The sequence below is a fragment of the Rhodamnia argentea genome, chromosome 3 (assembly GCF_020921035.1).
Source record: "Rhodamnia argentea isolate NSW1041297 chromosome 3, ASM2092103v1, whole genome shotgun sequence".
NCBI lineage: Eukaryota > Viridiplantae > Streptophyta > Magnoliopsida > Myrtales > Myrtaceae > Rhodamnia > Rhodamnia argentea.
Window position 1 is genome coordinate 11,284,336 of NC_063152.1, and position 58,914 is coordinate 11,343,249.

General features: G+C 40.3%; 2 protein-coding genes across 2 annotated transcripts; one reads left to right on the forward strand and one right to left on the reverse strand.

Moving 5' to 3' along the window:
- Positions 1-14,822: 14,822 nt before the first annotated feature.
- LOC115733498 (protein ACCELERATED CELL DEATH 6-like) lies at positions 14,823-17,206 on the forward strand. Its single transcript, XM_030664150.2, has 4 exons — positions 14,823-15,180; positions 15,266-15,691; positions 15,870-16,408; positions 16,511-17,206. The coding sequence occupies exons 1-4, from the start codon at positions 14,823-14,825 to the stop codon at positions 17,204-17,206; spliced, it is 2,019 nt and encodes a 672-aa protein (XP_030520010.2).
- Positions 17,207-19,458: 2,252 nt separating this feature from the next.
- On the reverse strand, positions 19,459-21,028 carry LOC125314220 (phospholipase A1-IIgamma-like). The gene is made up of 2 exons (XM_048275932.1): positions 20,396-21,028; positions 19,459-20,251 (listed from the first exon to the last, which is right to left on the reverse strand). The coding sequence occupies exons 1-2, from the start codon at positions 21,026-21,028 to the stop codon at positions 19,634-19,636; spliced, it is 1,251 nt and encodes a 416-aa protein (XP_048131889.1). The 3' UTR covers positions 19,459-19,633.
- Between the last annotated feature and the right edge of the window lie 37,886 nt (positions 21,029-58,914).

Consider the following 58,914-nt stretch of genomic DNA (forward strand, 5'->3'; position numbering starts at 1 on the left):
TATAGGTTGTTCATTGACAGGAACGGGGTTATCTTGGGTAGTTGCCTCCCGACGAGCAATATTCTCGTCTTGTCGAACGTGGTGTCCCGGAAACATAACGGTGTCCACAGGTATATCTTGTCGAATAGGATGTCTAGGGAACATACCCGTGTTTGCATTTACCGGAGGTCTAGGCTCGTTGGCCGGTAACGGCTCCCTTCGTTGTAGAATCTGCGCAGGTGCTAAAGGTTGAGTATTCCGTCCTACGGGGCCTACATTTGGCGGTGTCGTTCTCGGTAACCCGCCACTTACCGCTGGTACAAAACCATTTCCTTTTTGGACATTAGGTGGGTTAACCGTAATCCCATGTGTTGTCTGCAGCACATTCGTGATATGTGTTGATGATTAACGGCCCGACAACCTCGGTCATTCGCTGGACCATGTGATCAGCAAACTCGTTCTGGACTTCTTCAATGGTACGTCTTATCGATGTTAACTTGACGGGCGTTATTTCCGGATTTCTCCTTGGCTCCTCGAAGTTACGTCGAGGGATCTCGACGTCCTCTTGATGGGTCGTGGATGACTCCATTCGTTATATTTCTTCTAGGGGTTCGTCTCCACTCCCGTCTAAGTTGTTACGTCCTCGCGTGCGTGGCATGGCACTTCTCTCGAACCGACACCAATGGTCCCACCGGGCGTGCCAAAAAAGATTGTTGCGCGTCTAAATCCTTCGACCGGGCTTTTTTGGTTATGGGTGCCGGGCCCAAAAATGACTATAGCCCAAAAAGAGTTGCTAACGCGAGAATCTTTTATCGAACTTAATCCGTTCGTTTTCCGAAAAGGAGTTCGGGTCGGTTTTGGACGAGAGAATGTCAAATGCAATAGGTTGGCACAAAAGGCACGTTACGGTCTTTCAACAACTTCGACAGCCCAACACGTGCAATAGCAGAAGTATGTAACAAATTTCGACACGATTCTGTAATTAAATCGACAGGATCGGGGAAATGATGTAGGACACAATGCTGGAATTTAATCAACAAGACTTGACGGGCAATTATAGGACACAATACCGGAATTGAATCGACTGATCGGGACGGGATGGATGAAGGGTGCAACACCGGAATTTAATCAACGGTACTGAACCTAGTGAGCGGACGTCAGAATTTAATCGACGACACCTAACTCTGGATATGAAACTCGCCGGAATTGAATGGACGACGGGAATCCGAAAAACTATAGCTAGGCTAGGCTAAAGGCTAAGAGCTACTTGAAAATGCAAGTATTTTGAGTTTGTTGTGTGTATCTTGTGTTTTTGCTACTGTGAGGTATTTATAGACAGGCTCTGCGGTAACCGCCGAGCGGTTTCTTCCCTTTGCCTCACGCTTTGCCCTTTTCCATAAGCCACGTGGATGACGGTTTCCCGGTCTTCGCGCCTTTTTCTTTTTACCTCGTGGGGATTACCGCCAATCTTTTAGCAATCGCCTCGATGTGGCCCTCCTCCGCGCGCTTTTCTTGTTTTGGAAGGAAGTGGCGCGAGAATTTACCCCGACACGTGGCACCTTTTTGATCAACACGTACCTTGCTTCGGTGTTCCTTCCCGTAGCTGATTATCGCCCCCTCACGTGCTTGTCACGAGCTTTCTTGGTTTGTTTTAGGTGCCAATAGGCATACAATAAAATGTGCAATGAAAAATCTAGACAGATTAGTTTGCGGCATGAATATGTTCCACAATTAACAACCGATGGAATTATTTTCGTCATCTATCTCGGGACAAATAATAATTTGGTTGATCCATTAATTAATGGACTTTCAAGAGGTTTAGTTAGCAGTACTACCAAAGGAATGAGTTTTAGACCAATTTACAATAGCCATATATATAATGGAAACCCAACTTTGCAACTTTACAATTTATAATGAAATTGTCAAAGTTAAATGGGTAACAACAAGCTGTTATATCTTAACAATTCTCGAGTACTAGACAGGGTTAGTACTCATGGAAAATTCGGAGAATAAGTGTAAGCAACCACCCTTAATGAAGTTTAGGTTTTGGCAAGGCAAGACTAATAAGTCGGAAACTTCATCTATACGAACATGAGAAGGGGTGTCGCTTCTAAGAAAAGTAATAGGAGCAGCACAAGGCCATAAAAATGCGAAGGCATAGGAAATTCCTAATTGAATGTGTGTAAATTCACGTGTAATAATTGAGTTAACAAATGAAATCACGGGTTCAAAGTTCTTTTAACTACCAGTAATTTCGTTAGGGAAATTATTTACACTCGTTGAAGGTTCCAATCTTAAGGGATGCCTTTTTCATGCATGACTTTATTTGAATTAGTACAAATAACAAATCGAATGAGGGATTATTGAAATAGATTGTTATCTGTAAATAATTAAAAGAACATGAAAAGAAGTGAGTATTGACATGAAGAGAAGTAATTGGTCGAACTGAAAACTAGTGATGGTTCGGATACGGTACATATTTTTCAAAAGATGTGTTATTTGGTTATTTATAAATAGAACCAAATCACACATCGTTCTTCACAACGTCCTCTTCTTCATAATTCCCTCTTCTTCTCTCTTTTCCACAAGCCTAACAACACGTTCACAGTTAAATTTTAGGAGGGAAGTGAAGTAATTAGTGAACTTGTTTCGATGTGAGTTTGATTAGTTATATCCCGAAGGTATATTTACTTGAAATCCGACAACAACAATAGTGGGGGAGATAGTACCTTAAGAATAGTTACCGTCATCACACATCAAAGCATTAAAGAAGTATGAACTTCTGCTCACAATCAAATTTTCTCAGACAATCCCAAATGTTTTACCTGTTTTTGGCAGTCGGTGCATCTATCGAATCATCCCCCAAGAATATGAAAACGTTTGACTAAAGGAGAGGGAGACAGAGAGAGCTGTTAGACACGTGACATTGAATGCTGCTTATTATTCCCGCATTACTGTATTATCCCACTTTCTCTTCCTTGCTTCTTCCTGGGGTGCTCATCCTTCTAAAGCTATCCTAGCTGCCAAATTCACCCTTCATTTCGCATGAATTTGACTCGCGTTTCATTGCCATCTGTCCTACCCATCATTTGTCTCTCTCTCTCTCTCTCTCTCTCTCTCTCTCTCTCTCACTTCTTCGTCAACGTCAAGAGAAGATAGAGAAAGACGAGACCGTTGGCCCTTCCCTCCTCTATTAATACTCTGCTCCCTCCTCTTCCCTCTCATTGGCTTTGCTTTCGAGAGAGAGAGAGAGAGAGAAAGAGGTTGCAGATAGAGAGGAAGAGGGAGAGGCCGAAGCATTCCGTGGCTGGACGGAGCTGGTGAGTGGCTTTTGTTTTGGTTGTGATTTCTGGTTTTGTTTACTCGTCATGGTGAAGTAAGTTCAGCCGTAGATTTTTGTCTGTTCACGTCTTGTTGGCGCGAAGAAGGTCTTCGTTTTTGTCGTGTATCTCGTCGATGCCATACTTTTTGGCATCATTTGCCGTGTGTTAAATTACTTATATATCAAATCACTACCCCATCTACCCGTTTAAAAATCAATTTTAGCATAAATTGTGACATTGATCACGCAAAATACTAACATAATATCAGAGCAGGTTGTTATTTCCCTTCCTAGAATGCATTTTCACGATGAATATCCTTTGTCCTGCCAGAAACTTATTATTGAATAAGCCCAAGTTTGGATCTCTAAGGAAAATGAATCGGTGGAACGAAACGTTCATGCTTAATTTCAAAAAGTTGAATAATCTTTAAAAAAAAAGAATTCATTTTCAAAATATGGCTAGATCCCGGTGCTTGGACATGGGTAGGGGTACGCTCACACCTGTGCCTAGTCCTTGGTGGTCAGGCCGGGCTCGGGTTTATAAAGGCTAGGCCTAGGATATCGTCTTCGTGTCCATGTTCCAGCAGTCATGTCTAGATACCCGGCTCCCGTGCATGAGTTGTTGGTACTCGAGCTCGGGTCCACCAAGGCCAAGCCTAGCTCCTCGACTCGTGTACTCGGTCTCCTAGTGGTTGGGTTCGAGAAACCCTTGCTCTCGTGCCTATGACCTAATCCCGGGTGCCCGAGCCGGGTTCCGGGCACCCGAGCCCGAGATTCCGGAGGTCCACCCAATAAGAAACTTCTGTCTTTTCACTTCTTCTTTTTCATTTTGGTGCTTTGCAATTTGATCTTCATTCACTGCGAAATATCTAAAACCTTTAGAAATATATAAATGGGCATAATTTTTCTTTTTCTAGTTTGTTAAAACTTTGAAAACGAGGCTAAAGTATATTAGAAGTGTCAAAACTTGTATACAGCGCTCATTTTAATGTCAAAATTTTCAAAATGATCACTTAAGTGCCAATTTTTTTAAAAAACAATCACTTAAGTGCCAAATTCTTTTAAAACGATCATTTCAGTGCCAATTTCAATTTGAGCTGACGTGGTTTGCCGTAAATCTGAAAAGTGTTATTTTTTTATTAATATTCGAGCTGACGTTGCTCGGTGGAGTTGACATTGAAGTGATTGTTTTTTTTAAAAAAATTGACACTTAAATGATCGTTTTTAAAAAAAAATTGACGCTTAAGTGATCGTTTTGAAAGTTTTGGCCTTGAAGTGATCGTTTTTCAAAAAATTTGCCACTTAAGTGATTGTTTTGAAAGTTTTGATATTAAAGTAAGCGCCGTATACAAATATTAACACTTGTGTTGACGCCTAAATTTTGACTAATCTATTTTTTGCATAAAAATTATAAAAAATCATCTCACATATTTATTTTTAGCGTACATTGCATTGGCATATAATCGGGCAAGCAGAACACTTAATTTAGCATGCGTCTAGACTAGGCACGGGATGGAAAAATACACCGAGAAGATTTGAAACTTCAAGGACTGTATTGCAAATACTTAAAATTTCAGGGGATCGTATTGCAAATACTTGGAACTTCGGGGACTGTATTGCAAATACCAAAAGAAGATGAAGAAGGGAAGATGATGAAGGGAAGATAATGAAAAGAAGATGAAGAAGGGAAGATGATGAAGGGAAGATAATGAAGGGAAGATGAAAATGGAAGGTGAAGAAATGAAGATGAAGAAGGGAAGATGAAAATGGAAGGTGAAGAAATGAAGATGAAGAAGAGAAGATGAAGATGGAAGGTGAAGAAATGAAGGTGAAGAATGAAGGATGAAGAACTTTGCCTATAAAAGATAGAGCTCTTGAGAAGAGTTTTGGGGAGAGAGTGGAAGAGAATTGAGAGAGTTTTAGGAGGAGGGTAGAGAGCTCTTGAGAAGAGTTTTAGAGAGAGGGGAGTGGAAGAGAATTGAGAGAGTTTTGAGAGAGTTTTTGAGAGGAATTTTTAGAGAGGAAAAAGAGAGTTCTTTAGAAAAATTAGAAGAGAAAATTCGAGAGTGAAGAAAAGAGTTTTAGTCGAGCATCATCTTCGACGAGTCCCGACACATATTTCGCCTCTCGCCACCCAACAACGCCATTGCTTGCCATTTTCGACGACAGCCGCGTTCTTCCAGCTTTGAGATCTTGAAGGGAACTATAACGTGTATGTGAGTAAGATTTTGTGTAATAGAAGGTAATCATTTCCATCTCGATCTACAAAAATGTAATCGTTTGGTTTGAATATTTGTTTGTCTATTTTAGACATGTCACGTGTTCCAAAGTTTAACATTAGTACATGTTAATTTATTTTTGTAAATACTCGTGATTGGCTGCGTTTTCTTTCTTTCTAAATCATCCATGGTGTATATCGCACAAAGTTCCATGTTTTACATTCTCATAAAAAAGAAGAAAAAACCAAAAAAATTGCATCTTTGAATTTCAAGTAAAATCCATCAAAATTGCCAAATCAAATATTTTTCATGAAAATGGTACCGAAAGGGCGTTAGAGAAATCTGACGTAACCAAATCCCCCGAATTCAAAATCTCCGGTTCGCGGAAATAAGATAGTTTTCTCCCGCTATTTTATTTAGGTTTCTAATCAACCTACCGAAAATGATTAGTGGCGACTCCAAATTCAAATCACATTGCATGTTAATTATCCGAACCTTAAGTTGCGATTTGGTATGGACTTGGGAGAGTCCGAGTTAGGTTAGTTAATTAATTAACCTGATAATCCATTAGCCCGAAAATTAACTCGTTTATTTTTTTTAGGTCGCGACAGCTTGGCGACTCCACTGGGGACCCGAAGAGGACTTAGGCCGGATAATTTCATGAAAAAGAAATCACTTGATTTGGTAAACTTTGGTTGAATTCTCATTCTTAGGTGTTAAATGTTTTTGCAGATTGGGAGTTATAAGGGGAGGAGTGATCGGCTAACCCTTTGTTTTGCAGGCTTGGTGAATTGGAATTGTGATTTAACTTTTGAATCATTGAAGCGGTGTTTGCCTTTAATTGTTGTGCATGATTTATCGTCTTTGCACTACACTGCACACAACCCGTGACCGGACCTGGGTCACAATAATAGTTTTAAGATGGTATTTAGATGGTTCTTTAACCTTGGCGGTAAGGTTTCGCTAAAGGTTATCCCATCTGGATCCCGAAAATTTTTCCAAAAAATGGCTCAAGGGTCGTTCTCATACACGTGAGGCTACGATGCATGAGAATTGCCCTTGTCGACCGAACCAAGCCGAAGTGATTGGACCCGACTAGTCATGACTATTGTACGCGAGGTTGCGACTAGTCATGATGATTGCGCGCGAGGCTGCGACATGTCATTTCGTTCATCATTTCACTTTGCAAAAGCCTTTTGGATAGATAGAATAAGATTTAAACTCACAATTCATGCGCATGTCTTTGTGATTGGCATTTTCTTCGTATGAGAGGTAATTTCTTGTCTCTTGTACCCTGTTATCTCATTTTTATTTTGGGCCGGTCCATGGTTTAGGTTGATTGTTTAGAAGTTTCATTGTCTTATTTCCAATTTCGCACTTTGCTTCCGTAGCTTTTACAATTTCATCGGTTGTCCTCAATTTTGATTTGACTTATTCCTGTTGTGCGATTTTTACTAAATTCTACGATCGAGCTTTGAGTAAGTGCCAAACACGAAAGTTGTAGACCTATGTTTCAACTAATATCCTACAAAATTTCAGAATTAAATTCATAATTTAAGATGGCCTTTCGTTTTTTCAACTACCTGCGGTTATAACAGTTTTCTGAATGCGTTTTTTTGGAAAAACACATTAAACTGATTTGATCCGTGCATTTCTAGTCCAATTGGCCAACATAAAAGTTGTTCATCATCTTCTCAACTACAAGCTCGTAAAATTTGGACATGTTTTGATCAACGTACGAATTAATATGAATTTTTTCGTAAAAGCGGATAAACTGAAAATTACATGTTTTTATCCTTTGGTCATAATCACTTTGTTCGTTTGAGTCTAGAGGGATGCCATGGGCCGGCTCGCTATTCTTGCTCCCTGTACTAATTTTGGGTTTGTTACTGTGTACAGGTAATTTATCACGGATCCTCCACATATTACTCGATAAGTCGCAAAGAGGATGGCCGACATTAACGCCACTATCGGTGCTGCCCTGGACGAGAAACTTAACTCATTGACCGAGCGCTTTGAAGGGATGATGTCCCGAAAGATGGAGGAAATGATGGCCGCCTTCACCACCAAACTGCAATCATCCACCTCCAGCCCGCCGCTAATCATTCCTGCTCGAATTCCTCATGCGGATAACTCCGGTAAAACCCCGGAAACTGCTCCCTATCAGACAATGCCGCTAGAAGATGTGATCTTCACAGGTGTGAGCTCGGGCACGCCGCCCGTAGTCCCAATCTCCCAAGCCAGCCCTGTGGCCCCCGGGTTGAATGGTGATACGGCCAAGCGGTTGGCCCAAATGGAACAGAGGATCCGAGAGGTCGAGGGGACTCACAACATACCCCAAATTGACCTGTCTGTCTTTTCAAAAGTCACGGTGCCGGAGAAGTTCAAGATGCCCGACTTTGAGAAGTATCATGGAACTTCCAACCCGGTTCAGCACGTCCGGATGTACCAGGCAAGAATGAACAAGTATGCGATCAACGGCCCCCTAATGGTCCAGACTTTCCAGGCTAGTTTAAAAGAAGTTGCCATGAGATGGTATACGGACTACGAGATCTACCGGATGGATGATTGGGAGAAGGCAGCTAATGCTTTCATCAAACATTTTAGCTTTAACTTGGACGTGCTGACCACCAGAGAAGATCTTGAACAGCTTGAGATGAAGATAGGAGAAACAATCAAGCAGTATGCTACCGGGTGGAGGAACGTGGCATCTCGGCTGAAACTAGTTCCTCCCGAAAGGGAGCTCATGAAATTGTTTGTTTCCACTCTGCCGCAAGTTATGAGAACCCGAATTTTGGGATCCGTTGCCACGTCATTCAGCCATCTCATCGCAATGGCTGAAGAAATCGAGAACGGTATGAAGAAAGGCTGGTACGATGATGTCACCACAACGACTAAGAGGTTTGCGGTAAGGAAAGACAATGAGCCGGCCCCACAGGTCAACATGACCTACAGCCAAAAACCCACGACCCGCACGCCGGTCGTACGGGTTCCAAATCAGCAGCATGCCAATTTCGGCGTGCAACGACAAAGAGAGAATCAACGGTCCCCTCGGCGGTTTACCCCTCTACCAGGAACCCCGTCGCAAGTACTCGCGGTTCTACGTGAGAGAGGTTTATCGACTTCCGAGCCTCTACGACCCAGTAACACGAGCTCGCCAAGATATGATCCATCAAAGAAATGTGATTACCACTGCGGGGAGCTTGGACATGACACCAACAGCTGTATCGTGTTGAAGCATCGGATTCAAGATCTTCTTGATTCTAAGGCATTCTCATTCCAAGGCAACAAACAGCCAAATGTCCGGAATAATCCTTTGCCGGATCATTCTGGTAAAATTAATCTTGTATTCGGGCTGGGAATCGGACAGGTTGGTGCTAGTAAGGATGAAGGAGTCTTCGATATCGCCGGTTGTTTTGATGATGTAACCATTGCTGCTATATCCGAAGACGGAGCGCATAAGGAGGAACCTTACCCGGCGCCTAAACCTTCCAAATCATTCATTAATGCCATATGTGATGATCCTTTGGAGGGTTTAGATTCAGAGTAACATCTTTATGTTTATGCAATCCCCTACGTGGGACATTTTCTGTTTCCTTTAGATTTTGGATCGCATTTGGATTTCTATTCTGTCTTGTACTCTTGGATTTTCTTTCCTAGAAGATGTAATTTCATATCAATAAAATTGCACCATTTTTCGAATCTTGTTGAAGTATCCCAAACCAACCCGATGACGATAACCAACGACCAAGAAGTTTGTCATCATGGTAAGAACCGAGGGTTGGGCTTCTTCAAGAATTCATGTCCCACGGTTTTGAAAAATAAAAAAATAAATAAATAAAGTTCTTCAAAAAAAAAAAATCACACCGCAATTAAGCCCTGTTTGTCCTTCCGATTTTGTTACTTTATGTTTCAAGGGGATACATGAGGAGGAGAACTTAGTGGATTCAGAAGTATACGACCTAGATGAGTCCAGTCCAGAATATGAGTTCAATGCCAATTGAAGCTCAACCCGGATGGTTACAAAACCGGAGAGATAACATCCCGGACATACAATCCGATCAAGATGAGTTGATCCTTTCAATTCAAAGTTCACAAGAAATTCGTACAAGGGTAAAGCGGTATCGTTTCAACTCGTTTAGGACATGAGAACGTACATTGATGCTTTCCCTTTTGATTTTTACAGGGGTCACTGCCTTTCCGGATAGGGAAGTATCCATTCTCCCCGAAAAATTAATGAAACAAGAAATTCCTGGAGCCTTTGACAATCTCATGTCTTGAACCAGATAATGAAGTTTTGCAACTCATTTGCATGAGCGGGGGCAACTCACGATCCACGCCCCTAAGAAGTTTCTCATGTGCTTGCAAATTCTATCCACCAAGATAAAAAGTTGTTGCATTTTATATGCTCGAAAACACTCATACATTGTATAGTTTGTGCATGATTGTTCCTCATGTTTAATTTACCAACTCTAAGTAAGGAACATGAACTACATAAGATACATCGAATGTATGGAATGGGGCGAGACAGGATGCTGAAAGGCAATCTTTTCCCAAACACGTCCAATCTTTTTAGGCAAGTTGAACGGTGGCTAAGTTCCGCATTTCACAAAGTAAAAGGTTTTCTCGCAAAAAGTACGATAGCCGAAATGACAGAGGCATTCAGTTCTCTATCCCAAACACTACGGGTGATCCATTGATTACCCCTTTTGAGCGGTGGTTTCATTTCTTTACCCCTGTCAAGAACCACCCCACATCGGGGTTCGGACGAGTTAATTCCAGCAGCAACACGAGGTAAATGGTTAGAAATTTTCTTGCTCGGACTAACATTAATCTTCGGGTGTTTCTTTGCATTTATACTCGAATTTTAATTCAAGTGCCTTAGGATGATGAAGAGCATTCATTTCTCTATCCTATACACTTCATTCTTTGCATAGCCTACATGGGCCTGCAAATTCATTTCTTAAACCCCTGTTGGTGATCATTTGCTCATTTCAAAGACGAAGATAGCATTTTCCCAAGGATTAGAATTGGAGATGGTCGGGTCAACAGAGAATTCCCGAATGGACTCATTTCTTGTATGCTAGATTTTTTATGTTTACATAATTTTTCTTTGTAAATATTTATGTTTGTTGTAATTCCTGGTTCAAAATCATGGGATTGTAAAAAAAAAAAGCAAAATAAAGAGATGTCGAAGAGCTCTCAAAGAAAAAGGAAAAGAAATCTCTTCTCGAAAAAAAAGAAGAAAAAAAGAAAAATGAGAGTCGGGAGTAAGAAAAGCAAAGGCTGATCTCATATGAAAATTTCAAGCATAGGAAAAGTAAAGTGCCTACCAAAAGTGAGGCCAATGCACATTCATTTGTAAAGTACTTCTGAATTTTGAATGTACATTTTTGCATGTTAAGTTGTAAATTCCATGTACATGTTTGCATTGTGTCTCTTGCAAATCCTTGAGAGACACTTGTTATGAAGAAGACTCCCCAAGAAATCAGTTTGTAAAGTGCAATTTTCAGTAGAAAACTACCATCCCTCATTCAATGATGGTATTCTTTCTGAAGACATTTCCCGAAGACCAAGATCGGTGACTAGTCGGCGATGATCACCAACGTCAAGCCCCTTCTCATTTAATTTCTGAGCCAAAACGAGCCTTTTCGTTCCTCGGTCCCCAATCCTAGCCTACGTTATAACCCTCCAAAGTCTCTTCCGATTAGGGCACTTGAGTTAACGTAGAGTTAAATGATTTTAAGCATCACTCGAAGAAGTTCGAGCAAGATTATTTCTCTCTCATTTTTGCAGGATTCTTGACTTGTAAATCCGGAGCAAATGATGAAGAAATTCATTTCAAGCAACCTTGACTCAACCGGAGTCCCCTTTGTAAACCTTTGACCTAGCCCTCATTACGGTCCTAATCAAGACCTCCCGGATCGGCTCGGTCGTATCAATTGCGAGATTACTTGGATCCTTATCGAATGCGATGATGGAAAGATTGAGTGATTTCTCTTGAATCCTCGCAGACGGGATAAATAGCTTTTCTCGAGAGTGAGAGAAAGCCCTTTCGGACTGAAAGTCCCCCCATTCAGCTCACATTCGAGGTATTCGTAATGTGAGAACCTCCCTGGACAAAATTGGTAATGCAAACTTGACAGAATGGTTATGCATGAACCATAGTATGAGTGATTGCATTATACTCATTGTTGAATATGTTTGTGTGTGTTACCTCTGACATTCTATGATAGGTAATACATTCCCGATGTTCGAGTTCCCTCCCAAGGTCTCGAAATTCATCCAAGGATTATTGAATGAGCAAGTTTTGCTGGCAAATGCCTACCAGGTACGATACAGCAATCTGCTTCGTTCCTTGATTAATCGTTTGGAGAACCCGGGTAAGTTTTCTGAACCCCTTTTCAAATTAACAACTCTTCTCATGATAGTTGTTATGATTCAATTCGGGCAATATGCCCCTTTTGTACTTATCGATTCCATTCGATGGTGCTCCTATCAAATATTGTTCAACTCGGGCAATATGCCTCTTCCGTCAAGTCGTGTAGACATATGCACTGGCGATCTTGACATCTTATCAAATCATAACGACGTAGCTCTTATGGTTTCAATCTCGGGACGTGAAGACATATGCACTGGCGATCTTGACATCTTATCAAATCATAACGACGTAACTCTTATGGTTTCAATCTCGGGACGTGAAGACATATGCACTGGCGATCTTGACATCTTATCAAATCATAACGACGTAGCTCTTATGGTTTCAATCTCGGGACGTGAAGACATATGCACTGGCGATCTTGACATCTTATCAAATCATAACGACGTAGCTCTTATGGTTTCAATCTCGGGACGTGAAGACATATGCACTTGGCGATCTTGACATCTCTTCAAATCATAACGACGTAGCTCTTATGATTTCGGTGATCGAATCACGAAGACGTATGCACTTGGTGATCTTGACCTTTAGTCGGCTCATAATGACATAGCTCTTATGATTTTCGGCTCCTTTATCAAATCATGAAGACATAAGCACCCATATTTTTGATCCAAACCAAATCATAACGACGTAGCTCTTATGATTTTGGTTCCCCCTTTATCGAATCGTGAAGACATATGCATTGGCGATTTCGACATTTAATCAACTCACAACGACGTAGCTCTTGTGAACTTGATTTCACTTCTTTCGACTCACAACGACGTAGCTCTTGTGATCTCAAACGACACACATATCTTGCGCTGTCTTGCATTAGGGAGAAGTCTCCGATAACAGATAGGCCAAATACCTTAAAATCCTTGCATCTGCAAAAAGAAGCTTGGAAATTAAGAGAATCATTAGCTTACGAGAAATTTGGTAAAACAGGTATTCTTGTATGCGATCCATGTGCGAGTTTCTCTAACATGAAAAAGGGAAATTATGACACATGTTATTTACTGATCTTGCATATCATGCATCACTTCATAAAAATGGGATTAAAACTCCCGCCAAAAAGTTCATCCATAATTTGCCTTGTCAAAATTTAGGATTCAATTTTGTCTTTGAGCGGAACCTCTACGAGCCTCCACTCAAAGAGGGGCAGCTGTTGACGCCTAAATTTTGACTAATCTATTTTTTGCATAAAAATTATAAAAAATCATCTCACATATTTATTTTTAGCGTACATTGCATTGGCATATAATCGGGCAAGCAGAACACTTAATTTAGCATGCGTCTAGACTAGGCACGGGATGGAAAAATACACCGAGAAGATTTGAAACTTCAAGGACTGTATTGCAAATACTTAAAATTTCGGGGATCGTATTGCAAATACTTGGAACTTCGGGGACTGTATTGCAAATACCAAAAGAAGATGAAGAAGGGAAGATGATGAAGGGAAGATAATGAAAAGAAGATGAAGAAGGGAAGATGATGAAGGGAAGATAATGAAGGGAAGATGAAAATGGAAGGTGAAGAAATGAAGATGAAGAAGGGAAGATGAAAATGGAAGGTGAAGAAATGAAGATGAAGAAGAGAAGATGAAGATGGAAGGTGAAGAAATGAAGGTGAAGAATGAAGGATGAAGAACTTTGCCTATAAAAGATAGAGCTCTTGAGAAGAGTTTTGGGGAGAGAGTGGAAGAGAATTGAGAGAGTTTTAGGAGGAGGGTAGAGAGCTCTTGAGAAGAGTTTTAGAGAGAGGGGAGTGGAAGAGAATTGAGAGAGTTTTGAGAGAGTTTTTGAGAGGAATTTTTAGAGAGGAAAAAGAGAGTTCTTTAGAAAAATTAGAAGAGAAAATTCGAGAGTGAAGAAAAGAGTTTTAGTCGAGCATCATCTTCGACGAGTCCCGACACATATTTCGCCTCTCGCCACCCAACAACGCCATTGCTTGCCATTTTCGACGACAGCCGCGTTCTTCCAGCTTTGAGATCTTGAAGGGAACTATAACGTGTATGTGAGTAAGATTTTGTGTAATAGAAGGTAATCATTTCCATCTCGATCTACAAAAATGTAATCGTTTGGTTTGAATATTTGTTTGTCTATTTTAGACATGTCACGTGTTCCAAAGTTTAACATTAGTACATGTTAATTTATTTTTGTAAATACTCGTGATTGGCTGCGTTTTCTTTCTTTCTAAATCATCCATGGTGTATATCGCACAAAGTTCCATGTTTTACATTCTCATAAAAAAGAAGAAAAAACCAAAAAAATTGCATCTTTGAATTTCAAGTAAAATCCATCAAAATTGCCAAATCAAATATTTTTCATGAAAATGGTACCGAAAGGGCGTTAGAGAAATCTGACGTAACCAAATCCCCGAATTCAAAATCTCTGGTTCGCGGAAATAAGATAGTTTTCTCCCGCTATTTTATTTAGGTTTCTAATCAACCTACCGAAAATGATTAGTGGCGACTCCAAATTCAAATCACATTGCATGTTAATTATCTGAACCTTAAGTTGCGATTTGGTATGGACTTGGGAGAGTCCGAGTTAGGTTAGTTAATTAATTAACCTGATAATCCATTAGCCCGAAAATTAACTCGTTTATTTTTTTTAGGTCGCGACAACTTGTAGTGTACTTAAGCCTTGAAACAACATCTGAAACTTTGGCGTGAAAGTGGACAAGTAACTTTCAATCCAAAAGAAAGAGGAAAAAGAAACCAGCCTAGCTCTGATTTCCTTGTTCTGAATCGGATGATGACCACCATAGATCATCTATTATAGATGTAATGAAATGATACAGTTGCTCAAGTGATTTTCTTTCCTCAGAAAATATCAATTGGCTCCTGAAATTTGTTCATCATTATCACTTTGAACTCCCAGATATGGATGTGAAGCCATCTATAGACGGGGAGATGTGGAAGCAGAGAAGGCAGAGACTGGAAGCGTTAATCGGGACCAACCCGAGCGAGCGAGAGCAGGAACCTGCACAGTCCGACACCGATCCGAGTGAGCGAGACCAGGAACCTGCACAATCCGACACCGACCCGAGCAAGCGAGAGCAGGATCCTGCACAATCCGACAAGTTTATGGATCCTCTGCTATACTTCGCAGCAAAGGATGGAGACGTCGACAGGTTCATCAGAGCCCTGGAGGATTATTGCGCCAAGGAAGGAGTGTCGTTGCCAATCGTTCTCGGTCTAACAAGCCCCTCCGGGAATACACTGCTTCACGCTGCGGCAGGTATATTAGAAAAGGACTGACCCTCGCATATGCTTCTTGTTTTGCCCATTGCGCTCAAATTAAACTTGACATCAATGCAAAACAGAGAGTGATGATATTGTCAGAGCAATCATTGATTTTGTCCCTGAGCATTTGATCTCCGCGGCAAACTTCAGAGACGAGACACCTGTGATCATCGCGGCTAGAGCTGGGAAAACCAATGCGGTGGAGCTTCTCCTTCCCCAGGGGAATCCCACATACGGTGACCAGAACCGTAACACCGCTCTGGGCGAGGCTGTGAGGAATCGGCATTACGAGGTGATCCGTCTGCTGGTGAGAGAAAAACCCAGCCTACTGTACTGGGGGAACCAGGAAAGCAAGTCTCCATGGTGCTTAGCAGTCGAAACAGGGGACGTGGAGGTTCTCAAGTGCTTGTTGGATGCGCCAAATGGGGGCGAAGATGAGGCTCAAATGGATGTCCATGCTTTCGGCATGTCACCCGTTCATCTCGCCATTATGTACCAGAACAAGGGTAAACACTACTTTCACGCTCTCGCTGCTTCTTTAATCTTTCTTGGACCCTCTCTTGTTTTCTTCATTTTGGTTTCCACTGGTGGTGTATAAATCAAGTTTCACAAGCAAAGTCTGGTTTACTGTCCTATGGGGCAAGACTGTGAGCCAAATGATGGAATTCTCGCGGGTGGATTTAGATATGCTGACAGAGATGTGGGAAAAGAAGCCATGGCTATTCGAATTGAGAGATGCGGATTACCGCCTTCCACTCCATTTTGCCGCGTACACGAATTATCTCGATGGAGTGCAGTTCATGATCGAGAAGTCCCCGAAGAGCGTCCTGAAGGGAGGGTCTGTAAATGCCTATCTTCCTATCCATGTCGCTTGCTTGAAGGATCACGTCCGGATCGTCGTGGAGCTGCTTCGGCAATGGCCAGACCCCGCAGAGTTCATATCATCGGAAGGCGAGAACATTCTTCACGTGTCCGCGAGGTACGGATCCATTTCAACTGTCAAATACATACTGAAAGATCCCAAGTTCGGTCACCTCGTAAATGCGAGAGATTCCGACATGAATACGCCTCTGCATCTGGCTGCATTGCACTGGCAAGCTTCGGTCTTGCTCCTTCTTGCACGAGACAGAAGAGTTGATCTTAAGCTGGTAAATGAGAATAACATGACGGCTCTCGATGTAGTCGAGCAGGACATGAAAGGAATGGATGCTCCTCTTAGGAAGGTACAACCTTTCACACTTTTGTCTCAGCCAGATCTGTCACATAGTTGCGAAAATCATAATGTTTTTGGTGTCTTTTTGAGTGTTGTGACTCACTTCTTGCAGAGGTTAACACGGATAATCTTGGTATCTGCTGGGACACCGAGAAGTGGAGAATTAGCTATCTGCAATCCAACCGGGCAGAGCAAAGGGAAAGAACTGGGACCACCGGAATTGGATAGACTCAAGGGGGAGGTGAACACTCGCATGGTCGTGGCAGCGCTTGTGGCTGCTATGACTTTCGCTTCTGGTTTTTCCGTCCCCGGAGGATACAATGGTTCTGAACCGGGAGCTGGAATCGCCATGTTGCTCCACAAAGCCATGTACAATGTCTTTGTGATTTCCAACTCCATCGCCATGTACAGCTCCATAATCGCACTCGTGATCCTCCTCTGGACACAGATTAACGATCCTCACGCGGTGCGGAATGCCCTTTCGAAAGCAAGGCTCCCGTTGCTAGTAACTCTTGCCGCGATGCCCCTGGCATTCATGGCGGGCGTCTACGTGACTGTAACCAAGCTCGCTTGGCTCGCGATTGTTGTCTTGGTCATGGGATCCGTCTCGCTCTTCATCATCTTGAGTTTCTATCTTTTGTTGTACGTCCCCCTTGGGTACACCCATCCTCTTGTTTGTCGCCTCACCGACTTGATTATTGTGGTGGGTATTTCAATGTCCGGCAGCGTGACGGCAGGGAATGGGACTGCGGAACATGCAGCTAATCCTTTTGATGGCGCTGATGATGATGTCCTCTCCGCCCATTGAACAGATGATTTTGAGCCTCACAGGTTCCAGAAAGGTGGCGTTTGATCCCTCTTGCATATGTTATCTTCTCGCTAATGACATACCAATGTCTTAGTTACATTAGCTGCTGCTGTTTCGGTTTGGCTGGCCAACCTGTCTGTCGCAAAAAGCTAGTGATATTTGCAATTTTATTCATCTAAGATACTTTGTGATCGCTTGTTCGAGGACATCGATAATAACAGATTTGTGCAATAAATTGAGGATCAATAATAAGTTTGCTTATGTTGCTGTTTTAGGTCACTTTGTTTGGATTTTTAGTTTTAATTTGGTTCGTGGATTGGAAAATTAAAGGCATGTTTGGCAACACTCCTGATTCTCTCATTCATGTTCTTTTGTACCTGAAAAATAAATAAAGAACAGAAATCTATATGGTAACGTGAGTTACTGTTTCTGTTCCTTGGGACAAAAATTATCCTCAGGAACAGACTTGAAACGGAAATAAGAAGCAAAAAAAAAAAAGCTTCCTTGTTCCTTGGAACGAAAAGAGAAACGGCGTAATTTTAGAAAAATAAGCTTGGTATAACTTAATATTCATCTTTACAATCATGGGTCCACTGCCCCCACCCTTGCCACTGGCTGCCGGTCGCCCCCACCGCTATCTTTAAAGCTCGACGGTCCCCGCCGTCTTCACCGACATTTTTATAATTGAATGGAAAAAATTGGGAATATAAATTTTAAGATCCGTATAAAACACGTTTCTATTCTTTTTCTATTTCAGAGATATAAATTTTGTGTAATTACGAAACGCATTAAACTGTTCTCGAGAACATAATCATTTCAGCTTAGAAACTGTTTCGGGGAACATAAATGTTGCCAAACAAGTAAGAAAGAGGTCAAATGAGTTATTATGAGAAGATGCACATGCCTACAAGGGATAAGGTAAGGATGGCAATTTAATAAATTATCAAGTACGTTAAGGTGCTTGCTATTTTACGATCTGAAAATTTAGACTCTGCTTTCGAATGACACTTCCATATTTCTTTAAAAAAAATTCAACTGGAAATGTATGTCCAGTAAAAATATTTTCTTCTAGTTAAGCCTATGTTCGGTTTATGTTGGTAAAAAAGGACCTAAGCTTTATTAGAAGAGTGCATAACTGTATATACATCACTTCATTAACACTTAATATAATACAATGGACAAGGTGGATTGAAAATGTGCAATGAAGAGAAAAAAACCTACTTTTCTACTTGAAAAAAGAACAAATAGCAGAGCCAGAGACAGGTTAACTTTAATTTAAATTCAGATTTACCTTTCTCAAGGTTGTTTTTTTTTTTTTTTTGCCATCATCTTTTCAAGTTGTTGATTTTCATCTTCATTTTGAATTTCCAGGTTTTTTGCCATAGAACTAGTAATTTGCAAATACAATGGTAATGTTTAAAATATGAGTTCATTTGGATGGATTTGGTTTGGACTTAGGTCGAGTTGGTTATTGGTCACATAAATTATATGGCATGATAGTTGGTATATATGGCTTGAATGGGTCAAGACGGTCCACACCCGTTTGTAACTCACTCGAATCTGACCCAATCCACCGGTTTGTCACCTCTATGGGAAGCTAGTCCAATCTTGCATGAGATTTATCTTTTCCTTTAAGTTTGCTAATAATAGCGGTCATTTTTCTATTTTCAAGGGAGTTAAATCACTCCATCTCTCTTTAAATTCTGTTTTAGGATAAAATCAAGTGTCTTGGATTTAAAAAAAATACTTAGAAACGAAACTGGTTTTTCTAATATCAAAATAAATCGTTAGAAGTTACAAAAAAAAATCTTTTATAATTGTTACATATGTTTTGGGATAAGTGCATTGAAAGTCCTAAAACTTGTCTCATATGAGTAATTCAGTCCTAAATCCATCAAAAAGTGCAGTCAAGTCCTCAAAATTATCACAAAAGCATATCGAATTGGTCCAACTAAGTCCTTTTGTTAGTTACATTTTTTGAAAATTTTATGACTCGATTGCAATTTCTTTGCAAATTTTAGGATTCGATTGCACTTTCTTTATAATTTTTAGGACTCGATTACACCTTCTTGACAAGTTTAGAACTTGATTGCTCTTTTAAAAAGTTTTAATATTCGATTGTACTTTTGTGATAAGTTTTATGACTTGATTGTTCTATTTGAAAGTTTTAAGATTCTCTACATTTTTGTGATTTTAATCGAGAAACCGAGACAGGCCATCCATGAAGGCAAAAGAAAACTCTAACCCGTAATGTTATGCATAAAGGCACAGGCGGCTCGACAATCGTTCGAACTTTCTTAACGACAGCGACGGCCTTTGAAGCGCTCGCGGGAAATCCCATTTTTTTCGTGCTTTTTTGTCTTTGCTTTTCCTGGAAAAGACTAGGAGTGGGTGCACAAGCGTATGTTGTGCCTCTATTGACCTTTTTTACATTGACGTAACCTCGCCATCCTCTTCATGGTCCATCAACTTCCAGGACCCGTCTTCCTGCTGAACCATGCCCTTGTTCTTCTCGCACCGCCACGAGACCGGCACGAGGTACTCGTCCTTCAAAGCATCGATTCTCTTGTTCACGAGGGAGATGTCGCGGTCGATCTCTAGCTTGAACCCTCCTTTTGACCCCTGCGTCCCCGCGACCCCGTGCAAGTAGCATTCCAAGTTGTGCCAACTTGTCGCGTTCCCGGGGCTCTTCAAGTACTGGGATTTTCGAGTGTCAATGCCCAACTCCACTCCAACTTCCGAATAGCCCACGATTGGATAGCTGGGGACAATGTCGAAGGCGTTACGGACGCGTAAGGCTCGGAGGTCCCGGTACTTGGAGAAGGCCTTCTGGAAGTTGGAGTCGCCGACTTTGGGGCTGGCAAAGACTATGGCCGTGACAGGACAAGGCCTGCTTCTTTGATCTTTAGGCCGGTTCAGTCCATTGGCGACGATGTCGATCGCATTCAGCGTCGCAATGGCCGCACCCAAGCTGTGGCCAGTCACAGTGATGCTGATCTCCTCATTCTTGAACAATTCCACTAGTCTTTTCACTTCTTGCAGAACCTGTCATGGAACAAATCAGACAAGAAACCCAAAAGAAAAGATGAAATCGCAATCTCTCCTGATCATACTAATGATTCTGCTCTATCACGTACTCGTTCGATTCTATCCGATCTGACTACCTAGCCTTTGTAGATCGAAACGCACCTGATCTCTGGCACTAGTCTTGTTGAACGGTGAGCGTGAGTCGTTGGACGTGTATATCGAGTACCAACCCTGATGCACCCTAGGATCGCCCGCCTCCCCCAGGATCTTCGAGGCCGAGACCAAATCAAACTCGAAATCGTCCACCCACTCCAACGTCTGGAGCGTCCCTCGCCAGGCGATCACGATGTCCCTCCTCCCGAGCACGTCCTTCCCCCCATCCGTCGCCACCGCCACGTACCCAATCCAGTTCGATTCCTTGCTCCACGCCTCCCTTGACAGCGATCTCACTAGGAACGCGTCCGGGACTTGGATTTGCGACGTCGCGTACAAGAACTTGGTCACGCTGTACTTGAATGGATTCCCCAGCTCCAGGCCCACCTTGGAGAAGAAGTCCCGCCTCGCATACCGGCAGCTCCCCGCGAACTTCGACTCCTTCTCTGCCGTGAAAGCGTCGTAAGTGGCCTGCGCCATCTCTCCATAGTGCACGACATACCGCCGGAGATCAATGTCAAGAGGGTCCAACAGGTCCTCCCAACTGTTCTCGCCGCTCAGGATCTGCCACTTCTTGGCGATACCGTCCGCCGTTTTCTTCCGCACGAACTTCCTCGACACGGCGTTCATGATTTTCTTCATCGTGATTTCTGCCGGCATGGTCTTGAGCTCTCGACTACTTTAACCGCATCCGAAAGAATCTGTCAAAAAGGAAGGGGTTAACTAAAGTTTGTTCGGGGTTTGGGAAGGTATCGCATGTCATTCCTATATAGTATTCTCTGCAGCCTCACGCCTCATCTCAAATGCATTCCAAAGTATTAAATCGATGCTTACTCAAAAAAGAAAAAGTACTACCACAAAAAATCACAAATTAGTAAATCGATGATAAAATTACCCTAAATTAATTTTTTAACCACAAAAAATTCAAAACTTGTACATTTGTGACCAATTAATCCAAAACTGATACATCTATGACAAATTTACTCCCCGTTAGTTTGCCTTAAATTTTACTGTCAATTACTGAGTTTGACGTACCAATTTAGGGTTTTTAGCTTCTGTTTGTAATGTACCAGTTTGGGATTATTCGTGGCATTAACCCAATTTCAATGACATTAATGGAGGATAAATTTATCACAATTGTACTAATTTCAATTTTTTGGTTGTCAAAAAGTTATTTTTGGATAAATTTGTCACAAGTGTGCTAATTTAGATTTTTCGTGATCAAAAAATTAATTCGGGGTAACTTTGACATCTATGTATCAATTTGAGTTTTTTCGTGGTAAAAAAATTAATTTGAGGTAAACTTATTACAGGCGTAGCGGTTTAGGATTTTCCGTGGTATTAACCCTTAAAAAAATAAGCTAGTCCATGAATTAAACCTATACTTATATGAATCGTTACTCTATGTTTGTTCACTTTATTTTAATTCTAATTCCTTGCTTGCACATATGGATTAATGATGCCAAAGGACCTTGCTTCCTCAATCCGATATTGTTTCGTCACAGAAAGGGAATAGGTCATCACTATGCGCCATGCTTTTCATGACGCACGAAGCTTAAAGCAGAGCAGAAAATGAACTTTGTTTAAATTCTTGCACGGCTCATTTCGTATGTAGTAATAGTGACTATTAAGTTCTGCAAGCAACGTCTACGTATGCCTTCCGAGTTCATAATGGCTTGAATATCCTCCAGAGATTAGGTCAAATGACCCATCTCGTGCTTCTCGCATTGTCCAAGTGACCGAGGCAAAAGCAAAAAGCCTTTGAAGGTCTCGCACCCGTTTCGAAATGTTCGGTACGAGCCATACCTATACTCTACACGACCCGCTCCGAAGTTGGCGAGCCCGTCACTGCAACTCTCAGAAAGCCTCTCCACGCGAGACATGCACGGGTCGCTCGGAGGTTCGCTGACCATGTGAATCGAACCCGCAATCTCGTATGAGACGGATGAAACAACCTCAGGCCAACAACTTTTGAAGGTCACCATCTCCGTTTGTTGTCGAGCGAAAAAAGCTATTTTTCCTGCACTTCTGAGCTACTCTTGACGTGGACAATGTGTCCACTGTCAAATTGGAAAAAGACATTCGCTTTTCAAGTCCTCGTGACTTAAAGAAAAAGATCAAGACAACTTCCTCAAGATAGAGAGAGCCTTTGCTTTCAAGTCATGCCCAGAGCCAACTCCGGCTTATCGACTTCCTTCATGGGAAGGACGATTTTAGGGGAAAATGATGAGGAATAGCTGGAAATGTTAATGATTACTTTCCTATTTAGGGAATTTAATCTTGATTTATTAGCTTCTTTTTTCGTTTATTAATAGCGCTTGTTGTCGAATTTGCAAAAACCTTCTATAATTTTTTTTTTTTTTAGAAATGCTTCCCTAACAATCTGTCAAGGATAATATAATCTCACATGTAGATTCATATACCATCACTGCAAGTTTTACATAAAACACTCATTGATTGAAAGATCGTGTAATCGGAAATAACTAATAGTCTTGTCGGACTGTCGGGCTAGCAACTTCATTTTTTTATTTTTTATTTTTAGGGGGGCCGAGAGAAAACCATTTCATTTCACCAAGAACGAGCCAAGTGACTGATAGAAGGGGCTTCGGTACATGCAAGATTCCAAAGGGTTTTACTTTAGGAGGGCTAATGACCTAATTATAGGCCAAAAATATGCACTTTTGGGACTTAATTATTCTGCCACCTGATGTACTTTCCTTTTATAATGGGCCAAAGCCCATTAGGTAAATGGGCCAGCAAGAGCATGCACATAGTGATAAGCGAATTGACTTCCCAAGGAGAATATTTGAGCCTAAAAGATAATTAATCAAGTTCAAGTTGTCTCTGACTCAAAAAACAAAACAAAAAAAGGTTTAAGTTGCGGGCCTGCTAGTAAAGGGATTTGAGGGATGGGGCCAAGCAATTCTTGAGTAGACTAATATTAAAATGATATTATTCCCCTAGGGCCAGAACTTATTGTTTCTAAATTATATTAAATTTCAAATACTTTCTTTTTTATTTGAATTTTTATATTCATATTATCTTTTCATTCAAGGTAAAATAAAAAGTTTCAAAGATGTTTTGGAGATAAAGTTAACGGAATGTATCGTCAAATATTCAACATGATTTCATCGCGAGCGTATTATTCCGTGGAGATAATAAGGTCCAAAAATATGAAAATGGAATAATGTTTTCGCATAGAAGATGTCCCGTAGTAGTGGCAAGCAAAATAGGAGCAGCCTAGATCTTACCATTTCCGAAGGAATTGCAGTTACAACTCTTTTCCATTTGGTCAAAAATTCATACGATAGTTGGATTGTACATTGTTTACTTATAGTGATTAGACACAAATAGCGAAAACAAAAAACTAGAATATCATTTTTTTTTATAACTTGTCGTGTAATCAAATACAATAATGATATAAAGTATAAAATATGTTGATGCCATTAAGAACCGCTCATTTGTGCACCATGATATATCTACATCAAATTAGTTATCGTCTCACAAAAAAAAATCCTAAATCAATGTCTCCATCACGTATTTATTTTAAACTAATTCCCTTCCAGCAAGAACTCCCAAAAGCGGTACCCCTAGCATAAATCTACCTCCGGTGAACAGCATACGCGCCAAGCATGTGGATTTTTCACGTCGGGTCCGTCTTGCAGACGCAATAGAAGGGTAACGGTACCACCCCCGGTTTGAAAGATGAGACGAAACTTAATTCCGGGTACATATATGGTGGGCTACCAATTTTCCATTTTCAGATAAAATAAAGAAATAAATTATGATAAACATATACCAGCACATCTGCCTAATCATTTCTTGGTTAATTGACGTGATGAAACTCAAGGCAAATCAAATCAACGGGTGGGGGGATCGGAGGCAAATGCGACGGAGCCTTTTCTCGAGTTGTCTTGTCGGGTGCTGGTTTCTTTCTTCAGGTGTGTGGGTCTTCCCTCTGTGGACCACAAACAGAAGCCCGTGACATCTCGTTTTGATTTTAACTTTGATCGGCCACATTGAGAGATAAAGTGAACTTCAAAAGGCCAAATCAAGAAGGACGGAGAAAATCACGTGCTAGAATAAATTTCATTTCATTTTTCAAACGATTCGAACATAGTACATGTTACTATAAAAATGGCCAATGTTAGATTTCCGAATCGAAATCTCCGTGTGTGAAATCATACCTAACATCACACGTGGCATGATACACTTGGGTGGTTCTTTCACATTTATAAATTGAAAATCAAATAGGGATCTTAGATCATCGAGAATTGCTATCTGCGAAATCTGTTCAAGCATTGTCGTGGCGTTGAGCTCAACCAACTCCGAATCCGGTCGAGCTTGATGCTGACTAGACCTCGAAGGCATGGCCGTGGTCGACCTGGAGGGTAGATGGAGAAACAAGGCTAAGGGAAAAGATAGAGAGACGCAAGATTGATATGAGGGTGTCGGCCGCATCTCCGATCGGGGGAGCGGCGGCATCAGTTGATAATGTAATTAGAGTTTAGATGAGGTGAAAGGGTAATTTGGTTTAGATGCAAACTGCGTATCTCCGAAATCGGGGACAATGCCTAATGTGGATGTCAAAGTTCAGAATGATTTTCGAGATTCCACAAATTAATAGTCCGATGCTTCATTTAGTAGATTCAAGAGATACATATGAGCAATATGGGGCTAACACCGCTTATTATATTTTGGGAGAAATAATACAAATAATCCCTGAACTTTGACCCAATGTGCAATGTGATCCCTAAACTTTAATCAATTCAATGCGATCCTTGTACTTTAGCCAAACGTCCAATGTCATCCCAGAACTTTACATTACTTCAATGTAGTCCCTAAATTATTGGTACATGTTCAATTTGATCCCTACACTATATGAAAATATTCAATTTTGTCCTTTCGTTAATTTCAAATTCATGGACAATATTGAACATTTTCTATATAGTTTAGGGATTAAATTAAACTTAAACAAAAAAAAGTTCATGGACCACATTGAATAAATTAAAAGTTTAAGGATAACGTTGCACATTTAAATAATATTCAGTGACCATATTGTACAAATTAAAACTCCAAAGATCACATTATATATTGGGCTAAAGTTAAGGCACCATCGGCGTCATTATTCATATACTTAATTGAATGTGGTACAAGACATGAAAATCCACGTTCACAACAACAAAAGGAGCTTGAACTGACCCGCTTATAGCATGTCAGAAAGACACTCCATGTACAGAACACAATCAGGCAAATCCACCGATGAACAAGGCGAGTCCACCATGTTGCTTTACCAAAGCCCACTTTGCCATGTTGCCATTTCTTGGGACCTCCTAGCCCGCAGACCAACCAAAGAGGATGTTCTTCTGAGAATGTCTTCCGAAAACAGCACTCTTTGCATCCCGGGACACAGACAAAAGGGGCTTTCTCTGCATTAATGCCTTGGCTCAATTACTTGCAAGGGGCATCACCTAATCAAAGAGACCATCATCCAAAACCAAAATCCCTCTTAGCTCAACAACCAAACTCATGCTCCAAAGCAGGAGGATCTAGGCGTGCACCCAATGTCTCTACTGAGAAGGTTATCCTTGAGCTTGACTACTTTCAGGGTAGTTGACCATGCATGTAACCCATAGAGCCATTAACAACTTTTCGTTTTGTAGCTTCATCAATTCTCTCACAATAAATCAAAGTGTTCCCCTCCACCATGTGATGGATGATAGCCTAACTTGGTCCCCCCAACAATTTTCTCTCCCAAATGTCTATTACATTTCCATATCCCCAATAAAAGAAAGACGGGGTTCGACATAATAAAAGAGGCATGGATAGATTCCTGATGAGGGAGCTAGAGGTCGCCCGTTCAAATTCCATTAACCGTCTGCTATCCATTCTGGATCACGACTAACCTCCATAGGTCAAGAGCTCGAACGTACCTGGTTTGTAGAGATTGCAATGTGCTTCGCGATCTTTCGGATAATCAGGTATTTGCGTTCAAGCCTCTGTCTGGATTATTTAAAATCAACAAAAAAAAGTAGAAATCTTTCTTACGCTTGCGATGAATAGAAGAAAACCATTTCGGTGGATGATATGAGTATGCTCATATGTACAGTACAATAAAAAGAAATCAATTAAGTACATATCGTCAGAGAGGTGTTAAGAAATTGGTCCATTGCTCATTTTGATAGGTCCATATCTACGTGAACCGATAGAGGGTGTGGGTGCCCCATGAGGGCACGTACTCTATTAACTCATGCTTCGTTGGCTTTGCAGTTTCTTGCATGACCTCTCCCTCTCTTTCTCTCTTTGCATGAAAACAACCCATACGTTGCATAAGGGGATAGAGAGGGGTTAACACGCTTCCGAAAGGACCACACCAACTTCGCACAATCTCATCATACATTCCCACCTCCATGTTACATTCCTTTCTTGCTCTCCCCACACATCAACCCCCTCCTCTCATTGATTGCAACCATCATCCTCTGTCACCTCTCTCTCGCTCTCGCTCTCTAGTCTCTTCCTTGCCGATGAGTTAATGGCATTTCACATGGTAGATGGTGTGCATTAGATGAAAATGGCCGCTTCGCATTGATCGCTTGTTTTTCGTCTTCTTGTATTGTGGACTACCAATCGGTGCGAAACGTCGCGTCATTTGTAAATTTGTAGTCACACGACTGTTCGAATCCTCGCACGACCTCCAGAAGTCATGTTTTCCTCCTGAAAATGTTCAAGCTAGAAGTTTTTGTCTTTTGTCATCCCCTTCCTATCTTGGCCGCGAAGTTGGATGAGATGATGTGAATCCAAGGTATATATGAATGCAATGGTCGAGCCAAAAGTAACCGAATTTCATTACGGCAAAATGAGGTATGAAAGTTGCATCGGATGGTCATGTTGGAAGGAGTCGCGCTGGACAAAACCCTTCGATATATCTTGTCTCACTTGGACAGAATTGGCAAAGTAGCTGTTAAACTTTGCAAGTGTCTTGAACAAACCTACACAAGAGAAATGAAGTCCAAGCACATGCCTGTTTGTTCACCTCTGAGAGGTGGTCCGCTAGACTTTCGTTTGCGATCGGCAACAACGGCGACCCTCCGCAATTTTCGGCGGAGAGTCGAGGTTGGGTCGAATTTTCTAACATGAGAGCCAATAGCCAAGTCCGCATGGCATCGAAGTAATTGAACCGTCGAGAAACGATAATCTAGCACATTACACAATCGAAAAAGGAGACCGCCATGTATATAAAGGGAAGATAAATCACATAGACAAGAGACGCGAGATATTTAAACAGTATGCAAATGAAGAAGACGAACGAGACGAACCAAACGACCGATCGTGGAAGACGGACTCAAGGACGAGAGCCCGGTCTCGGGGCATCGGCAGAGAAGAACTCTGAATCTGATACTTCCCGTTTTCGATCATAGGGTCGATTGAGGGGTCGCCAGAGTCCCAGTCCCAGTAGCTACGGTCGCTGTCAGCCACATGGATCGAAGAGATCCCAACGCCCCTCAGCCTTCCGTTTCGGGTCGAGAGGATGAATGGGTAATGCCAACTGCCTCGTCCACAACTGGCGGTCTGCGATGCCCGCGGGCCACGAGCGACCTCGACTCATCGTTTAGAGTTCCTACACATCGTGAACGGTTTGAATGAAGGGCGCGTTTGCTGGAGCTTAAGATTTATCTTGACGGGGAAAAAAAAAAAGAATACTTTCTTTTTTCCAAATTTTAGGCAAAAAAATCCCGTTTAAGATTATATGCGAACGTATGCGTCGATATTTATGCGTTGTGAAATTTCTAAGTGCTTTGGGCTAGTAAAGGACAGTGCGGGTGTCGCGCCATAATTAGATCAAACATAGAGTTGAAAAGCGAAAATCCATCCTGACACAATCAGCGGGAAAAGTAACGGAAAAATCCTAAACATATTGCGTTGGTATAAAATTACTAATTTAATTCTAAACCTTTCAATTTGATCATTTTACTACTAAACATTTGTGCATTGGTACCAATTTCAGTTAATTTTGGTTAGAAATCGCTAGCGTGGACGCCGGCGATGCCATGTAAAATGGTCGGCGTAGACTTAGACATTATTTAATAGTACTTTTTATAAAAAAAAATTTAATTTTTTTTTCTAAAACTTAGGTTTTGGCCTGTGAGGGCAACCGACAACCCTCGCTGGCCCCTAGGTGAGGGATGGATTTTAAAAATATATTATTATTATTATTATTATTATTATTATTATTATTATTATTATTATTATTAAGATATTATTAAAAAAAATATCCACGTCGTTGTCGCCCGTCCTATGTGACATTGCCGGCGTCCATATCGGTAATTTCCGATCAAAATTGGTCGGATGGACTGAATTAGTAGTAATGCAAAATGGTTTAGGTTTAAGGGAAATGTTTCTTTAACAATCTTGTCAGAGACGGTATAATCTCAATCGTAGATCCACACCATAATCGCATATTTTTCATAAAACATTCATTGTTTGGGAGGTCGTGTAGTAAAAAATAAGCGACGATCTTGTCAGACCGTTAAGCTAGCGGCTTTCTAGGTTTAAATTAGTCAAATTGAAAGGTTTAGGACTAAATTGATGCCAACGCGATAGGCTTAAGACTTTTTCATTACTTTTCCCCCGCAATCAACTTAATTTAGGCTGTTGGATTAAGGATGTCTTTGGTGCCCCAAGTACGTCAAGGGGTTGACTTATAAACAATTTCGTGTTATTGTAAACTAACATTCAGTATTGGATAGATTCCACTTTTCGTCTGAAGAAACAATCGATACAACTTTTTAATTGGCGAACAAAATTGGGTTCGAGTCATTGAGCAACTTAAGCTTTGATGGTTTTCGTCCGGTAATTGCCGCACCCTATTCATGTTTTTTTCCCAATCGAATGACACGAATCATTAAACTTACGAGAAATCTAGAAATTGAGCAAGGAAAATGCAAAGGGTTGTATGACCTTATCATCATATGTACTCTCAGCCATATTAGCATTCATAAAATGCTAACATTCATTTTATACGTACAAAGATGCCATTAAACGACGTATACATCCAGATAAGCTCATATGTACACATACGACTGTTCACGAGGCGGCTCTCGAGATCCGACCACGTAAGCACTTTGCCTTGTGCTCAACTTTCAAGAGGCGAGTGCCATGGCTCGCCACCTTCTGGAACCTACTTAGTTCCCATGATGCACTGATAACCCATCCATGTGCAATGCACGCGATGCCAGCTTAAGATTAAACAAAAGCACAATGCGCCTATTTCCCATCATGACATACTAAGGGGGTGCATGAAAACGTTTCAGAAACAAAATTTATGTTCCAAACCTATTTCTGGAATAGAAATCCGTTTGGTAACTCAATTCTATTTTTCTATTTTTGAAACAAAAAGTTGTTTCAGAAATAGATTTGAAGAAGAAATGTGAAACAAAAATTTTGTACTTTTTCGAGAAACAGAAATAGAAATCTCATTTTTTCTCAAATACCCACCACCGGCGCCGCCGCCGCGCCCGCCACCGCCCGCCGCCGCCGTCGCCGCCCGCCCGCCCGCCGCCGGTCTCCACAGCCACCTCCCGCCGTCAGCCGGCCAACACATTTTTCAGAAGTAGAAATTTTATGTCGTAATCAAACACATTTTTTTACTCAGAAACTCATCCAGAAACGGAAATAGAAAAAACTATTTCTAGCCAGAAATCTATTTCTGAAACGGAATGGTTATCATTCACCCCCTAAACTATGTAAGGTCTAAAAATAGAAAAAAAAAATCATGCATGTGAACTTACGTGTCAACATTTCCATGTCGGAAAAGGTTCGGGTATCTCAAATAGCCAAAAAAAAAAAAAAAAAAGAGGGTAAAACTGCATGAGCTGTAAAATTTAAATTGACAAAGACCAAGTGTTATTCTAGACAAACCCTACTTTTGATCATTAGCTAACAAATACAAACCGATGTCTTATTATACCCATGAGTGCTGCTATCAACGACGGTGTTGGTTATCAGCATTCTCCCTTATTCGGCAAATACGTACTCGATGATAACAAGGCTAAATGCCAAAAAATTCGAAAGATTACTTAAATTCTCAAGTTATCAAAAAGTTTTTTGTGAACTTATCTATCGAAATAATCGAATATCGAAAATTCCGTGTATTTAGTGCTAAAAAAAAATCAAAATCCGTGTTCCGAGACTTGAAAGAAAGATTAGGAAAGTGATAACTGTATCATTTTAAGTGTCCACGAAAAAAAAAACGACTTTTATATTAATGATTCTCGTTGCAATTTTGTCGACCCTCGAATGATCCTTGGGACAAGACGAGCGAGAGAGAGAGAGAGAGAGAGAGAGAGAGAGAGAGAGAGAGAGAGAGACGCCCGTTTAAAAGTGCGAAGCGAGTCGACCGTTAGAGGCACATGAACTCAAAACTAACCGAGCAACGCCCACGCGCCCCGAAATCGCTGTCGCGACCTAAAAATTCAGAAAAATTTCCAGGCTAATGGATTATCGGGTTAATTATTTAACCAACCTAACTCGGACTCTCCCAAGTCCGTACCAAATCGCAACTTGGGATTCAATTGATTAATGTGCAATGTATTTTAATTTTGGAGCCGCCACTAATCATTTATGGTAGGTCGATTAGAAACCTAAATAAAATAGCGGGAGAACTATTTTATTCCTACGAACCAGAGATTAAGAGTTCGGGGACTTGATTACGCCAGATTACTCTAACGCCCTTTCGGTACCATTTTATTTCATGAAAAAATCATTTAAGAAGGCAACATTAATTGATTTTAACCTAAGTCACTAACAAAGGTTATCATGCGGGTGCGCAATCAATTAATGAACATCCAGGAATCAATATAATCAAAGGAGCACGCGCCACACAAGATAGTTCTTTTATTTTTGATTTTTTTTTATGAATGCATGAAAAACTATACTATATGCAATACAATGTTATGAATTAAATGCAAGACTAAATAAGATGACATGCAAATTAAATTAATATGCAAGTGAGACCGTGGTTTAATTAAATTAACTACGTGACATATAAATTAATTAAAACCTAGATATGCAATTTTAATACGCAACATAAGCTAAAATGCAACCTAATATGACATGGTAAGAAATAATGACGTGGCATGGATGACATGGCATGTATGACGTGGCATGGATGATGTGGCATGTATGACGTGGCATGGATGACGTGGCATGTATGACGTGGCAAGGATGAATGATTTTTTTTTATATTTTCGGATGAATTAATTTCCTAAAATAGAACTATGCCAAAACAATATTTATCTTGCATATTTTAGAGTTCAAATTGACCTAAACCCTAATATATTAAGATAGATTATTTTAAGCATAAAATTCTATTTAAACATGCAATTTCTATTCTAGTATGCAATCTAACCTAAATAAAAAAAAATTAGATATGCAATATCTACATGATGTTATTTTTTAAAAGATGCAATTTTCAGATATGCAAAGTGAATGAATGCAATTTTTTTTAGAATTTTTTAGATCACATCATGCGACGGGTATGTTCTAAAAAAAATATGACAATCAAGCAATTCAAATCAAATGAGGAAAGTGAATATACCAATCAATATCAATCAAGAAAGTGGATATATCAATCAAGTTTTGAAATATTTCGCGAATATTTGAGTCAATCTTTAATTCGTAATCTTACGATTAACGATTAAACCCAAATCATTGCCTAATCGAGTATTCCATCAATAATCCTAAAGATGGACGTCCTCGATCGTGTAACAAGTTGCGGATTAGGAAAGAAAATTTTCCTAATCAATCTGTATTTTGAAAAAATATCCACCTCGATGCAATATTCAAGATATGCAAGTAAATCACAAAATAAGCAAGTGAATATATTGAAGTTCAAGATAGGAAATTTACCTTGTCTTGCAAAATTTGCACTTTCCACAAATTGCACACCAAGCTTCAAGCGATCGACCGAATGGCTAGGGAAATTCATACGCACGATTAGGATTAGCAAAGCGAAATCATAGCAGCTATTTAGCATCTTAAACAGCACCGAACAGTGGAGATATTGTGCCAAAAAAAACGTGATAATCGCTCTCAAAGCACTAGCAAAATCTGCACTGAAGCATTAGCAATAACACCCAAAAAACTGCACTATTTTTGAACCTAACAGTGGCTAAATTGAGCACCAAACAGTGATGAAATCAGACTCAAACGACAAAGTATCTAGCACCAATGCACAAGGACTTCAAATGCTAAAATCTAGCTCGAACGGACACCGGACAGTAGCGAAAAAAGGCTTGGACAGCAGCGGAAACCAGTGTGGAAAGCAGCGATTTTGGACCCTGAATAGCAATCAGAAGCACCGAACAGCAGCAAGAGATCTTCGGTTGATAAGTAGAGGCGTTGAATAGCAGTAAAAGACCTACGAAACAGCGAGCAAAGATGCCGAACAGCAGCAAAAATCGGCCTCGGGGTTAAACCTTCAACCTTTCTCACCGTTTTCCTCTTCACGCCAATCTCACGTGAATTTGATGTACGTGCAGAAATTTTTTTTGCCGACCCCCATTGAAGCACTGTGAACGAACTTCTTATAGGCATGAGGGTCTGAGGTAATAAGGAAAGGAAATCAAATTTTTTTATCTCCTACAGAATATTTGAACCAAATTCTCTTCTTCGTGGATACATTTATAATCCATCTAGAAGCAGGCCTCCTCCACGTGCAATATTTTGTCTCATGTGATATTCATTTCCTTTTGCTGACGATGGCCGATCTCCTCTTCTTATTTGAAACTCAAAAAATATATCCTTATCTTATTTTGACGCAATTAAGAATTTCAAGGATTATATTTTTATTTTCCCCAAATTTGATCAAATAATGCAGACCTTCCAACCCTTGCCCTCCACGTGATTTTTCTACTACACGAGCTTAGTCAAATTTTCAACCATCACGAGTTTTGTCCAATTAAATTCGTAATTATCCACTCGCGTCCGATCACCGCCAGTTCGATTCAATTCAAATGTAATGCGATGCTAAAGTAAATGCAAACTATATGAATATTTTTGATAGAGACTCATGTTAGTCCCTAATTTTTGTGCAAATTTTTCATAAATGAATTAACCAAAATTTAGGTGTCAACAACTGCACGCGCTTCTTCTTACCAAACTGTCTTGCTCCTCCCCCAGCAAAGGCAACCACATGGTCGAGAGCCAACCGAAGGTTTTGGTAGTTGCAGAAACGGCAAGTATTCGAGTTAACCGTCTCATTTTACCAGAAGTAGTAAGTAGGTCAATCCGGCACGTGCGTGAAATCTATTCAGCGCGTTAAGTTTCAATAGACGAGACTTCCCCGGCTTAATTGTGGGGGTAGATTCAGGGTGCAACACGCCTGGACCCGTCAAACAAGCGGGATCGAAAATCGTCGGACTCAAATAGACACATTTATGTCGTTTTGACCCTTTTTTCTATACAATACAAATCCAGTGACTCATATGCGATCCAACACACATTCGACCCAACCCATATTCATTAAACACTTCCATATCTAATCAAATCTAGAAAAAATTCACACCCAATCTAGGGTGAGAGCGAGGAGCGAGCAAGTGCGAGATCGAGTGAGGGCAAGAGAGTCATAGATGTGGGTTGGACTTACGTAAGTTGTAAATCCATTTACGATCCATTTAATACTCATATTATGTTTAAACCAGTTAATCAAATATAACCAACCAGTATAACAACTCAATCTATCACATATTTAAAACATCTCGATCCACACGGTAATACCTCCTTGACAGGTCAATTGGCAGGTCCATTGCACCTTCTTGGACATAAACGTAAGGTCAGAGGAATTCATTCTGAAAAAAGTATGCTGTCACGAACTATTAATCCTGACTCTAAATTGAATCTTGATAGTTCGTTGAATTCACGCGAGATACAATTAAATCTACGACCTTTTGTGGGAATATTTAATCAAATGTCTATAATATGTTCATGTTGGCTCTATCAAAGCGTGGAATAGAACTTGACAGTCCATCTCGGAAAGATGGTTGTCGAATAACCTGTCAAAAGAGAGATTCAGTAATATAGAAGATAAAGATACTCAAAACATTTGCTGGTCGATTGTGAGGTTTAGACCAACTGAAGCGCGAGGTGGTAAGTTCTACTGCCGATCTTGACAGTCTTGAATGGCGTCTCGCTTCCTAAGGTGCTTTGTCCAGGCATTGAAAAGCAACATGACAGTTCCAGGAAGGCGCTTTGTCCAGGCAATGGAAGGCAACATGACAGTTCTATGGAGAGAGAATTACCAAAAAAATCTTAAATTTATAGTAATTGTGCCAAATTCACTTCTTTCCGGCCAAAATTGCTAAACTTGGATGTCAATCGTCCTACATGACATAGTTGGCGCTAACGTGGACAATATTAAAATAGATTTTTAAATTTTTTTAATTGTTTTTAAATTTGTTTCTTTTCTTTTTTGAACTTTCTTTGGTCTTGCACTTAGGGCAGGACGCAATCCTAGCACTGGGAGAAGCCGTGGTGGCCCTCGTCGGCTACGGCGACGGTGCGCAGCCTCTTGTCCAGATCTAGTGAGGACCACGACGCCCTTGCCAAATTGGCCAGGTGAGGGAGCTGCGGTCCTTTTTGGGTATGGGCAAGGGGGGCGACGTCCTCACCTAGGGCCGACGAGGGCGTCCCGGCTTCGGCCCCAAGTTCAAGGAAAAAAAGTAACGATTAAAAGAAAAATTGATGAAAAATTAAAAAAGTAATAAAATATCATTAAAATGTCGAAGTCAGCGATTTTGTCCGGAAAATACTAAATTCACATAAATGCAAAAGGTTTAGGACTAAATGAGCAACAACAAAAAAAAATTAGAACTGAATTGACACAATTACAATAAGTTTAGGATTTTTTTTTTTTGTACTTCTCCCGTTCTATGAAGCCGCACATATTTTTTTGCTAGCTCTCATCGGAGAACCTCACTCCATTGCCAACGATCGCCGTCAAGGTCCTGAAGCCTGCATCGCTCTCTCGCTCTAGTCCTCAATCCCGACACTCTCTCCCAACTTACCCATTGCTTGCCATTCTGGCTCTACTTAGCTACATCCGCACTTTTTTTTTTTTTTTTTCACGATGCTCGCTGTCGCGACCTAGAAAAATAAACAAGTTAAATTCCAAGCTAATGGATTATCGGGTTAATTAATTAACTAACCTAACTCGGACTCTCCCAAGTCCATACCAAATCGCAACTTAAGGTTCAAATAATTAACATGCAACGTGTTTTGAATTTGGAGTCGCCACTAATCATTTTCGGTAGGTTGATTAGAAACCTAAATAAAATAGCGGGAGAAAACTATCTTATTTCTGCGAACCGGAGATTTTGAATTCGGGGATTTGGTTACGCTAGATTACTCTAACGCCCTTTCGGTACCATTTTCATGAAAAATATTTGATTTGGCAATTTTGATGGATTTTACTTGAAATTCAAAGATTCAATTTTTTTGGTTTTTTCTTCTTTTTTATGGGGATGTAAAACATTGAACTTTGTGCGATATACACCATGGATGATTTAGAAAGAAAGAAAACGCAGCCAAGCACAAGTATTTACAGAAATACATTAACATGTAATAATGCTAAATTTTGGAACACGTGGCATGTCTAAAATAAACAAACAAATGTTTAAACCAAACGATTACATTTTTGTAGATCGAGATGGAAAGGATTACCTTCTATTACACAAAATCTTACTCACATACACGTTATAGTTCCCTTCAAGATCTCGGAGCTGGAAGAACGCGGCTGTCGTCGAAAATGGCAAGCAATGGCGTTGTTGGGTGGCGAGAGGCGAAATATGTGTCGGGACTCGTCGAAGATGATGCTCGACTAAAACTCTTTTCTTCACTCTCGAATTTTCTCTTCTAATTTTTCTCAAGAACTCTCTTTTTCCTCTCTAAAAATTCCTCTCAAAAACTCTCTCAAAACTCTCTCAATTCTCTTCCACTCCTCCCCTAAACTCTCTCAATTCTCTTCATTCTTTATCACCAAAATTCTCTTCATCATCTTCCCTTCTTCATCTTCCCTTCTTCATCTTCTTTTGGTATTTGCAATACAGTCCCTGAAGTTCCAAGTATTTGCAATGCAATCCCTGAAATTTTAAGTATTTGCAATACAGTCCCCGAAGTTTCAAATCTTCTCGGTGTATTTTTCCATCCCGTGCCTAGTCTAGACGCATGCTAAATTAAGTGTTCTGCTTGCCCAATTATATGCCAATGCAATGTACGCTAAAAATAAATATGTGAGATGATTTTTATTTAGAACTAAAATTAGTTCTAATTTTTATGCAAAAAATGGATTAGTCAAAATTTAGGCGTCAACAGCTGCCCCTCTTTGAGTGGAGGCTCGTAGAGGTTCCGCTCAAAGACAAAATTGAATCCTAAATTTTGACAAGGCAAATTATGGATGAACTTTTTGGCGGGAGTTTTAATCCCATTTTTTATGTAATGAAGTGATGCATCATATGCAAGACTGTAAATAACATGTGTCATAATTTCCCTTTTTCATGTTAGAGAAACCTGCACATGGATCGCATACAAGAATACCTGTTTTACCAAATTTCTCGTAAGCTAATGGTTCCCTTAATTTCTAAGTTTCTTGCAAACACGAGGACCTTAAGGTATTTGGCCTATCTGTTATCGGAGACTTCTCCCTAATGTGAGACATTGCAAGATATGTGTGTCCTTTGAGATCACAAGAGCTACGTCGTTGTGAGTCGAAAGGAAAGAGATCGAGTTCACAAGAGCTATGTCGTTGTGAGTTGATTAAATGTCGAAATCGCCAGTGCATATGTCTTCACGATTCGACAAAGGGGAAACAAAATCATAAGAGCTACGTCATTATGATTTGATTTGGATCAAAACCATGAGTGCTTATGTCTTCATGATTTGATAAAGGAGCCGAAAATCATAAGAGCTATGTCATTATGAGCCGACTAAAGGTCAAGATCACCGGTGCATACGTCTTCGTGATCTAAGACCGAAATCATAAGAGCTACGTCGTTATGATTTGATAAGATGTCAAGATCGCCAGTGCATATGTCTTCACGTCCCGATAGAAGAGGCATATTGCCCGAATTGAACAATATTTGATAAGAGCACCACCGAATAGAATCGATAAGTACAAAAGGGGCATATTGCCCGAATTGAATCATAACAACTATCATCGGAAGAGTTGTTAATTTGAAAAGGGGTTCGGAAAACTTACCCGGGTTCTCCAAACGATTAATCAATGAACGAAACAGATTGCTCGTATCGTACCTGGTAGGCATTTGCCAGCAAAACTTGCTCATTCAATAATCCTTGGATGAATTTCGAGACCTTGGGAGGGAACTCGAATATCGGGAATGTATTACCTATCATAGAATGTCAGAGGTAACACACACAAACATATCCAACAATGAGTATAATGCAATCACTCATACTATGGTTCATGCATAACCATTCTGTCAAGTTTGCATTACCAATTTTGTCCAAGGAGGTTCTCAAATTACGAATACCTCGAATGTGAGCTGAATGGGGGGACTTCAGTCCGAAAGGGCTTTCTCTCACTCTTGAGAAAAGCTATTTATCCTGTCTGCAGGATTCAAGAGAAATCACTCAATCTTTCCATCATCGCATTCGATAAGGATCCAAGTAATCTCGCAATTGATACGACCGAGCCGATCGGGAGGTCTTGATTAGGACCGTAATGAGGGCTAGGTCAAAGGTTTACAAAGGGGACTCTAATTGAGTCAAGGCTGCTGAAATGAATTTCTTCATCATCTGCTCCGGATTTACAAGTCAAGAATCCTGCAAAAATGAGAGAGAAATAATCTTGCTCGAACTTCTTCGATTGATGCTTAAAATCATTTAACTCTACGTTAACTCAAGTGTCCTAATCAGAAGAAATTTTGGAGGGTTATAACGTAGGCTAGGATTGGGGACTAAGGAACGAAAAGGCTCGTTTTGGCTCAGAAATTAAATGAGAAGGGGCTTGACGTTGGTGATCATCGCCGACTAGTCACCGATCTTGGTCTTCTAGAAATGTCTTCGGAAAGAATACCATCATTGAATGAGGGATGGTAGTTTTCTACTGAAAATTGCACTTTGCAAACCGATTTCTTGGGGAGTCTTCTTCACAACAAGTGTCTGTCAAGGATTTGCAAGAGACACAATGCAAACATGTACATGGAATTTACAACTTAACATGCAAAAATGTACATTCAAAATTCAGAAGTACTTTACAAATGAATGTGCATTGGCCTTACTTTTGGTAGACATTTTGCTTTTCCTATGCTTGAAATTTTCATATGAGATCGACCTTTGCTTTTCTTACTCCCGCCTCTCATTTTTCTTTTTTTTCTTCTTTTTTTCGAGAAGAGATTTCTTTTCCTTTTTCTTTGAGAGCTCTTCGACATCTCTTTATTTTGCTTTTTTTTTTTTTTTTTTTTTTTCGAGAGCGGGCCCTTCTCCTTTAAGCTGAGTTTGCCTCTCCTTTTTTTTACAATCCCGTGATTTTGAACCGGGAATTACAACAAACATAAACATTTACAAAGAAAAATTATGTAAACATAAAAAATCTAGCATACAAGAAATGAGTCCATTCGGGAATTCTCTGTTGACCCGACCATCTCCAATTCTAATCCTTGGGAAAATGCTATCTTCGTCTTTGGAATGAGCAAATGATCACCAACAGGGGTTTAAGAAATGAATTTGCAGGCTCAAGTGGGCTATGCAAAGAATGAAGTGTATAGGATAGAGAAGTGAATGCTCTTCATCATCCTAAGGCACTTGAATTAAAATTCGAGTATAAATGCAAAGAAACACCCGAAGATTAATGTTAGTCCGAGCAAGAAAATTTCTAACCATTTACCTCGTGTTGCTGCTAGAATTAACTTGTGCGGACCCCGATGTGGGGTGGTTCTTGACAGGGGTAAAGAAATGAAACCACCGCTCAAAAGGGGTAATCAATGGATCACCCGTAGTGTTTGGGATAGAGAACTGAATGCCTCTGTCATTTCGGCTATCGTACCTTTTGCGAGAAAACCTTTTACCTTGTGAAATGCGGAACTTAGCCACCGTTCAACTCTCCTGAAAAAATGGGACGTGTTTGGGAAAGGATTGCCTTTCATCATCCCGCCTCGCCCCATTCCATACATTCGATGTATCTTATGTAGTTCATGTTCCTTATTCAGAGTTGGTAAATTAAACATGAGGAACAGTCATGCGCAAACTATGCAATGTATGAGTGTTTTTTAGCATATAAAATGCAGCAACTTTTTATCTTGGTAGACAGAATTCACAAGCACATAAGAAACTTCTTAGGGCCGTGGATTGGGAGTTGCCCCCGCTCATGCAAATGAGTTGCAAAACTTCATTATCTGGTTCGAGACATGAGATTGTCAAAGGCTCCGGGAATTTCTTATTTCATTAATTTTTCAGGGAGAATGGATACTTCCCTATCCGGAAAGGCAGTGACCCCTGTAAAAATCAAAAGGGAAAGCATCAATGTACGTTCTCATGTTCTAAACGAGTTGAAACGATACCGCTTTACCCTTGTACGTATTCCTTGCAAACTTTGAATTGAAAAGATCAATTCATCTAGATTAGACAGTATGTCCGGGATGTTATCTCTCCGGGTTACGTAACCATTTTGAGCTTCAATTGGCACTGGATCGCCAAGCAAAAAAATTTGGAGTCGACGTAAACCTCAATCCGAGACCGAACGGCATCACCCGGGAATTCTCCATGCCTTGTTTTTGCTATCATGTCATCAACGTAAACCTCAATCTCATTATGCATCATGTCGTGGAAAAGGGCAACCATGGCTCGTTGGTAAGTAGCTCCAGCATTTACGAGACCGAACGGCATCACCCGGTAATGAAACATTCCCCATGGTGTGGTGAAAGTGGTTTTCAACTTGTCATTAACATTTATCGGGATCCGATTGTACCCGGAGAAACCATCCATGAATGAAAATAATTCAAACCCCGCAAGATCGTCAACGAGCATGTCAATATGTGGGAGGGGAAAATCATCTTTAGGATTGGCCTTATTCAAATCTCGGTAATTGACACGGATTCGAATACGTCCATCCTTCTTTATGACTGGGACTATATTGGCAACCCAATCAGAATATTCTGTAGTCTCAAGGAATCCGACGTCAAGCGACTTCATGACTTCCTCTTTGATCTTCCGGACCAATTCTGGTCCGGCCCTCCTTGACTTTTGCACTACCGGCTTAGCCGAAGGATCGATCGGCAAACAATGTTCGACAATAGAACGGTCAAGACCGGGCATATCTGCATAGGACCAGGCGAAAATGTCCTGGTAATCCTTCGGGAGCTTAATCAAGCGCTCGGTCATCTCTTTGGACAGGTTTGCCCCGATCTTAACTTCTTTAGGGTTTTCCGCATCGCCTAGGTTGACCGAGATAGTTTGTTCGCCCGTCAAGGGCTTAATCTCCTCATGTCGTTTGAAATCCCGACGAATTTCCTCATAACTGGACTTGGACTCATCTAGGTCGTATACTTCTAAATCGACTAGGTTTCCCTCCTCATGTATCCCCCTAAAACATAAAGTAACAAAATCAGAAAAACAAACAAGGTTTAATTGCGGTGTGATTTTTTTTTTTTTTTTTTGGGAACTTTATTTATTTATTTTTGTTATTATTTTTTTTTTCAAAATCGTGGGACATGAATTCTTGAAGAAGCCCAACCCTCAGTTCTTACCATGATGACAAACTTGTTGGTCGTTGGTTATCGTCATCGGGTTGGTTTGGGATACTTCAACAAGATTCAAAAAATGGTGCAATTTTATTGATATGAAATTACATCTTCTAGGAAAGAAAATCCAAGAGTGCAAGACAGAATAGAAATCCAAATGCGATCCAAATTCTAAAGGAAACAGAAAATGTCCCACGTAGGGGATTGCATAAACATAAAGATGTTACTCTGAATCTAAACCCTCCAGTGGATCATCACATATGGCATTAATGAATGATTTGGAAGGTTTAGGCGCTAGGTAAGGTTCCTCCTTATGCGCTCCGTCTTGAGATATAGCAGCAACAACCGGCGATATCGAAGACTCCTTCATCCTTACTAGCACCAACCTGTGTGATTCCCAGCCCGAATACATCATTAATTTTACCAGAATGATCTAGCAAAGGATTATTCTAGACATTTGGCTGTTTGTTGCCTTGGAACGAGAATGCCTTAGAATCAAGAAGATCTTGGATCCGATGCTTCAACACGAAACATTTGTCGGTGTCATGTCCAAGCTCCCCGCGGTGGTAATCACATTTCTTTGATGGATCATATCTTGGCGAGCTCGTGTTCTTGGGTCATAGAGGCTCGGAAGTCGGTAAACCTCTCTTACGTAGAACCGCGAGTACTTGCGACGGGGTTCCCGGTAGATGGGTAAACCGCCGAGGGGACCGTTGATTCTCTCTTTGTCGTTGCACGCCGAAATTGGCCTGCTGCTGATTTGGAACCCGTACGACTAGCGTCCGGGTCGTGGGTTTTTGGCTGCAGGTCATGTTGACCTATGGGGCCGGCTCCTTGTCTTTTCTTACCGCAAACCTCTTAGTCGTTGTGGTGACATCATCGTACCAGTCTTTTTTCATACCGTTCTCGATTTCTTCAGCCATTGCGATGAGATGGCTGAATGACGTGGCAGCGGATTCCAAAATTCGGGTTCTCATAACTTGCGGCAGAGTGGAAACAAACAATTTCATGAGCTCCCTTTCGGGAGGGACTGGTTTCAGTCGAGATGCTACGTTCCTCCACCTGGTAGCATACTGCTTGATTGTTTCTCCTCTCTTCATCTCAAGCTGTTCAAGATCTTCTCTAGTGGTCAGCACGTCCAAGTTAAAGCTAAAATGTTTGATGAAAGCATTAGCTGCCTTCTCCCAATCATCCATCCGGTAGATCTCGTAGTCCGTATACCATCTCATGGCAGCTTCTTTTAAACTAGCCTGAAAAGTCTGGACCATTAGGGGGCCGTTGATCGCATACTTGTTCATTCTTGCCTGGTACATCTGGACATGCTGAACCGGGTTGGAAGTTCCATCATACTTCTCAAAGTCGGGCATCTTGAACTTCTCTAGCACCGTGACCTTTGAAAAGACAGACAGGTCAATCTGGGGTATGTTGTGAGTCCCCTCAACCTCTCGGATCCTCTGTTCCATTTGGGCCAACAGTTTGGCCGTATCACCATTCAACCCGGGGGCCACGGGGCTGGCTTAGGGGATTGGGACTACGGGCGGCGTGCCCGAGCTCACACCTGTGAAGATCACATCTTCTAGCGGCATTGTCCGATAGGGAGCGGTTTCCGGGGCTTTACCGGAGTTGTCCATAAGAGGAATTAGAGCAGGAATGGTTAGCGGCGGGCTGGCGGTGGATGATTGAAGTTTGGCGGCGAAGGCGGCCATCATTTCTTCCATCTTTCGGGACATCATCCCTTCGAAGCGCTCGGTCAAGGAATTAAGTTTCTCGTCCGGGGCAGCACTGATAGTGGCGTTAATGTCGGCCATCCTCTTTGCGACCGATCGAGTAATATGTGGAGGATCCGTGATAAATTAACTGTATGCAGTAACACACGCAAAATGAGTACGGGGAGCAAGAATAGCGAGCCGGTCCATGGCATCTCTCTAGACTCAAACGAACAAAGTGATTATGACCAAAGGATTGAAACATGTAATTTTCAGTTTATCCGCTTTTACGAAAAAATTCATATTAATTCGCACGTTGATCAAAACATGTCCAAATTTTACGAGCTTGTAGTTGAGAAGATGATGAACAACTTTTATGTTGGCCAATCGGACTAGAAATGCACGGATCAAATCAGTTTAATGTGTTTTTCCAAAAAATCGCATTCAGAAAACTGTTATAACCGCAGGTAGTTGAAAAAACGAAAGGCCATCTTAAATTATGAATTTAATTCTGAAATTTTGTAGGATATTAGTTGAAACATAGGTCTACAACTTTCGTGTTTGGCACTTACTCAAAGCTCGATCGTAGAATTTAGTAAAAATCGCACAACAAGAACAAGCCAAATCAGAATTGAGGACAACCGATGAAATTGTAAAAGCTACGGAAGCAAAGTGCGAAATTGGAAATAAGACAACGATACTCCTAAACCATGGACCAGCTCAAAATAAAAATGAGATAATAGGGTAAAAGAGACAAGAAATTACCGTTCATAGGAAGAAAATGTCAATCACAAAGACATGCGCATGAATTGTGAGTTTAAATCTTATTCTATCTATCCAAAAGGCTTTTGCAAAGTGAAATGATGAACGAAACGATATGTCGCAGCCTCGCGCGCAATCATCATGACTAGTCGCAGCCTCGCGTACAATAGTCATGACTAGTCGGGTTCAATCACTTCGGCTTGGTTCGGTCGACAAGGGCAATTCTCATGCATCGTAGCCTCACGTGCATAAGAACGACCCTTGAGCCATTTTTTTGAAAAAATTTTCGGGATCGAGATGGGATAACCTTTAGCGAAGCCTTACCGCCAAGGTTAAAGGACCATCTAAATACCATCTTAAAACTATTAGTGTGACCCGGGTTCGGTCACGGGTTGTGTGCGATGTAGTGCAAAGACGATAAATCATGCACAACAATTAAAAGCAAACACCGCTTCAATGATTCAAAAGTTAAATCACAATTCCAATTCACCAAGCCTGCAAAACAAAGGGTTAGCCAATCACTCCTTCCCTTATAACTCCCAATCTGCAAAAACATTTAACACCTAAGAATGAGAATTCAACCAAAGTTTGCCAAATCAAGTGATTCCTTTTTCATGAAATTATATGGCCTAAGTCCTCTTAAATTCCCCGGAGGAGTCGCCAAGCTGTCGCGACCTAAGAAAAAATAGACGAGTTAATTTTCGGGCTAATGGATTATCAGGTTAATTAATTAACTAACCTAACTCGGACTCTCCCAAGTCCATACCAAATCGCAACTTAAGGTTCAAATAATTAACATGCAACGTGTTTTGAATTTGGAGTCGCCACTAATCATTTTCGGTAGGTTGATTAGAAACCTAAATAAAATAGCGGGAGAAAACTATCTTATTTCCGCGAACCAGAGATTTTGAATTCGGGGATTTGGTTACGCTAGATTACTCTAACGCCCTTTCGGTACCATTTTCATGAAAAATATTTGATTTGGCAATTTTGATGGATTTTACTTGAAATTCAAAGATGCAATTTTTTGGTTTTTTCTTCTTTTTTATGGGGATGTAAAACATTGAACTTTGTGCGATATACACCATGGATGATTTAGAAAGAAAGAAAACGCAGCCAAGCACGAGTATTTACAGAAATACATTAACATGTAATAATGCTAAATTTTGGAACACGTGGCATGTCTAAAATAAACAAACAAATGTTTAAACCAAACGATTACATTTTTGTAGATCGAGATGGAAAGGATTACCTTCTATTACACAAAATCTTACTCACATACACGTTATAGTTCCCTTCAAGATCTCGGAGCGGGAAGAACGCGGCTGTCGTCGAAAATGGCAAGCAATGGCGTTGTTGGGTGGCGAGAGGCGAAATATGTGTCGGGACTCGTCGAAGATGATGCTCGACTAAAACTCTTTTCTTCACTCTCGAATTTTCTCTTCTAATTTTTCTCAAGAACTCTCTTTTTCCTCTCTAAAAATTCCTCTCAAAAACTCTCTCAAAACTCTCTCAATTCTCTTCCACTCCTCCTCTAAACTCTCTCAATTCTCTTCATTCTTTATCACCAAAATTCTCTTCATCATCTTCCCTTCTTCATCTTCCCTTCTTCATCTTCTTTTGGTATTTGCAATACAGTCCCCGAAGTTCCAAGTATTTGCAATGCAGTCCCTGAAATTTTAAGTATTTGCAATACAGTCCCTGAAGTTTCAAATCTTCTCGGTGTATTTTTCCATCCCGTGCCTAGTCTAGACGCATGCTAAATTAAGTGTTCTGCTTGCCCAATTATATGCCAATGCAATGTACGCTAAAAAATAAATATGTGAGATGATTTTTATTTAGAACTAAAATTAGTTCTAATTTTTATGCAAAAAATGGATTAGTCAAAATTTAGGCGTCAACACTCGCTGAAAACTGATTGTGCACCTATTATCTTCTCGTTCTTCCAAGCGTCCTTGCGACTCTAGCTCTATTTAACTACCATTCTTTTCATGATCCATCAAAGACTTCACGAATTTCTCATTCTATCACACTTGTTGACCTTCTACTCGGATCCATCTAGTTTTTCAACACCTTGGCGCCCAATATGTTATTCACTTTTGATAGTATCATTGCACTCCTTATATTAACAAACCTGTTAAGACACAATCTGCACATTACTTGTGAATCTATTGACAAAAAATGCACACATTAGTAATAATTGATTGTTTTTCCATCTTCTAAATGGATAGGGCGGTTTCCCCAGCAGACTTAGTCTTTAACATGTCTGAGTGCTTTGAGTCAATCGATCATATCCACATGTCATGTACTTCGCTTGAACCGGCTATTGGAAATTAATGATCAATGAGCTCATCGGGCATATCATGAATAGGCCTTGTTGGCCAACGGTGTTGTCATTGACTTCATAATTTGAGAGATATTTCCTAAATAATCGATTTTCCTCGAACATATGGTAACAAAACTTCATAAGCAAAACAACGTGAGGCATAAATAAAGTAAAGCATAAAGTAATGAGATATTCACGAAATGCCATAACCGGTATGCTGAACAAGTAGATCGGGGTATCGGGTTTGCGTTGTGGGTGACGCAAACCGTCGTATCTCGACTTTCAACTCCCGTCCTAACACCGCATCCTCGGCAAAACAAGTGAAAAAAAAAATGATTTCCTAATTTGTCTGACTGGAAATGAGCAACGACGGGGCCAAAATGGGAGTGAGCCCAATGTGGCTGGCCTTGATAGAGGATCTTTCGAGTAGTGTGCGGATGCATCTTCTTGCTCAAGGTTATGTTGTCTATATAAAAAGGTCAAAGAGGGACAAATATGTTCTTTGGTTGCATAGGGGAGGTAATTATTGTGATCGTATGGTATTTCTATTGCACGGATCATGGTCACTCAAAATATTAAATGCATCGCACAATCATGATCCTTCAAGGGATATGTCCGGACATCCTACTTGTCATCGCTTTTATGAAGTTGAAGCTTCGCATGTGAAAGAGATGTCTAAAGCAATATACCTACTCGCCAAATTCTTTCTTCCTCGAGAAAAAGTTATCCCAAAGTTCAAGCTATTACTAAAACTGTTTATGACATGAAATAGAAATTTTGTCATGAATATCTAAATGGTCGCACTATGGTCCAAGCTTTATCGGAGGAGTTTAGTGCATGTGGATTCATCTTCAATTTCAAACATGATGCTGAAGGTCACTTGACGCGTTTATTTTTCTCTCATTTTATCTCCATGGCACTAATGAAGAGCTTTAGCTATCATCACTAATAGAGAGTTAACATTTATGAATGTAATTCGATTCATTTTTTCTAGAAGTGCGAACTTGTTGTGCGTTTGGCACATTGAGAAGAAAATTGTTGTAAAATGCAAATCTCAGTTTGAAGAAGGGACAAATTATGATTCTTTTATGTTTGATTGGTCGAAGGTTCAAAAATGTAAGAGTGAAATGGAATATGGTGAAAATATTTGGCAACTTGAAGATTGTTGTAAGGAAAAGCTATTCATTCTTAATGTATTCCTTTCAAATAGCTTTTGGTGCCTGCTTGGACAGCTTGCACATGCATTTTGGGAACCTTATTACTTCAAGAGCTGAAGAGACGCGTTCAACTTTGAAAGCATATCTACAAGTTTTAATGGGGAATTTAATTGAGGTGAAAAAGAAAATAAGCCTTGGAGTTGAGAATTAGTTTCAAGAAATCAAAACCAAATTCTCAAGTGAAAAGGTAAGAGCTCCTCATCATCTTCACATTCCTCTTTTCAGGAACTTGATTACTTGAGTGACAATATTTTCTTTAGATAAGCTCTACAAGCCATATGAGATTGCTAAAAGTAGAGTTGAGCTACCTTCTTGTACCAGGCATTTTATGCAATCCGTGGGCCTTCCATGTACGCATGAAATAAGATTTAGTTTTTTTTTTTCTTATGGTTTACCTCTGAATATAATTAATCAACAATGGAGGCTTGATAAAAGGTCCTTTTTGGATTGTGATATTATAAAAAAAATGAAGAAGATTCATTTCCACAATACTTCCTAAGTTGGAAAGGAGATATCAAGAATGACCACTTTCCAAAAAGGAAGTTGGTCGAATTCAAATTGAGAAATTTGTACGAGCAAGTGATCCTTTCTTATATAAGCCCTTAACTACATCTCATAAAAGCTGTCCTTCCATTTCAAAAACTAAAACAGAAGCAACTTCTACACCACGCAATCCTTAACACAATAGTTTGTTAGCTATCTACTAAATAAATTGTTTCTTTTGCAAGATGAGAACACTGATTTTGTTCCAAATGGAGAAGAAAAGGAAAAAATCAAAAGAAGAAGAAGAAAAGAATGAAAGAAGTAATCTTAAATTAAGAGTGGGCCCAACATTTTGCCTTAACAAATGTTGTTTGAGAGGAGCATGGGTAGGTCTGTCTCTCAGTAAATTGAAACAAAAGAAAATGAAAAAAAAATGGAAGAAATAATCTTAAATTAAGTATGGGATCCGCAAGGCATAATATAGTCAAATCAATGTCATAAAGGGTGTGAAGAGCTAACAAGGGGTGGAAATAGGGTGAGCTCTATTTAAATACTAAAAAGAAATGCCTATTGGCCATGAAAAGTTGCGACTTCTATGAAGATAGAATATCATAAGTTGCAATTTTTGTCAAGATGTAATGTGCTTTGATGGACGACACATATTAAAGCATTAATTGAATATTCTTAATAGATGCACTAAATGAAGGCATCTATTATAGCCTATATATAAAGTCTGGTCCTCTCTTTACCCATACAATAACAACGAAAGTGGTATTCTATCATCCATCAATAAAATATGTTAAGAGAAAGTGGGTTAAGGGAGAAATATCAAATTTCTTCCGTTTCTTCTATTTCTGCATCAATTGCATTCTCGGGGTTATTGCTTTCTCAAGATTATTGCTATGGATAAAGGTATATCATAAGGCCTCTTGTCCTGAATAAATCATGAAAATCTAACATCCTTTGGTTATGAATTTCTGCATATTTTAATTACATTATAGGTGTTGACACCTAAATTTTATTTTTTAAGAAATTTATTTATTTACTTCATAAAATGAGAGTTAGTCATAATTCTCACAAAAAATAATCTTCATGCATTGCATTTTTATTTTTTGTCGGTCGTATCATCTGCATTTAGGGTCATAGGTGAGTCATTGAGCTTAATTTCAACAGGCGGCTAATTTGGACCGAACCGAGTCTAAGATTTTCGTCTGAACCCACAATTGGGTGTGCAGAATTTTTGTGAGCTATTTGGGCCCACTTCAAGCTCAATTTAATTTGTTCAAGTCCATTTAGTTTGTAAAGGCTTTTAATTTACTGTCTATTATTCATAAAGCCCACTTTGAGTCCGAGAGTGTGCGATCAAGCCCGCAAGAGGATGAAATTCGAATAGCCCATGATAGTCCAGTTTGTGAGGAATTTTAATGGGATCGGACTCTTGAAGATCAGAAATTTAATCCTACGGTCGTTAACGAATCATATTAGTTTATAAATACCTCATTATGGCTTAGGGTTGAGGGGGACTTGATTAAAAAAAAAAAAGCACGGCCATTGTTAGAGGAGGCCACACATTGTAAACACACGGCCATGAAAAGAGAGGGAGAAAATCTGCTTGGTGTGGTGCTCTCTGATCTCGCATAGTCTTCCTGACGCATACCATGAAGAGTTGACCAATATCTCTTGCAAAGCATTTCACAATAAGCTCTTTCCGATGTTCGACAAGCATGGATTTCACAAGGGAGGGATTCAGAGGCACACTTGGAGATTTGCTCAGGGAAGTTCTTCATAAAAATCTATCCTTTATCTGCCATTAATATGCTGTCTCTTTCCTCATGGTACATGACCAAAAGGCAATTTCGTATACAAAGTGTGTTCTCTGGACCTGAGCCTAATTCCATCAATCCATCTACTTTTTTTTCAAGGGCACTAATAGCCAAAGAGGTCGGCGAGGTTCTTGTTTTTGTGAACGCATAGCGCAACGCCTCAATCGCCTCTGCACTGGTTTTCCTTATTCTTTTTGCAGGATCATCGATCTCGTTGTTTATAACCGAGTACCGCTACTGTCCAGCTGCTGGTGTATTGTCGCCGTTGTTGCTAGTCCGTCGTTGCCCACCACATGCACACTGAGTTCCAGCGAGCTTCAACGACCGTGTGCCACCCTGATGACTCCAAACCAGCGCCAACTTTGATCCGATGGACCTAGCAAGTTTAGTCCTATTCTTGCGGCAAGGTGTTTTTCAAGTCTTTCTCAGCCATGCACACCCACCATCCGGATGCGCACCACAAGGAGTCCCTCAAGCCTTGCGAAAGAGATCCCATGAAGACATTGATGTTCGGTCATCGTGAGAAGAGAAAAAGTTAAGAATAAAAGGGGAGGAATTCTTCATCGTTATGCGAATTTCCTTTTTGTTCCAAACTTCTATTTCTTTTACTGGTTGTTCACGAGGCACGCAGGGTGGTAGAGAGAGAATAAGAACCCCACTTTGCAGAGATCACTCACGAGTCTCTCTTTTTCTAAAGGTTGTGCACTTAATACAAGTGGACATGTTATGCACATAGAGAGTAACTCGTGTATGACGGCATCATCATCGAACTTATTCTTGCTGCATCTGATAAGGCGTTGCGTTCAGTACTACCGAGCACTTCAATCCCGCCGAAGCCCCCCTGCTGTCCGGCTTGTTTTGCGCCACTGTTCAGCATTATTTCTTAGGTTAATCAGCCCTATTTTTTCATCGTTATTTGGTGCTTGATATAGCTGCTGTTTGGTTATAGAATTTCTCCAATCCGAAGCTCAATCGGTGACAAATTCGGGTCGAAGGGCTGCTGTTCTTGGGCGAATTTACAGCTTGCATAGGTGAAAGAATTTGGCTCGGAAAAGGTATGATTCTTTAACTTTTGATTGCTGAATCAATGCTTATTTGATTGGAACTAGCATGTGTGTTCTTACATCTTAAGAAATGTACACGTTGGTTTGCAATTAAAAGTGAATAGTTAAACCTTTTTGCTAATTCTTTGCTACAACAGAAAACTTGGGGTTCTTGGTATGAAATTCTAATTTTTTTCAAGCTAGATTAATTGGATGATGAAATTGGTTGAACTCTATGCATGATTTGAGAATTGATTGTTTTTTTTTGGAAAAAACCTTTTCTCAAAGCTTAATAGTTGGTCTACAATTTCTCTCTATGATCTAAATTGAATTGAAAAAATTGAATTTGTGGTGAATTGATTAAGGAATTTCGGCACATATGACGCCTTGGCTGAATTTGATATGTAGATGGATGAGCATTATTTTGATTTGTATCCCAATTGGTTGATTCGATGTTATCCATTGGTTCTTCAATCTTATCTCATGTAAATCAGATAATTATCAAGTGAATCGGGCTCTATCTAACGCCTGGGAATTTTTGAATCGGATAGTATCTAACTTGTGGATAATCCTCACTTTGAATTATGATCCATGGTTGGATGATTTATCTAATCCTTGCCTTGTCTTGTAGTTATTTGATGCTATCTTGTATCGTAGATAAGGATCGGTGCTCAATTGGATAATGTTTGATCGTTGTGGATAGACTTTTGATTTCGATGACTATCTTTAACATGTGAATCGGTTGGGATGATTATTTGATCTTATCTCTGGTAAATTTTCTGAAAGCATTTGATTAGAGATAATATTTGCCTTTGACTGGATAATTATCCCATTTTTTTAGAATTATCTAAAATTAAATTTTCAAATCCTAAAGGTAATTCCTCAAATTAAAAGTGGATCAATTTTTTTTGGATGAGGGAATGTGAACCCCAATGCCATATTTTTTGCCACCCCTCTCATATTTTCAAAATATCCAAAATAAATTGACTCATTTTTATTTTATTTTTATCGTGCTGTTTGTTTTTGATTGTTAAAATTTGCACATCTTTAAACAAACATGCCCATAATATATGCTCCCCTATGTGCCTAGACCCGTCGGAAAAATAAATCACACGTCTTGTCCATGATCTTATGGAATGGGATGGTGATTTAGTATAGAAATTCGTGTTCGCCCCTTTAGCGAAAGGGATGTTGTTTTTCTATACACATATTCGCATACCGGCTCGAATCCTCGAGGTTGTAGTGGATAAAATCTCGCTCTAACCCGGATCTTTGGGAATGAGAGGATTTTCGAAAAAATCGAAAATTAAAAGGTATATTATGGGCATTTTTGTTTATTTTTGTTCAGATTTTTTTATTGCTTTTATTTTCTTTTATTGCCGAAAATACCAAAAAAAAAATCATCCTCCGAGCGCTTAATATATGGTCCTCATGTCACATTTTTCCAATTAATCATCGAATTCACATCGATCAATCGGAAAGGCTTTTTCATGAAATTGGTACCGAAAGGGCGTTAATTTTTCAATTAGCGTAACCAAGTCCTCGGACTCATTATCTCTGGTTCGTAAAGATAAAATAGTTCTCCCGCTATTTTATATAGGTTTTTAATCAACTTACCGTAAATGATTAGTGGCGGCTTCAAAAATCGAAAATATTTTAATTGAAATCATGTGAACCTAAGTTACGAATTGGTAGAGCTTGGGAGAGCTCGGGCTAGGTTAATTAATTCATTTAATTAATTTGGTAATCCATTAACTTGGAATTCAATTGAATTTTAGGTCGCGACAATAGGTAACATGAAGAAACCAAAGTGACGGACCGGGTTTGTTGGAAGAGATAAAATTCAAGTTTGACGCTGGAAATAAAGCTCATCAAGCATTGGGAATAGTCAACCAAATTTGAATATCTCCAGATTAGCTCGTTCATTTGTATTCAGAAATCCATCTCCTCGCCTAGTTGCATTAGTTTGAATATCAACCATGAATTAGGATGATGAAAACTTGAGCTTAATTGGCTCTTTCTCTACTTGCTAGATATTTGAAGGAAGCTACCAGACTGATCGTCGGTTATTTCTGACTACACAATCTCCTAATCAATGAGTACTTTATGCAAAACACGTAGTGATGATGTGTGAATCTATGGTTAAGATTGTACAATCACTGACAGTACTATCATGGAAGCATTTTCCATATTTAAATTATGGTAATTGGCTTCAGATTCAAGGGTGGGTAGTTCCGCATGTGGAATTTTTGGAATTTGTGAACCTATTGAACCTTGAACTGGCTAGTTCTTTATTTGTTTGACTTCATTTTCTTATATAATGACCACGTTTTCGGTTGCTGAAATAATATACGATGAAGAATACTCAAGTTGAGTACCTATAGTAAATCTAAGTGAAGTTATGGAAACAACCACAATAGCTTCTCCATCTCACAACTGAATAAAGCAAGACGAAGACACATTTTGGACAAAATAGTTGGGGAACACAAAAGAAAATAAAAGACATATCTTCACAATATGTTAACTCAAGCTTACAGATTTACACTATTGTTGATGCCTAAATTTTGATTAATCTATTTTTTGCATAAAAATTATAAAAAAATCATCTCACATATTTATTTTTAGCGTACATTGCATTGGCATATAATCGGGCAAGCGGAACACTTAATTTAGCATGCGTCTAGACTATGCACGGGATGGAAAAATACACCGAGAAGATTTGAAACTTCAAGGACTGTATTGCAAATACTTAAAATTTCGGGGACTGTATTGCAAATACTTGGAACTTCGGGGATCGTATTGCAAATACCAAAAGAAGATGAAGAAGGGAAGATGATGAAGGGAAGATAATGAAAAGAAGATGAAGAAGGGAAGATGATGAAGGGAAGATAATGAAGGGAAGATGAAAATGGAAGGTGAAGAAATGAAGATGAAGAAGGGAAGATGAAAATGGAAGGTGAAGAAATGAAGATGAAGAAGAGAAGATGAAGATGGAAGGTGAAGAAATGAAGGTGAAGAATGAAGGATGAAGAACTTTGCCTATAAAAGAGAGAGTTCTTGAGAAGAGTTTTAGAAGGGAGAAGTGGAAGAGAATTGAGAGAGAGAGTAGAAGAGAATTGAGAGAGTTTTTTAGGGAGGTGGAAGAGAATTGAGAGAGTTTTGAGAGAGTTTTTGAAAGGAATTTTTAGAGAGGAAAAAGAGAGTTCTTGAGAAAAATCAGAAGAGAAAATTCGAGAGTGAAGAAAAGAGTTTTAGTCGAGCATCATCTTCGACGAGTCCCGACACATATTTCGCCCCTTGCAACCCAACAACGCCATTGCTTGCCATTTTCGACGACAGCCGCGTTCTTCCGGCTCCGAGATCTTGAAGGGAACTATAACGTGTATGTGAGTAAGATTTTGTGTAATAGAAGGTAATCCTTTCCATCTCGATCTACAAAAATGTAATCGTTTGGTTTGAACATTTGTTTGTTTATTTTAGACATGCCACGTGTTCCAAATTTTAGCATTATTACATGTTAATTTATTTTTATAAATACTCGTGATCGGCTGCGTTTTCTTTCTTTCTAAATCACCCATGGTGTATATCGTACAAAGTTCAATGTTTTACATCCCCATAAAAAAGAAGAAAAAACCAAAAAAATTGCATCTTTGAATTTCAAGCAAAATCCATCAAAATAGCCAAATCAAATATTTTTCATGAAAATGGTACCGAAAGGGCGTTAGAGAAATCTGACGTAACCAAATCCCCGAATTCAAAATCTCCGGTTCGCGGAAATAAGATAGTTTTCTCCCGCTATTTTATTTAGGTTTCTAATCAACCTACCAAAAATGATTAGTGGCGGCTCCAAAAAATGAAAAATCTTTTGCAAGATAATCACATGAACCATAAGTTGCGATTTGGTATGGACTTGGGAGAGTCCGAGTTAGGTTAGTTAATTAATTAACCTGATAATCCATTAGCCCAAAAATTAACTCGTTTATTTTTTCTAGGTCGCGACAGCTTGGCGACTCCATTGGGGACCCAAAGAGGACTTAGGCCAGATAATTTCATGAAAAAGGAATCACTTGATTTGGCAAACTTTGGTTGAATTCTCATTCTTAGGTGTTAAATGTTTTTGCAGATTGGGAGTTATAAGGGGAGGAGTGATTGGCTAACCCTTTGTTTTGCGGGCTTGGTGAATTGGAATTGTGATTTAACTTTTGAATCATTGAAGCGGTGTTTGCTTTTAATTGTTGTGTATGATTTATCGTCTTTGCACTACATTGCACACAACCCGTGACCGGACCTGGGTCACACTAATAGTTTTAAGATGGTATTTAGATGGTCCTTTAACCTTGGCGGTAAGGCTTCGCTAAAGGTTATCCCATCTGGATCCCGAAAATTTTTTCAAAAAAATGGCTCAAGGGTCGTTCTTATGCACGTGAGGTTACGATGCATGAGAATTGCCCTTGTCGACCGAACCAAGCCGAAGTGATTGAACCCGACTAGTCATGACTATTGTACGCGAGGCTGCGACTAGTCATGATGATTGCGCGCGAGGCTGCGACATGTCGTTTCGTTCATCATTTCACTTTGCAAAAGCCTTTTGGATAGATAGAATAAGATTTAAACTCACAGTTCATGCACATGTCTTTGTGATTGGCATTTTCTTCATATGAGAGGTAATTTCTTGTCTCTTGGACCCCGTTATCTCATTTTTATTTTGGGCCGGTCCATGGTTTAGGTTGATTGTTTAGAAGTTTCATTGTCTTATTTCCAATTTCGCACTTTGCTTCCGTAGCTTTTACAATTTCATCGGTTGTCCTCAATTCTGATTTGGCTTGTTCTTGTTGTGCGATTTTTACTAAATTCTACGATCGAACTTTGAGTAAGTGTCAAACACGAAAGTTGTAGACCTATGTTTCAACTAATATCTTGCAAAATTTCAGAATTAAATTCATAATTTAAGATGGCCTTTCGTTTTTTCAACAACATGCGGTTATAACAGTTTTCTGAACGTGATTTTTTTTGGAAAGACACATTAAACTGATTTGATCCGTGCATTTCTAGTCTGATTGGCCAACATAAAAGTTGTTCATCACCTTCTCAACTATAAGCTCGTAAAATTTGGACATGTTTTGATCAACGTGCGAATTAATACGAATTTTTTCGTAAAAGCGGACAAACTGAAAATTACATGTTTCAATCCTTTGGTCATAATCACTTTGTTTGTTTGAGTCTAGAGGGATGTCATGGGCCGGCTCGCTATTCTTGCTCCTTGTACTCATTTTGGGTTTGTTCTTGCGTACGGGTAATTTATCACGGACCCTCCACATATTACTCGATCGGTCGCAAAGAGGATGGCCGACATTAACGCCACTATCGGTGCTGCCCCGGACGAGAAACTTAACTCATTGACCGAGCGCTTTAAAGGGATGATGTCCCGAAAGATGGAGGAAATGATGGCCGCCTTCACCACCAAACTGCAATCATCCACCTCCAGCCCGCCGCTAATCATTCTTGCTCGAATTCCTCCTGCGGATAACTCCGGTAAAGCCCGGGAAGCTGCTCCCTATCAGATAATGCCGCTAGAAGATGTGATCATCACGGGCATGAACTCGAGCACGCCACCCGTAGTCCTAATCCCTCAAGCCAGCCCCGTGACCCCCGGATTGAATGGTGATGCGGCCAAGCTGTTGGCCCAAATGGAACAGAGGATCCGAGAGGTTGAGGGGACTCACAACATACCCCGGATTCACCTATCTATCTTTTCAAAGGTCACAGTGCCGGAGAAGTTCAAGATGCCCGACTTCGAGAAGTATGATGGAACTTCCAACCTGGTTCAGCATGTCCGGAGTTGTCACAAATGTCAGATTCATGGTGACAAGATTAATGTCCCTCCAAATGAGTTGCATCGATTATCCGAACCATGGCCGTTTTCTATGTGGGGCATTGATGTTATCGGCCCTATCAACCCTAAAGCATCCAATGGCCATCGATTCATCTTGGTGGCGATTGACTATTTCTCCAAATGGATCGAAGCCGCATCCTATTTAGCGGTCACGGCACAAAATATCGTGAAATTTATCCGCCGGGACATCATTGCTCGATACGGTTCACCTGAAGCCATAATCACCGACAATGGCTCGAACTTAAACAACAAGCCGATGGACGAATTGTTCAAGATCAAGCATCCGAACTCTTCCCCATATCGTCCTCGGATGAATGGAGCAAGAGAAGCCGCCAATAAGAACATCAAGAAAATCTTAGCGAAAACGGCTGAAAATTATCGCGATTGGCATGAGAGGTTGCCATTTGCACTTATGGCGTATCGGACCTCGATCCGGACATCTACGGGGGCAACCCCGTATTCTCTTGTATATGGAATGGAGGCTGTTCTACCAGTTGAAGTGGAAATTCCTTCCTTACGTATATTGTCTCAAGCTATGCTGACGGAAGCTGAATGGATCCAGCAGAGGGCGAGCCAATTGAATCCGATCGATGAAAAGAGACTTAAAGGTTATATGTCATGGCCGGTGTTATCAGCAGAGGGTTGCTAATTCATTCAACAAAAAAGTTCGGCCTCGATATTTTCGGATCAATGACCAGGTCATGAGAAAATTTGCCAATAGTCCCACTCCCGGAAGGGAAGTTCGCTCCAAACTATGGTGGTCCATATATAGTAAAGAAGGTGCTCCCTAGTGGTGCTTTGATTATGGCCGAGATGGATGGTCGTGTCCTTACCAACCCGATCGGTTCGATCTTTGTAAAAAAATATTATACTTGATTTACTCTCATGTTTTCATAATCAAGTTATAATATTAAGACAGATTCACGAGTTGTTCACATTCGGGCATTCGTTTGCTGAGAGATTGTTTCAAATGGGGGTTTCTCCGGCCCAATTGAATTGACCATCGGGAGCGTGAGATTTACATATCCACAAAGTAAAGGGGTTATCTTGCAAAAAAAATATGACGACCAAGATAAAATCATCAAGCATATGGAAGAAGGAATAATGCGAAAGCAAAACGCAAATGAGCAAAAACTTGCATCCATTTCATTCAGCGGGAAACCTTACAAACGGATCATCGGGGTGGGAACGTAAAGCCAAACCGAACCCTAATGAGCATCACAAAGGAGTTTAAGCGACTCTCCATACGGTTGATGCTCCGCCTACACCGATCGTTTCGAGAATCGAGATCCGCCAACTTAAAGAGGAGGAGCTCACATTTCTCTTTAAGCTTGGCCACCCTGTCCTCGTGATACTCGGCAGCAGATTCCAAGTCATGGATCAGCATTCTCCCGCGGGCTATATCCAGGGTCGGATCGTCCAGCCTTTCTTCCAGCCATGTGCATTGGAATTTCAAAACGATATCAAGCGGATCACGCTCGAAGATGGTCCGGGACATGGCCAAACGTTCCACCAAGTTCCCCCTCTCACGAATCAGCAGCGAGACTTGTTCATTACCATAGTCAAGGGCCTTCTTATGATTGTCGGCTACAAGATCGGCCAACACCAAGCTGTCCGGCCGATCCCGATAGCGAGCTCTCACAAGATGAGCCAAAGTAACATCTTGATGAGCAAGATGGTAAGCCTCCCGGGAAGTTAGTGAAGAGGGTAGGGAAGATCCTATATTCCTTTTCTAACTCGGTACCTTGAATAGAAACGGTGTCCATATCCGTAAATATGAGACGGATTTCGGTTTCGACCTCCGGATGGTTGGCTATATAAGAGTAGCCCTGGCCTAAGAGATTATAAAGTTTCTCCCATTTGGTCAAAACTTCAGCCGAGAAGACGCGTGCGGGGAGGGAGGCCATTGTTCTTGAAGCTGCTAAAAAAGAGTGGATGCGAAAGAGTGCTTAGAAGGTTGGAGATGAAGATATGAAAGCGATAATCGTCTCGGCGTTAAATCCTAATTTAAAGGGCAGAAAAAGTTATAGCAATAATTATTGTGGGGGCCGAGTTAATTATCCGGGCAAAACTACGGACGTTTCGTCCGTGAATCACGGATCTACCATCTCGAGGCTCACCAATTCGAAAAAGTTGCGAAATGACTTAAAGGTCTCGCCATATTAAAAGAGGGACAAGCATACTGCAGAAAAGATTTGAGGGTCCCAGCATGTCAGAAGGAAATGAAGAAGACAGAGCGGGAAACACGAAATCTTGGGAGAAGCACTGGCTTAGTGGTTTTCATCCACGTTAAAAGGGAGGCTCTGGAACATGCATGTTTACTCGGAAGAATTTGGAGAGAGTAAGCATACAGCGGAGAATAGAGTGAACAAAAGGCAGTAAGAAGTATTTCAATCCAACATGTTTGGAGGCTACCCAAAGACTTACTTGGAGGCAACCAACTTAGACATCCCCGAGAATGAACTGCTGAATTTCGAGGCCGGATCCAAGCCAGAAGCCGTAAAACCCAACTCCCTTGGCGGTGA

Excerpts from the sequence above, each read along its gene's own strand:
- LOC115733498 (XM_030664150.2), top strand. The coding sequence starts at position 14,823 with ATGGATGTGAAGCCATCTATAGACGGGGAGATGTGGAAGCAGAGAAGG. Across the intron at positions 15,692-15,869 it reads CATTATGTACCAGAACAAGG|ATATGCTGACAGAGATGTGG; the intron begins GTAAACACTACT and ends GGGTGGATTTAG. Across the intron at positions 16,409-16,510 it reads TGGATGCTCCTCTTAGGAAG|AGGTTAACACGGATAATCTT; the intron begins GTACAACCTTTC and ends CACTTCTTGCAG.
- LOC125314220 (XM_048275932.1), bottom strand. The coding sequence starts at position 21,028 with ATGAAGAAAATCATGAACGCCGTGTCGAGGAAGTTCGTGCGGAAGAAA. Across the intron at positions 20,252-20,395 it reads AGACTAGTGCCAGAGATCAG|GTTCTGCAAGAAGTGAAAAG; the intron begins GTGCGTTTCGAT and ends GTTCCATGACAG.